Genomic DNA, 72,089 nt, shown 5'->3' on the forward strand with positions numbered 1-72,089 from the left:
CTGGTGACCCAACACTCCTTTTCAAATGCACTCGTAGCCGCATTTGGTGTAAGATGTAGATGTCTGTAGCAAAACGCGGTACCCCATGGTCCACTGTAACTCGTAGGTTGCTTGGCGACGAATATTTCACTTTCATTTTACCCAGAAGATTTGGTCACCACAACGTAAACGTTTTTTGATACTAAGGATGATGGACGACGCAGAGGAAAATTAGGCTTCTAATAAATATTTAGAACAGATGTTGAATACAACTTTGTCTCGTCCAAGTCTTGTCTTCCTTTCGTAATTTCTTATGATATGCGATAGACAAGGACAAAATAATCAAAAATAAGCGAAACAAATATTATTTAATTCACGAATAAATTTTAAGCATAAGTCGCGCATAGCCATCATTTCATGAAGTGAATGTCACCCATTTATAGGACGTGGCTTCAACTTAATTTTTCATGCGATATGTATCTGCGCATTTATATACAGATTATATTATTACTGGTAATTATTACTGGTTAAGGTAGGTTGTGGATGTGCACAACAACCAAATTTATCTCGTCTCTCCCAACAAAACCAAGCCAACATCCAACTCTACAACGAAGTCCCTCTTCATCTTCGTACACCGCTTTCCTCCCTTCATTCCGTCCAACATACCCATCCTATTCCTGCCCCTTCCTCGTTTGCCTAACGTTCTCTCTTTTTATCACAGCCTTCACATTCCCATTGCCAATCAATATGCTTTCCTGTCTCCTTATGATGATTCCCCTCTCCTCCTCCACCATGCCTCATTTGCTTTCCTTTCGGACCACCTTATCATGCCTCATTTGCTTTCCTTTCGGACCACCACCTTGGTCTCAATTTCGCCCAAATAAAGACCACTATCTATCTATCTATCTATCTATCTTCTCCATCCTTCTCCATACCCACATTTCAAAAATCTCCAATCTACGCCTAATATCCTGCCTCAGTGTCCATGTAACTTTGTGCCCACAAATAATAACTAATCTCCATATCAAAGTTTTGGCGAGCCTGTTATTAACATCCTAAATAAACGTCCCTCCCACCAGCTCTCTCCTCCTTGTGAAAGCTTCTTTGCCCAACGCATTTCTTTTCCTTATACCCCTACTTCTTTGACCATTTTGGTCCAAAACAATTTTAGATAAGTAAACTGTTTCACCTACTCTAGTTTTTGCCTTCCTATTTTAACGTTTAACTTTTCGTTTCTCTTGATGGAGAATTGCATAACTTTTGTTTTATTTATATTTCTTCTCATCCCATGTCTATCGCGCTGAGTTTACAATTCACTCATCAATGCTTGAAACCCGTTTGCTGACTAACAAACTAAAGCTTGATCATCAGCAAGCCTAACTCATTTAATGCATTCACCGGCGACTTTCATTCCTATCTCCAGTTCTTCCCATGCCTCTTTAATCATTTCCTCCACATATACGTTGAACAGCAACGGTGATAATGGGCAACCCTGCCTTACTCCTTTTCCTACAACTGCCCATCCGGACTCTCCGTCTCCCACTCACACCTGAGTAATCTGAGGGATGAACAGGTGCGGATTAGCCTCCGGTCCCTTCAATCTATTCTTATTTTCTGCAATATTTGCATTAGTTTCACTCAATTCACTCTAACAAACGCCTTTCCGAAATCTACAAAAAAGGCAAGTAAGTCCTGATGTTATTCTATGTTCCTCTCTATTAGCGATCTCATTTATGCAATGACATCACCCCTGCCTCTCCCCGTCCTAATCCAAATTGATCATCCCCTAAGTAACCACTTACGGTATCCATCCTATTTTTGATGATTCTGAGTACCACTTTAGTTTAAATCAAATTAATAGTTACATAGTCGTCACATATGGCTGCTTTTCCCTTTTTCGGAATATTAACAACACTTATCTCACAATATCTTCCAGCCAATAATTAGGTTGGGTCTTGGAGTTGCCGTTCATTATAAATATAAAACCTTGGTATTGATAGAATTGAGCTTTTATGGCTAGTAGTATTGAATAAATAAGGGATGAGAAAGGTAAAGGCCCTTTCCTTTTTACCTTTTACCCCATCCTTGACTTGTGGCGTTAGCCAACTAATCTTATTGTACTTTGTTTAGAAAGGTTAACTGTTTACGGCTATTGGAGTTTTTCATTTACTCAATAAAACCTTGGACCTAAGCTAACTTCATCTACGTCATATTCTCCTTCTCGGTTTACCCTTGGTTGTCTAAGTTTTTCACCGACCAATTTTCCCATATATTTGTTCCATCTCTCTTAGATCTTTATTGGCTGTTCTAGGATTTTTCCCAACATTTCTCTAATTACTAATATACTTTCTAACCTTACTTCCCGATAGTGTTTTGATCTTCTTGTAGAGCGCACCAACTCCACCCTTTCACTGTAAACTAGCCATATACACGCATTGTGTCTTCCACCACGTTTTTTTGCTCTATTCGTTACCCAACTCAATTTAATATTTCACTCTTTGCACTTCTATCTAGTTATGTATTTACAGTCTTCCATTTACTTTTCCCATCTATCTTTCTAATCACCTCATCTGAAGTCCACGGTTTTCATATATTTTCCCATGAAAAGTTCTTTGAGTTTCTTTTGCGGCTTTCGATTTCCTTTTTTTAATATATTTCCATTTTTCCTCAATTGAAAATCAGCTCTTTTCCCCACATCCATAATTTTCTCTACAGCCGGCTGATACTCCTTCCTTGTCCATCCAGTTAATGTTTTTACATTCCATTTCCTAACCCGCCACGCCTGCTTTATCTTTTTGAATAGGCCGCTAAACTTCATAATTACTAAATTGTGATCAGAGTTCGCATCCGCTCCCGGAAAACTGCGAAATTATCATGCTGCTACTAAGCCTCTACCTAACCACAATATAATCTAACTGATACTTTACTAATTCACTTGGAATTTTTCATATATACTTATGCCTTTTATCATGCTTAAACCAAGAGTAGGGTATGATTAACCCTTGCCTACTGCAGAACTCAGTTCCTTCCTCCTCGCAGTCATTTATCGTACATTAACCGTAATCCCCCACCTTATCCCCATTTCATGGGACGTATACCTTATCTATTTCTTTTTCCCCACGATTCTGCTCTTACTTCTACTAGTAATATTCTATCCGTCACTTGCTCTGTGTTAACAACGCTCTTCCTAACTTTTAATTCAATATTATTGCAACCCCTCGCTGGCTCTCGTCCCCTCCACTGTATATATCTCTTTATCTATCATTATAGTAAACTCCGCTATCATACCATCTCACTTCGCATATATTTCAAACAGCTATGTATATTTCCGCTTTTCATCATTCGATTTTGTATATTCTCCAACTTTTCTGTCCCTACCGTTTCCCAATCATTCCAAGTTCCTATTCTAACTAATTTGGTCGGTCTCCTATGATGCCTCTTGCGGTTTGGCTATGCTAGAATATCGTGAGATGACAACGGTGGGAACCTTGCCCCCTCCACTGCCGGCACGACACACGGTCGCTGGGGCCGAGTCCCATAGTTGCCAGACGTCATTTTCACTAAACTAAATATCATATAAATCTTGGGAATATTAATTGGGAATAATAAATTAGTTTCTTACTGCCATCCTCAATATGGTTTTTAACGTGACAACATCACTCAATGTTCGCCCCACCCCAATGGGGTCTTATGCCTTTGCAGTCGCCTTACTGAGGAACAGACGCTGCGCGGATTACTTTTCGTCTGGCTGCTATATATATATATATATATATATATATATATATATATATATATATATATATATAAATATATATATATATATATATATATATATATATATATATATATATATACATATATATATATATACATATATATATACATACATATACGTATCTCGGAAGTGTTTTGGACCAACACGGTCAAAGTAGTAGGGACGTAAGGGAGAAGAATTGCGCTAGGCAAAGAGGTTTTCACGAGGAGGAGGGAGTTGATGACAGGGACGTTGAGTAAGGATATTAAGAAAAGACTCGTAAAAACTTTTATATGGAGCGTAGCTATGTACGGCGCGGAAACTTGGTCATTGAAGCAGGAGGATAGACGTAGACTGGAGGCTTTTGAAATGTGGGTGTGGAGAAGAATGGATAAGGTGAAATTGTCAAGAGAAGAAAACAGATGAAGAAGTACTTGGTATGGTGGGTGAAGAGAGAGTGGTTTGTTGGGAGAAATTCTATGGAGACGGGAAAAGTGGACGAGGGGGGTATCGACCAGCAGTGGGATGTTGAAGACGGTAATAGAGGAGAGAATGTTAGGCAAACGAAGAAAGGGAAGGAATAGGATAGGGATGAAGGGAGGAAGGAAGTACTCAGAGCTGAAGAGGGACCTGATGTAGAGTAGGATGCTGGATTTTGTGTTTTGTTAGGAGTCACACAAAATATTTATTTAGTAGTTGTGTCCATCCAAAAAACCTACCTTAACCGGTAGATTACCTAATAAATTATATATATATATATATATACAAACACAGACATAAATAAGTAAACATACACACACACACATATATATATATATATATAATCTATATATATATATATATTATATATATATTATATATATATATTATGTATATATATATCCATTTATGCAAAGAGATAGAATAGCGCATCTTTATTAATAAATGGATGTTGGACAGGCTTCCTCAACACTCCGTGACACACGTCCTTGTGGTGACTTGTAGGGTATTTGTCTGATACAATTCTTCACCTCAAATATGCGATTCAAAAATAATTATGTATTAAATGATTGAGTCAAAGGAGAGGTCCCATCACGATGCAAAATCGGCCACGTTTGTGAGGTGCACTGTTGTGCGCGCGAGCATTATGCGTTTTCAAGGTGCGCACAGAGCTGCGCACCATCCCCCTCGCCTCATTTTGCTTCGTAATGCAGGGGCACTCTCGCACGAAACTCCACTAAGTAATTAATTTGTTTGCCGCAACTCTTTAAAGATTAAGATGGACACCATCAAAATTGTGCTGCTGTAATTCTTGCTCGCATAGAACCACGAACTATTAATGGATATTTCCAGTCATCTTATTCACGTTAAGAAAAACGCCGAGAAGATAGTTGATACGGAACTGAAATTTTGTTTTTGCGACAGTTCTAACATTTTAGCGTGATTTCGGTTAATAAGCATTTTGTGGAATTGTGAGAGCTTGGGAAAAAAGTTCGACTGGACCGCCTCCGAAGGCATGCTTACTATATGCGTGCGGCCTGCGGAGGATGTATTGGATGCATGGTATCTTGGGCCGTTTTGCGGAAGGGATGGGTTTTGAGGAGGAGGGCGGGAACGGTTTCGCGGGGGGAGGTGGGAGGAAGAGGATGGGGGGACGAGTGACGCGCCAGATGTGTTCGCGGAGGGATGGGGAGAGGAGGGGTGGATGTGTTGGGGTGGGGCGGGTGGAGCGGCCGCCCACCCGCCCTCCTAACCTTGGTGACTAACTGCGCACATTGCAACGCCCGAAGAGTCAGTGCCACCGAGTTTGCGATCTCCTCCTCCCTCCCCGCCCCCGGCCCCACACCCTTCGTCGCCATCTCCCCCTCGCCTCCCCCCCCTCTTTCTCTCTCTCACTCGCCGCACACCCCCTCGCCCTTACCCAACCGACATTCCGCTTTGGGAGTGCAGACACGAGTTAGAACATAAATGATGCTGCTCTATGTAAATTGGTCGCGCTGCTTCGCTGTTGTCCCACACTCTTCCGGTTCGGTGCTGGCGCAGGTTGGGACGTTTGGCGTGGTAAGCCTTTGGGTGACTTAACAATTTAGTTTGCGTGGGAGTTGTTAGGGTGGGCACGGCAGAGTGATATTAGTTGGGATACCTGTAATCGGGAATAATATGCGGACAGATTGACGGTAATCTTTGATGTGATTCCTTGCAAAATTACAGTATGCACGAACATTTCAGGGAAAACAGTGGATTTTCGATAGGAACAGCGTGCATTACTTATTTAAAAAAATATACGTTTGAGGAATCAAGTGGAAATTGGAACTTTTTCCTTTAAATATAAATGTATCATATCTTTATAACTCATCATAGTCCGTAGCCCATTGGGTTGTCGTCTCTTCCGAGGTTGGGGTATATTTGTACAATTATCAAACTTTATTATTAAGACTAGAGGCTATTATCCACGGGTAGTTTGCAATTCAAAGGCTATTCTTAATTTAGCAATATTCAACAGTCACACTGTTTACTGCTCTGCGAGTTTGAACGAAAGCAATGAATCACTATGGATTTCAAAGAGCGATTGAATAAACTTGGTGAATCTCCACCTATGCGCATTGCACTTATAAAAATATTTTTAAAAAACTCAAATTGAAGTGTGATAAAGGACCCTATCATCCGGTTACACTTTTGGTTATCATTGCCGAAGAATTATAACGAAGAAAATAATTTGCTGAACGCGTAGACTTTTTGGTGTTCGGATGAATCCGTTTTCTGGTCTGCCAAAGTTCATGATGGATTTATGCAAGAGTAGAATCAATTTAACTTCCCGCAGGTAAATCATTTGAAGCACTTTTTTAAATTTTCTATATGTATTCATTTGAGGCTAATACAAGTGCGATGATAAATATGCCAGGAGAAGAAATTATTTTGTTCTATAATACTTGCTTAACATTATAATATATTCAAATATGTCGATTTATGCTTACCACGCATATGAATAAATTAATACGTTTAAGAAATATTAGCAATGACAGAAAAAAGACAAATCTTTGGAGAAGCAACTCTATGCTAAGTAATTGGCCTAGTTTACAAGACATAGTATTCCTCTAAATATAAATCGTATTTTCTAAACAAGACTAATTCTAACTTATTTATGTTGCAATTGCAATTGGAATTATACGACATTAGACGGTACATGCCACCCTCCGAGCTTTATCACCAGAGAAAACAAGTTAAAAATATCTCCAGGGTGTACGAGAAACTAATTTCTTGGCGGGTCACATTTTGAAACGTTGCATACCGCTTCCCCACACCCTCGCGGCGGAGCCATTCGGCGCTCGGGAGTTATCTTCCGGGGGATGTGTGTTCTGGTTTCAATGGCGCAGATTGCGCTGCATCGATGTCAGCTCGATCATTTTATCACCACCTTCTCCGTCCGGTCAGAGGCACTCCTCCGAATAATTCGCCGCCTGCGATGATGAATATTATCGCAGTAATCCAGCGCCGCCAATCGGCCAAGGCCGGAATAAAGTAACCATGAGTGTAACAGATAGTTGAGCAACGCGTGCGGAAGTGTGCGATGCGTGAATTTCCCAACCTCCCGACGGTGCTCAATCTCGTGCTCCCAAGTTATCGGCGCACGCATGTTGAAAAAAAATGGAGCGTTTACCCTCGCCGAGTCACGGGAAATGAGTAACCTTTTGTCCTTGTCGGAGCGACGATACGGAATTGGCAGATACACAACAGGGAAGACCGACTCCGGTCCATTAAATGGAATTACGCATTTGCATTTCTTCCGTTGACTGATAATTACGGGAGCATTAACTCGCCGTAAGCTACTTCATTAAGAGAAATGGTCGCACTCCAAAGAAACTGTGAACGTCCCCACATAGATTAAAACCGTTTATTTTTACTGAAAATGTAACACATTATCGGTCATCCTCTGTGTTTACCCATGGAAATTCAATAAAAAAGCAACCGCAAACATTGAATTTATCTCTTCACTAACTTTCGTTGCAGGAAAGTAAAAATTGTTTTCTCCACGTCTGAAAATGCATTTCAGAAGGAAGATTGGTTGATATGCTGCTGATGTGTGATTATTGGCTCACGTGCTTGCATCGGAAAGAAAATAAAAGTCTCTCTGCATTCAGATGGTATCCATTCCGCTCTCCCTGGATAGCACACACGGATCATTATATCGAGTCACGCATTGGGCATTCCTGGAGCAAGGCTATCAATGGCGTTTCAATTATCAGGTGAATGCGTCGCGTGAATTAAGTTTCAAAGTATAGCACCGAGGAAAACTGCGCGTACTTAGCAGTAAAGACAGTCCGTTTTTCGATTAGCGGAAATGTTATCGTTGAAGTCATGTATATCATATTTGGGTTATGTACTACAAGCTGGCATTAATATGGTAATTTTATCTTCACCTTGGTTGAACTGACTACTAAATGGAATACCTATTAATATTTGGAGTGGACGAAAATGTCCAAAAATTATACGATGTGGTGAAAGTATGATTTTTTTAAACCAGGAAATGAGTGAACATTCGAACAAATATTTTATTCATGGAAGATAAAAAAAAGAGTTTGAAAATTTGGTTATTAACTTCCACAATGGTTTTCATCTATGCCATTAGTAGATATTTACTTACGATGGCAATTAAGTAATAGTAAGGCAATTAAGTAAAAGAGGAGCAGTAATCTATGGGTTTGCGGCAAATAATTTCACGAATTCCCCATTTATGACGTGAATCTTTTAACAATATTTATTGTTATAACTAAGATTTTAAGAAGTTGACGATAAAATGGCGTAACTCGAGTTTCATTATATTATCCATTTTCGAGTGATGCTGGTTATATACGAGGGTGGTCTGAAAAGTTTCCGACCTCAGAAAATTTCAGAAAAAATGCCTTGTATCTTTGATAGGTCGGAAAATTTTCAGACCACCTTCGTTTGTATATTCAACGGAAATTTACGGAAAAACCTTTCGGTTCACTATAGTCTCGGCCGCCTTGATCCACTTTGTTGAATTCTCATGCCGTGGCACAATATTTGAAGCAATAACGCAATACTTTACGTGGATACATGATTATGTCATGAAATTAATTTGAACTAATATTAAAGAGCTATATACGCTCTCGTTATTAAAAGTCTGTTGGTGGTCAAAGGGAATCCGAGATTTGTGGGAGGTGAAATAGTTCATTATGTTCATGTACAACGACTGGCAGTACCCCAGCTTCATAGAACGACGTAAAATTATTGCATCTCAAGTATCTGCTAGAAAAACGAGGGTTTTCACCTTTCACTATATCTCGGAGACAACCTACATAAATTTAAAAATGATAGTACATATATATATATGATAGTAAATATAAAATGATAGTATATATATATATATATATATATATATATAAGGAAGAAGACCAAAAGCTTAAACTTTTTCAAATGGTGCGAGTGAGTGTCCTACTACGTGTTATCTAGTTTATTTTTGTGCCCTATTGTGCGGTCCAAATGCTATAATATACATACATACGTGCATAGGGAGGACATAAGGAGAATCATTGCGCTAGGCAAAGAAGCTTTCACAAGGGGGAGAGAATCGATGACAGGGACGTTTAATAAGGATCTGAAGAAAAGGCTCGCTCGCTCACTCGATACGAAGCGTAGTTATGGACGACACGGAAACATGGTCATTGAAGCAGGATAATGGGTGTAGAGTGGAGATTTTTCAAATGTGGGTGCAGAGCAGGAAGGAGAAGGTGAAGTGGACAAAAAGGAAAACAAATGAGGGTATCGTGGAGGAGGAGAGGGGAGTAATCATAAGGAGACAAGAAAAACGATGGAAAACATATTGATTGGCAATGTGAATGTGAAGACTATGATAGAGGGGGAATGATAGACAAACGAGGAAGGGGCCGGAATAGGATAGGGATGTTCGACTGAATGAAGGGAGGAAGGAAATATACAGAGATGAAGGGGAACTCAGTGTAGAGTAGGATGTTGGGTTGTGTTTTGTTGGAAGAAACAAGAGAATTATTTGATTGTGTCCATCCAAAACCTTAACAGGTAGATTATAATAATAATATGCCTGCTATAATAATATAATCGTATATGATTAGAATAAAATATTAATGCATATATTAATGAGAAAAATAAAAGAACTAAGGAAATAATTGACGAAAAAGAAAGTTTTTTATGGAATATTTCGACGAAAAAAGTTTAATAATATGTAATGTAATAATCAATGAATTAACACCCCGATGAGTAGGTTTTACAAATCCAGAAAGAAAAAAAAGAGAAATTAAGACAATTGTGTTGTCTCTGTCCTCAGAATTTAAGTAAATGTAAAAAATACTACCAAAGGCATATGCAAGCAACATTCTTCGTTCTTTTGTTTCTAATATTTACACTGCTTACTCACTCACTGCTCACTCGCTGTATACTGTAGTTTTGGTGATTCCAGCACTCGAGGGTAAATTGTATTGTTAGAAATTGCCTGACTCGCACATCCTCGTCATCGAGTATAATATCGTACATCCGCCCTTCGCAAATATAAACGTATGCGCTGGTGCATCTTCGTAGGAAACTATTCACGTAACCCGAAAGCAATTGGTGCAGCAGCGTGCGATTCCATGTGAGCCCATGATTCCTTAAAATTAAATTTTGCGGAAAGTTTTATTTGCATGACGGATATGTCGGGGTTAATAGGCTGGGAGTCACCTGATTCACGAAGGGGGCAGGCTGGACTAACTCATAGAGGCACTTAAAACCCTAGTTTACTATTGACACCTAAGAAATTATTATGGACCTTAATTAATTTGGCGGATTGGATCATCAGGATAAAATTTAGAAGACAGTTATTAGCACAGGCAGATTCAAATTGGTACTTCTTCTTTCCTCAAACAATACACAATCAGAAACGTCAGGAGATAAACCGCTGTCTTTTGCTGTCTTAATTGAAGCTTTAATTAAAGTTTTAATTAGGACAGCAAAATTTGAAATCGTCACTCTAACACGCTCATTATTGTATGTGATCTACATGGACACGTCTTTGTGTGAGTGTACGTATTTTGATGTTTATGTGCAAATGTACACTTATATTTATCAAAAGGTAAAAATCCATATAAATGAATAAAAGCCTGTTGCCCAAGAAACTCCAGCCACACACTCACTTTCGAAAGATTGCGGGAGAGATGATAATGATTTTTACAGCATGAATACATCCGCTACGGTATTTTAGTTTAACATTCTCTAATCACGCAAAATCTTCCAGCAAAGAGCCGGTACAATAAAAAGGTTTCACGTAAAATAATGACCGCATACTAGGATAATTAGAAATAAGGAAAAAAATTAATTCTATGAAAGCCGTACCAGGTGATTATTTTGCCATTTCATCGTTCGGACATTGGATATTAGGACAGGGAAAGGTGTCGCGCGACTTTTACGTTACCACACTACCCACACTACCTGTCTTATGATTTAGATTCTACCCTGCTGAAAAATATCTCTACGATCTGATATTTGGCCAAAAATCGGCATTGTGACCTCAAATATATTGAGTTAGTCACTCAGGCATAAAATTCTGTCTTCATGTTTACCTATAAATATGAGATCTTTCCATGTTTTTCGGTTCCTATAAATTGTAAAAAAATGAGTAACAACAATATTCGTAGTTTCCATAGAATATTATAGCGTTCAAATACTTCCAGCACTAACTTCAGACGCAAATTTCAAGCTCCTTTGCGGCATGCGGCAGATTTTGAGCCACCTCTCTAATAAAATAAATTCGGAATAAATTCAGTGCACCTGAAGAGCAGGTCATAACTAATTACTGGGCAAATGATGAAAATGACCTTCAACTTACATAAATCTCAGGTATAAAACACGGCATAAATCAGCCTTCAGTCGCATAACTTGCGCGAAACGATGCCTTGTTATGCAAACTTCCAAGCACGTGTTACCGCAGCAAAGTGTCTCCATATAACCCGCCCATAAATTGCGTTAAATATTTAAGGACAAATTTCGACCTCTCCCCTGTACCACGTAATGAACGCCATTGGGCCCCTCCTCCCAAATTCGTTACGTTATACATAATCCTTATTAAGTTGGATCTCAGGCGAAATTTGTTGCGCACGTGTCGGTATTTTTACACATAAGCTGTCAATATAATGGTAAATTAAAAAAAATGGGCTTTTGAGACGCAGTATAATTGTGTGAAATTGTTCTATCAATACTCAAAACCACAAAATTGAGAGCTCTAAATATTTGCATTAATTTCTTTCCATTGCTGCAATTCTGCGCTTTCTGAATTGGAAAGACTGGCTTTCCCCATTAGAAGGCGATTCCTCTTTGTAAGCATTCACAGCTGCTACATGGAAAATCACTCTCTAATTGGAACGAAAATATGAATTTAAAAGATCTCTTCCTCCCCCCAAGATCTGCCTCATCATCTCTTCAAGAATCTCTCCCCCCCGCCTCACCCCTGGGTGTTTTTTTGACGGGTACGTAAAATTTGACGGTCTCCTCATTCCATTCAAAGTCATATACGAAAAGAGGTCTACTCCGAGGCTCACATATTTTGTGAATCATCGCTTAGGTTCCCTCTTTTTTGGCTTAACAATGGGAGTGTAGAATGCTATAGAGCTCGTTTGGAAAGATGTCTACGACCCTAAGCCAATTTTTTAAACTCATAAACCGTTTTCCGACTTCATAATTTTTCACAGACATTTCCGCTTAAGAGGACGTCACACAATTTGAAAGACTCCGGAAATCCGTAAAAATTTGATAAAATTTGTATTTTACAATTTTAAAATGTTATGTCCTCGGATCTAAAAAGTAACAAAATTGGACGACGGCTAGGGTGAAAATTTTGTATGGTAACAATGAAGCTCCTGTACATTGATTTGCCACTGGCGTTCGAAATTATGAATATTACATTTACGAAGCGGAGGTTTTTCCAATCCATTGCGCAGATATAACGTCAAACTCAGAATATAATGAGGAATTAAAATATTCAAGAAGAATACAGTTAAAGGTACAAGTTAAAAGTACAGCCAAAACCATATCTTTCTTATTTGTATAGAATTCATATTCTGCTTGTAAACGCGTGAGGAATTGAAACCAATCATTGGTATGATGCAAAGCGTTAGAGAACTCTTTCGATTGCTCACCAAGCAGGAGGCATTATAAACAGCATGCAGCTCCTCAAACTTTACATCTGTTCCGGTGGGGTGAAGCAAAGCGTCAGGGCACTCTTTCAATTGACCGGTATGCATAAGCTCCAAATGAGGTGCACGCAACAATTAATGTACTCGTCAATTTTTTTGCATTTGTTCCCTCTTGAAGTATTTGTTTTCATTCTTTACATTTTGGAGGGGACTAAATTTCTTTGTCACCAAAATAACCTCTAAGAAGCCATTAATGGGAACCATTATGACTTCTTACCCTGCCTAGTTAAAAAAATCCCGATGAATCTCAATTTCCTCCGAATACAGGAAACTCATTGCTTTTCCTGATTCCTGACGTCATATTTACTGCAAGAGAAATTATCACGCTCTATTTTTGAAGTTAAACTTGAGCAAACACTTATTCCCTTTCTAGTTTCCTCCAGAGCAACGCAAATATCAAGCAATGGTTTTAGTAGTGCTAACCGAGTTGTTAGGGTATGTTTTGGTACACATGTATGGCACAAAAGTAGCCAGGCAGTTGCGAAGCCGTCGGCCCCTCAAATACGCGGAAGGGCTATAGGACATTTCAGTCTCATAGAACGCCTGAGGTTGTTGCTATAGCATTAGCCAAAATTGTTTGCGAAAATTTCCAAGAAAAAATTCGCACAGTTACCGTATCTTTTGCGCTGGGGGGACAAGATTGTCCCTTATACATAATTATGTGGGTCAACAATTCACTCAATGTCTACTGCATTGATAGGGAAGTTACGGCATGGTTATTCTTGGTCTCCGATGGTTATAAGCCGGATGTGTTCAATCATTTCCGAGGGAAATTCGTATACTGGGTGAAACTTGAATATTGAACAGCACTAAAAAATTCGCGTCGAAGGTATTAGCATAAATTCCTTGATTCAGACCTAACTTTGGGCCATAGTCTTCCGTTAACAGATTAAAAAAAAAGAAAATAACTTGCAAGAAAAAAGCTGTACTCGTATACTCGTAAGCTCGTACTAAAACTTAAAAAAACAATTACAGGAATAGGGTAATAGTAAAACTAAATATGCGTGCCTCACCTGACGGGCATTTCACTTAATTTTCAATGGCGAAACTTAAGGAAATAAATGAAGATACCGTAAAATAGAATCCTTTCAAAATATATTAAAATATGTACACGAAATATTCATGGAAAAATTTTGGTGCTCACAGATATCTACATATTGCACGCTCCTCCGAGCATTCGTCCATAGTAATTAATGCAAATTTACCAATTTTATAAACATCATGCTGCCGTGCACATATCTATGCTTACTAAATGTGTCTGCAGAGAAATGGTGCCAATGCAATTCCCTCTATTAATCGTAGCGTCAAATTCAAAGTAACCAATCCGATAAGTCACGCTCATTGAAATATTCATCAGATGGAAATAAATGCATGGCTTAGAAACCCTAGAAATGCCAGGGGCATTCATATATCAAGCGATGGGGAGAAGTTGTGAGTAATCAATAGTAAAATTACATATGCATGGATGGAAAACATCAAGCCATTTGTATACTTCGAATAAATAATAACGAAATGAAATGTATGACGTATTTTTCTAAAATTACCATTTTCTCTCACAAATTCATCAAAACAATTAGGTGGTCGAAAATAAACCAGCTATGAAGTTATTTCAAAATGTTAAATTCTTCGAGAGTTACTCTCGAAGTTTAAGGAAACTGAAATTAGAAGACGTGGCGAATTACCCCGGAAACTAGGAAAATAATAAATAGTAATGAAAAAGAGAGAGCCCAGACCGTGATTAAGTTTACGGTCGCGGCTATCTCCTTTTCATTGCTCCACGACCATAGGTACGTTCATTTTATATTTACATTAAATAGTAGATAAATATAAAAACTCCCAGTGCTTCAGGAAAGTATATAGGAACAGAGAGTCAGTTTATTTGCAACCATAAGAACATTTGCAGTATCATAAGAACAGAGAGTCAGTTTATTTGCAACTGTCACAGCAGAAGTCACTGACAAGATTCACATCAAAACTATACTACAGCCAACAACATTTAAATCTAAGCAATAGCCTTCGAGCCACCATGGCGGTCATTTGGCAGGGGATGTTGGGTCAATGTCCTTTATTATGTAAATTCATGTGAATGTGATACATTCGTAATGGGAATGAATGATTACAGTTAGACTATTAAACTCATTGGGTGTTTAACATTGTCTTTTATGTGATCGAGGGAAGGGAATTAGGGCATCTGAGGCTGTCCCTATCGTAGTTCATTTCCCTCACTTTAACCGGGTGCTATTTTCAAATTGACTGCGCCTAAACTATTCTCTCTTTGGTTCCACAGTTGAAATTGTCTCCGGTAACATTCTATAAGTCTTAAAATATCCATGGAGACGGGCATGATATTTTTTTCTATTTTTTCTTGAAAAACACCGCCACACTTTCTCTTATTTCGTAGCAGTTTTCCGCTAATCTGTGTGGTATGTTCAATGAACGGATGTGCTTCTAATGTTTACGACCGATATTAGTTTGCAGGCTAGACGGACAACAATTTCTTGATTTTTTCCAATGAAAATATTTTTATCCCGCCTATTTTATATTTAGAAGTATATTTCCTGGGGTATTTTCCCAGAATCTTTCAAAGATATCCGGACTCCTAATATGGTGCTGTTTGGAGAATATTTGAACTAAATAATGTCGTCCGCCCGTCGGGTGAGTCGATTGTTGACCCATTAGTGCCTTTTGTTATGATTAGGCCAATCTCGACATTCTTCCATTTCCTGAAAATGTTGTCTCTACCGAGTCTAATGTCGCTATTGACCTCAGTTGTCGGTCGTCTTCCCTTAAACCTACTCCTTCATTCCCATACCGTGTCACGGGCAAACTACATTATATCTCTGCTTACGGGGGAGCATGTGTCATGAATGCACCGTAGTGAAAACAGAGATCGTATAAAGTTCCTTGTGGCACGCCGGATGAAATCTCTCTGTATATCATGCTATGACATAATAGGTTTTCTTTTCGGTAATCCTATGAAATATGAAAAAAAATCGAGCATTAAATTCTAACGCTTAAACATCAATTTTCCTCAGATGATTCCTCTCACGGAAGCTATTTAACAATGTGCTCAAGGGTCTGCATCGCGAATCTTATCCCGATTGCTCCGAGGATACTAATTCCTGTCGTACACTCTTAGCCACATCTCCAAAGACCAGCCACACCGCCACGACCCCTCTTCCCTCAGCTACTTACGGCCCCAGCAAAGACGATAAGGGAATCATGGCGCGGACGAGGAAGTATAACATTATCCAGACAAGGGTTTTGTGAGCGGGGGGGATGCCGTGATGCCCTTTCATCATCGGACTTCGAGTATACCACCTATCGTGGGGGAATTCTTTTGAACGCGTACGCGGATTTTCCAGCACGCGCCGATATTGGCTGCCGCCACATTGCGCAACGACACAAAACGTGCTATTTTTAGAATTCTTTTTATATTTTTACAGCCATTAGCAAAATTTAGGGTGCTTGACCTTCGCACGTCGCCTGAGGGGACAAGCCAGAATAATTTCGTTCAGTTAGTGCGAGCGGGAGGGGAGGACGGAGGAGGAATGCGATCTTGCGGGTGGAAGAAGAGGATGTTTCGATGTGATGCTTGAATTACGTCATAAAGTCTCGTCGTAACATTTCAATGTTATGGAAAATTTAATAGCAGTTGATTAAAGCAGATCACAGTGTAGGATATTTCGGGCGAGGGGTCATTTCAGTATTACGGACGTCAAGCCTCCAGTCAGTCACGACTCAGTCGGTGGTTGTTTCAGGAGCTGTTAGAGAGCGTTAGAATTCACTGGGTGGCAATAATTTGCCAATAATATTATTCGCAGTTTTTGCAGTATTGCTTTTTAATGATGGTGCCGATATAAAAGAAATTTAATTCTAAATGAGTTTTCATTTATAAACTTTTTCTTTATATTCCACTTGAAAAAAAATTGCTCTCTTAGCCATACTAAATTTTGTCACGGAGAAAAGGTGTTCCTCATGCTATATTGACAGCTGATAAAAGAAGTATTTTTTGCATAATTAAAAAAATGTCTTAGCTCAACACATTTCATAGCTGTTCTGCTAAACCAACAAGATGAGTACGCTCTTGCGGTATTGTCATGCATTCAAATTAAATACACGTATATTTGAAAGGATGCAAGGGAGTATTAAAATAATTGCCCTGTAATACAAGTAATTATACGAATTGAATGAATGAATAAATTTCACTGGAATTGATACATTGAATAAATAGTTTCGACGGAAATGAATTAATTTTTCCTAGCACACCAAATTTTACATTTAATGTTGATATTAGGGTTCAGCTTAAAACCGTTTCAGTTTTTGTTTAACATATTTACAGCAACACTCCTCCTCATTTGTTTATGAATACGTAAGGTTTCCATGCCTTCTCCGAATTGATATAATTTACACACGAAGCTATGATAGATATGAGAATGTAATCCGATTACCTGAAATGGCGGCAACGGTTCCTATTTCCACTCTCTATTTACCATAATATTACTTAAGAGAAGCCACCAGAAGAATGGATCTTGGTTGAGTCTTGTGAACTCAGACCAAAAACCTGACATAAAAAATAAAATCACTAGCAAAGTGAAAGAGACTAATTTACAATATGTAGATGAATCCTATTATGAACCATGGTTTTTATTAGACGGGGAAAATTTGAAAGAGGGAGCCTGGCCCGAGACAGGGTGCGCAGATTTCCGAGGAGCATTACCAGCAAGACTCGCAATGACCGATTAAGAAATGAGGAAGTAAAGAAGAGAATCCCCTGCCACACACCTTTTTGGTGGCTTGCAGGGTATTAATGTAAATGTAGATGAAGAGAGCGAAAGAGAGTATTACAAGATTGAAGTGAGGATTGGAGGTTGAAATAATACGGACACATTAAGAGGAGATCAGAGAACGCCTTGGCTAGGACATTACGTTTGATGCGAGCACATTGAATTGGATCAAATGGTAGGCCAAGAATGAGATGGCGAGATATTTTATTGAGGGACATTTAAAGTGAGAGATGACGATAGGGAAAACTTTGAAAAGAAAAAGTGATTTGTAGATAGAAAAGAGATCCATTTCAAAGAAAAGATCCGTTAAATAAATAGAATGTTTCGAGATATGTGCTCATGCATGTTTTGACCAGCTGAAATATATACAAGCGTGTATAGTATGAGACAACCGGGAAGCTTGAAATCATATTTCAAATTCTATGAAGGTTCGCCTGCTTTAAATTTTGATAAAAGACAATGTCCCGCATTGTGTTAGTGTATGAACAGTTAATTAATAGAAACTCAAGCAAGACCTCACATTTACCGATGTGAGGAACGTTAAATCTCAACCTGCGTAATTCCTTGGTGATTAAGAGGAGGGCCGAATCTTCAGCCGGTAGTGATATTTAAAAACGATTTTAGCCAGATTTTAGTTGTTCACGTGCCATATTGATCTAGTGATTCCGATAAACGAGGTTTAATTCCTCTTTTGCATTCCTAAAAGTCGAATCACCAGGAGCAGACCGCCCATTCCCTGAGACGAGATTCTTCATCCGCGTCCTTTAGTTTAGCGGTCGCTATTCTCACCAGAATAACTCACCTATGATATGTGCAATCAGCAACATCAATTGGGTTAAGCTATCACCAACAACTTTTAACGCCAAATGATATCAGGCAATAAAAAATTCGGCGAATGAGGAACGATACGACAGCCGTTGACGAGGGAAATTTGAAATAATGTTATTATTGATGTGCTATTCATTTCTCCTGCATATAGGTAATAGAGTTGATAAACATTATAAAGTTGGTTGATTGATGAAATAGCACGAGTGATAAGAGCAAGATACGCCATTTTAACGCAAATTATTATTAATGCAATTAATGAAAATTCACATTGAAGTGGTCTCATTGTACAAAATTAACTTCAACCTCAATTTAACTGTAACCAAATACTTTATTTGCTATCTATTTTGACTCAATAATGGATGAACAATTTTGAAATGTCATAAGCGTGAGAGTTATCAAAAATCCCTAATGAAAACCTAGTTTATGGCCTTGCCCTCAACAATGCGGGCGGGTTTGCTGAGAAAAAAAATCAGATGGTGCCAAAAAGTCGTTAATGCAATAGGAACTCGGATTAGACAACACTATATGGAGAATCACTAAATAAATTGTAATGGAGAAATAAAAATGATGAGTATGCATGCATACTGTAGTCCGGTTAACATTTATTTTTATTCCTACTTGAAAGGGAAAAAGAACCTCCTAACCGTCTTCCTCTTCTATTTGTTTACTCATAAGTAATCTGATTGCAGACTCGACGTCCATGTGGAGAGGGAGCAAGGAAAGAGCGGATGGTGTGATAAGGGTGGCAACGGTTTTAGTGCAAGTATTGTTGTTTGTTATTCGGTTTTATATGTATAGAAGTGCGGAATATTTTGTCCATTTGTGATATAATTTAGATCAAATTATTTATATCTAGGAAGGTGATTTGGAAGGTGGAAATGATGGAGGTAAAGGAATCAGAGGATAAAGCATTGAGATCGAAGATGAAGATTTTCAGGGTTTCAGTCCAATGTGACATGGGGAGGAAAATATCAATTGGTCACAGCCACAATAGAGGTTTCAGGACTTGTTTTGATTGGATATTTTTCTCTGCGAAACCAAGACACAGGCTAACATACGAAGGGCTGAACCGACTACCTATGACAAAACCCTTAATCTGTATTGATGTTAAAGGAAAAGGAATCCCATCTCCATTCGCGTCACCTCAGAACAATAATCCATTCACCCTATTCAATTTTCTTTACCCCATCCTCAAAGTCCTACCCACTTCACTTATCTAGCTTTTCCCTCACCCTTCGCTTCGATTTCTTCCGTATCCACCCTTTAATCCAAATCACTCTCTCCGAAACTCTTCTCTCCTCGTACTTGGACCCACCTATATTTCTCCTAACTTGACCGAATTTTTCAGCAGCATTCTGTAGTCCTATGTAGAGAGGAATTAGTTTCAGTACGCCGTCCGTCGGATAGGACAATAAGCAGCGGATCCCTTTGGCGCCTTTCGTTAAGAGTAAGCTAATGCCAACGCCGGGTTTCTCTCTAACCTTCCTCAATTTTCATCCATCCCTAATGGCGCAAATGACCTCAGCTGTCGCTTGCCTCCCATTATAACAACTGCTCCAACTTATTCCCTACACTTCCGTCCCACTCCCCTCTCTCCCCTTCACCCCTTTCCCATTTCCTCCACTCCCTCTTTGCATCCCATTCCGTAAACCCATTTCCCTTCACCGCTTCTCCCCCTTCCCCGCCCACACTCATTTCTTCACGCTTCACTGTGCTTCCATCCCTTCCCACAGTCTTCGCTCCATTCCTTTCTTTCGACACCCATTCACCCGGCTCTTCCTCCCTCAAAGTACTTTCCCCCTTACCTCATCCCTCTACAAACTTCTCATCAACGGTTCCCATCCTCTTTGCTCCCACCAGCTTCTTCCCAACAACTATCTCCCTCCCCATCTTCACTCCTCCACCGCGTTCTTCTGTTCCCCTCTACCAACTTCACCAATTCAAACCTTTTCCTTTCGGCCTCCTCCTCCATCTGTGGATTTTCCCCAAAAGAATACCCCACCCTTCAAGCTTTACTCCTTCCGCGCAGACATTCCATCCACTTCCCCCAGCCCTACCCCGAACCTATATCCCTTCACCACTTTCCCTACCCCCCATCTTCCCACATAGTATTTCCATCACCCCTTAATCACCACTTAATATTTGACAATCATTTCTCTCCATCCAATTCCCTCCGAACCCCCACTCCACCCTCCCTCATTCACACCCTCTCGAAATCTCGTTCCATGCACTTCCTTGTTTCATCCTTTCCCTTCCCAGTCCCACATTGGATGAAATTCCCTCCCACTACCTTCCAATTGATTGTAAATATAACTAGGAATAATGTTTTACAAGTACTGCTTGCATGTTTTGGTATGTGTACTTATGCATGGTATTTGTATGCATTGTATGTGTGTATGTTGTAGGTTTTGTGTTATAGTTATTATTTGACTTGGCAACTAATGCATTGTGCTGCTGTATGCCAGTCTTAAGATATTATATGTTTTGATTTTATTGTTATTTATTTAGAATTTGTGTAATTTATTTGTAAGTTCAATATTGTAAATGTGTGACGAGGGGTAAGGTGGTAGAAGAGACTCCATAGCCTCAATTTCGCCCCAAAATAAAGACGGCTATCTACCTATCCATCCACCAGAAATCACATTACAACATACCTCCACCCACTTCGCCCACCACCCCCTTCCCGTCTCTCAACTCCCGCTCTTCCCCCCTCCCATAACAATTGCTCACCACACCCCCGTCCACTCCCCTTCCAACCGACGCCTTCCACTTGGCCACTGCCTCACACCTCCCTCCTCCCCACCACTCCCTTCCTGCTACCCCTTCCCATCTCTCCCGCACCCGCATCCCTCCACGCTTTTCAGCAGCGCTATTCACCTAACTCCTTCTTGTGCCCCCTCTCACTCAGCGTCTTCCCATCGACATCCTCACTCCACGCCTTCCGTTGAACCCCTTTCGTATATGGAAGGCTTCCCTTCAACATCAAGCCTCACCCTTCCAGACACCTCACCGCCGTCCTCCCAAATTCCCTTAAACTCCGACCCAACGACCCTAGACCCTACCCAATTCCCGAATATGCCTTTCCTCCGTCACTCCGAGATCCACTCGAATTGAAATAATCTCTTTGTAACTCTTAATATTCACTTAAACAATGAAAATTTTATTTTTTCCGAATCTAACGCCAAAATACTCAATCGGTGTGGGGCATTAGCTAAGTTTAAAACGATGGGAGATGACAACATAGATGCTAAAATCTCAAGCTTAATCTTCCGTTGAAAAGCCATTGATTCTATAAATCAATAATTTTTGATGAGTCATTGATGATTTTCTTTGTGATAGAAATCGGCCATAAACCATCCAATTTTTGTGAAAGAACGGTCCATTGGAGAACTTAGACCACTCTTCAACCAGCTGCGTCAAAACTACTGGAATTCTGGTGCATTTTCTATGTAACGAATGGCCAGAAATGATTTACTAAATGAATACATGTCGAGTTTAGAACCTGCGATGGAACTCAATCTAAAAAGAAGAAATTCGATGACCAGGTGATGACAGAAAATATGTAATTCTGACCCTATTTGAATTTAGTGAAATCTGTGAATAAGGATATTCTCATGGGTCTTCAGAAAAATTTAAAACTTTCAAAATCGTGCGCTTTTATTTTCGCATATTGCTATCCTCTTTAAGCGGCAGGAGCAATATTGAATCGCAGGTGTTCTCAGTACTTATCAAAGAAGTACCTTTTCCGATAACTTGCTAGCATTGCCATTTTTACCGCAGTGATTTTGAAATGCATAATCGTTGCTTTCAGAGAGGCTTTGACAATGCAGTGATTAAAGTTATTAAGCACTCCAAAACTTATCTGACTGTTAGCCGATAAATCAGATGAAATAAAATCCTAATAAAACTAAATCTACATGCATTAAAATTTGCAGCTCACGTTATATACCAAAATTTTATACGAGTAATTTTCCCAACATGATTTCTCAAAACACATTTTGCATCCTCAAACTAAGTGCTTGTCCTTATTTTAACAAGTTATATAACTCAAGAGTTGGAATATGAATATTCATACATAATAACGTGATCATAACATTTCGCCAATAACGTAGTACATATAAACTGGTCGTGTAATAAATCAATATCTAGCGGAAAGTTGTTATCATTTGGTCATTATTATATCCGTATTTCACCTTATCCCGCCTGAAACTACGAGTACGCAGCTTGTGTGTAAAGGAATGTTGAAGTACTATTACTTGTTATCCACTCTGATTTTATTTTAATTGCATAGATAGATATTTATGATGGAATTACCTCGAAACTAAACGATTGTAGCACAGGTGTATGTAATATATTTTTAACACGGTACCCATGATAATAAAACGCCATATTATGAACGACATCATTAACTCAAAATTGAGGAGAGGGCTTTTTATACTCGTATAAAGCTGGTTTCATGCACACGTTTATTTCTAATTTACAAAGTTATTTGTGTAAAAATAATAAACAAATAAAAATAAAATATCCATCGATGCTCAAATGCACAATTTCGAATTGTAAGTTATTCCAAGGCAAAATTAATTTTAAAGCATGGCGGAACATGAGCTTCAATCACTTCTCTTTGGAAAATTAACACCAAAGCACTCCTATCACTGTAGGAGATCATAGAATAACCTTAAGAGCTCCATCCTAATCATGATACTTGCTGTTTACAGAAACATTGCACGCAAAACGTGTTCATGTGCGTCAGGCTCGGAGAGCCGTGCAGCAGGACGTTTGCGTGCATGTTTTTCCGTAGTTGAGGTTGATTTAACAGGAAGATGAGAAATTATTTCAAAGGTTATCACTGCCTATAATACTTGGTGATTTCCTTTGATCCCGATGGCGAAGGGCAAAGGTCTCTGTGGAAAAACCCGATAATCACAACCAAATAAAACCACATGGTGGCTTTTGCTGGGAAATATTTGTCCTCATAATATTTACCGATATTCAGTGAATAGTGTATCATAACGTCGTACCGGCACATTCAAGTGTAAATGGAGAATACTGCATGTGTATACTAATTATTAATCAAGGCTATTTAAATCATAAAAGTGTCACATTTCATGGCAACATCCTGGGACTGAATAAACAAAGTGCACATCTGTGCATCGCAAATGTTTTTGCTGAATTTCTCGCAAAAAACAAGGTGATGTGCATTTCTTACCTCCCTGGCGTTAGCCCCATGAGAAGAATCACCCTCGTGGAAAGTGTTCTTCATAATTAAAAACAGCGTTCAAAGCCGCTGAGGTGATTTTGAAGAGTCTATCAAAAATAAATTTCATCATGTCTTTTAAGACTAGAGACAAAGATTGAACAAGTGAATTAGGTTCAGTGGGGACTCCTTCGAGAGAGTATTATCAAGATCAGGGAAGGTAGATCGTTCAATAAGTCCATCGTTCTTTACGATAGAGCCCACACATTATGCAGGTAAACTAGCCGCACATTGGGGTCAATGGGAGGAAAAGACGCGATAGAAATATCTTCATCAAGTTTAGTTTGAGGCTTACATTGGAACGCTAGGTCACTTCGAGCAGTCGGGAAGCTGGTGAAGTATAAGATAAAGATGATTTATATGAATTGAGACATATTAAGGGAAAGTACATTGTAATTCCCTAAAGAAGGATAAGTTCAGAGCTATAGCAAGGGGATGATTCACACTAGCTCTATAAACGTAAATATGGATGAGGTAGGGATACTGAGAAAGATTTTTGCAATTAAGTGAAGATTTTCTGCAATATAGAGGACCACCGGTGTGAACTTGGCGATGAAACACGAATACCTTGGTGGTGCAATTTGACACGTTGACGGCAGACGGAGATGATGACAAAACAGAGGATTTTTGCAATGATACCGCAAAATTAAAAAAAATGTATGGAGAGAAGAATATTTGATTACCCTTTGAGACCGGAATCCAACCGTAGAAGAAGGTAAAAAAAAACGTCGCGTAAAATCGGAAGAAATGGATAAGCGAAAAGAAATGAAAGAGAAAGGAATTAGGTGTTATTTGGGCAGCACAAGTTGGTGCGATAAACAATTTCAATAGATCACTTACGAATTAGATTTAACTCCATCCCTTCCTCTACACCTCTCTCCACAGACAAATACCTATAAACTCTTCTCTCATTTTCCTCGATTTCCTTCTTTCAACCAGCTGTAATTCACACTGTTGCAGACGTAAATTCCATTCTAAACTAAAACTATACCACTTTGTAGCAGCTGAATTCCTTCCTTGGCCACCCCACCGCCTCTTCCTCAGGCCTTTCCATCCACTCCTTTTCTAAAATTTTAATTCCTATCAACCCATTCCTACATATCCTTCCTTCCCCTCAGGCTTCCCTTCGACATCAACGCACAACCCTTATCCCTTCAATCCCCCCTGCGACCACTCCCCTAATCATCCACACCTCTGCCTGCACCCCAATTCGCTTCAGCCCTTCAATACCTTCCAAACCCATCGCCCCGACTGTTCCACACGAACTTTTGCATTCTCTTTCTCCCCGACCTTAACCTACCTCGCTCTACTTCTTCGCGCATCACACTTAAGTCCATCTTCCTTCCATCCCCACTCTCCCTGACACATTCGTGTCCACCCGTCTTCGATCCATCCCCTTACAAATAATCCCTTCCCACCATCCCCTTCTGCCCAGCGTACAGCCCTGTATTTTTCCATACTTGTCTCCACCCAGAGGGAACCGAACGAGGGAATTTGATTGAGGGGCACCTCCTGCTCATCACCTAACATCTCTCTACCAACTTTACACGCTCGTTTCTTTAAAACAACTCCCTCTCCCAAATTGCATTAACTCCCTTCCCATTCGCCATTTTTCGACAGACAGGTATGCGTAAGCAATCTTGTGCGCACCAGATCCGGCTCTTTTTTGATGCTCATTCAAAAAAAAGCCGGATTTAGTGAACGTGGTAGAAGTAGTTTCTGGAAATATATTTTCATTTCATGCTCAACGTGATTCCCTTTCAGTGAAGGCATTTCTGTTGGATTTCGTTTAATGTTTATGATCCGAATATCTATTGGGTTAGCAAATCCATTGTCAACCGATAGCCAAGAAATTTTATCGAACAATCTGGTGAGTTATGCGCATATCTCTAAAAGTAAAAATTATAAACTCTTTGAATCTTTGCAATTGCGCTATCAGCTTTAACATTAGCTTGAACTGGAAGTTTTTAAGCCATGGTTATAAAATTGTTACAACTCTCTACCTTTTCTAAGTAGCTCATACAAATATCCGTGTTCCTTAATAACTGAATTTCGAGTGGCATATCATCCACACTTACTGTTCCCCTTGACCTCGAAACCTACGAAAACCTACGAGAATACACCTAAGATGAATCGGCACGTTTCTTCAGCATAGGAATGTGTTTGTAGATCCAAGCTCTTGGGCAACTCGATATCATCTTGTGGTTGTTATTAGAGACGCAGATCAATTATTAGGAATAGATAATCTAAATACCTTGAATAAATTACAAACCATGCGAAACAACAATACCTCCTACACTCACTGTGTTTTGCGAATAGTTAGGTATAGTATACGTTAGCATGCAAGGGAAATTTACCTTTAGAGAAACAAACTTATTCATTTAATCATTCTTTCGTTGAATACAAAGGTAAAGGAATGCTTGTGAAGAACTCAGTAGGTAGCGCAGCGTCGTGTGGATCGGAAATGTGGTTTTTTCGTTTGATAGGAAGAACATTGATAGAGATATTTTGAGATGAGAGTGTGGAGGAGAATGGTGAAAAAAAGTTGGGCAGAAGGGAAATACAACAATGACGCTTTGAGTGTGGTGGAAGGGAGAGGAAGAAGCTGGTGAAGCCAGAAAATGTGTGCGGAGGTGATGTAGAGAGGAGATGGACGATGGAGGACGTGATCGAGAAGGCAGAAAATCGAGTGGGATGGGGGAGAAAAATATTTGGACAGCACGAAGGCAGGTAGAAGATTTGAAGATCTGAAGAAAAAAATGGGACAGGGAAACAAAAGTAGATTCATGTGCTGAATAATATATAGTTATAAGAGACTGCCGGATATATAGTATAACTTGAATAATGAAAATACTTCTGACAACTTCGATGCTAATAATGTAAATCGATGTGAATTTACGGTGCGTGGTAACTGGGTGAATTTCGGCTATTACAAAAGTGTCCTGTTCAGATTCAGGTGGCTCTAGACACCATTTAGCTTCAACTAAGCTTCCTGATTTTTTGGATACCAGATCCTCCTGAGTAGCCATATGCGGTGCAGCGATAGGGGCCCCCACCCTAATTCGTAATTTTAGACACCCCTAAAGAGCTTAGTACTATGAATACTACACGCTCCCCTATTACACCACCCATAAGGTTTGTTTAATCAATGTTGCGGCGATAAAGTGCAAATAAAATTGAGAACGACATCATATTCTCGCAAGGAATGCCATGAATACGTAAAAATGACATTAAAGCAGTTATCTAGACATCACTCAAGAATTAATATATTTTGAGCTTTGAATTCTTTAATGCACTAATAACTGTTTATAACAGATAAAATTTGTGTTTTGCCGCTAATATTACGAACGTTTTTGTTTGCTTATACCTAGGCAACAAGGTGAGATATCTCGCACCTCCTCTCCGAAGATAAATGACGTTTTCCCATGCCTCATTTGCTTCGCCCCTTTTTCCTCCACGACTTCCTCCACCAACATTGCCGCATCCATTTCGCCCAACCCCTTTCCTCCACCTTCTTGCTCCACGCGCTTCCTTCCATCCTCATTGCCTTCCTTCCCCCCTTCCCTTCCCCCCACCGTCTTACCTCCAACCCCTTCCCTCACTCCATAAACCCCAAACTAAAGGAGAAACGAAGTCTTATACTGAAGTGTGAATTAGGAAAGGACAAAATGCCTCACAAGGAAACAAGAAAAACATGGATGCACAAGCCTGCAAGTGGCAGGGAGAGGCGTGATGAGTGACTGAAGATGACAATAATGGAGTGTTTTGTGGGGTTTTCATTACGAAGGAATCTGTGGTGGGTTTCTGCGCATCAACCCTCCTATTTAAACATTTGCCATTGATTTCCTGTAATTATGCAGACGAAATATTATTTATAATTTATTAATGCATAATTCATACATGTAACACATGGCGTAACGTATTAAAGTAATTGTTTTAGAAAATCTATGCGGAAAATTATTTGTAATCAAGAAAGAGCATTGAATCGGAGTTTGAGAAGGTAGAAAGTGAGACCTACAGAGGTAGGTCAGACTCGGACTATGGATACTGGTCATGAGAAGTGATGCACGCCGACAAGCCTTTTTATGCGGACTTGGGGAACAGTTTACCATTCGTGGACTTGGGCAAGGTCTTTGACAATGTCAAGTGAAACATGATGTTCAGATCGCAGGGAAAACTTCCATTGCCATCGATTATAGTGATTAATTACTTGTTGATTCCTGCATCAAGGTGCGCTCCATCGTACGTGAGAAGTAACAGCCTCAGCAAGAGGCAATGACGGCACAGGCCAAGGCCTTCTGTCTTTGAAGCCTCTCGGGCCGGAGGCGAGGGCTGCGTGCCACGGAAACGGCTACAGCACGCTTTGGGAAGGTTGCGGGGAATCGTCTCAATAGTTTTTTTTAAATGATGCAATATTAGGTTCAACATATGACGTACCTGCACATCAACCGAATATGTATCATATATATTATATTATATTATTGATATCATACCGTATCATGTATACATGTATACACGAGGGTTGCTATTCATATTTTTAGCCTAATAATGAAAAGACAGTAATTTATTGTTGAAAATGGCTTTATTGTTTTTCGAAGTGTTCTCCATAAAAATCAATACACTTTTGCATACGCTCGAACCAACTTTTGTAACACTTCACTCCGATTGAGGTACCTCCAAAACATGGTTTTTTAATGCATCCACGGCATTTTCAGGCCCCGAAAAACGTTTGCTACGCAATTTTGTCTTCATAAACGGGAATAAAAAGAAGTGATTTGGTGCTAAATCAGGGCCGTACGGAGGTTGGCCCATCAACTCGACGTTTCGGCCAGTCAAATAGATAGTTGTTTCTGTCGATCTGTGAGAGCTTGCATTGTCATGATGAAGAATGATCCTTAATTGCCGCTTCTTTTTCCGCACTATAGGTGCCATATAAATAAATGGCCACTGTAAAAAATGAAGAAGGAATTTTGAAGAAAGCTGCTGGGGCACGTAGCCTGGCAGAAATCGTCTACGTCTTGAAGAGGAAGAGAAAAAGACATCAAACGAAACAGCGTAAGAACCTTTTCAGTGAACAACAACTTCCACGGCCTATAACACACAAAAGAGAAAGATTTGCAGAGGCATCGAAGGACTTTGCAGCTAAGTAAATAAGACGGTACAGAGGGTTGACGGAATTAAATGAAAAATATAAGTCATAGAGTTACATGAAGTAATAGAAGAGTGACTCAAGGTTTAAAGAGGTGACAGCAGGTGACTTTGGCCACAACATATTAAGGTTAGTTAAAACTGGGATATGGATTCTACAAGGTCGTAAAGGCGAAGAAAAGGATTCCCTTTGAAAGGAATTGCGAAAATAACGCATATGAGAAGCTAAGAAGAAAAGGCGAAGAGTGAATTGACAGTTTCAGCGGATAGAGTAGCAGCATTGTATTAGGGATGGGAACGCGAATACAGTACATAATGTAGTGAAGAGTAAGTTCAGAAAATGAAAATTTCGGAGACGAGCATGGGTAAAAGTGGATGGAGGATTGAGCTAGAATCGAATCAATGGAGCCTACGTGTCCTATTGAAAAATCTAATGGCCGGAGTATCTAAAAGATGATAGTAATACATATAAAATTCTCACTATTCAACTATGAAATTATTTATTTTTAATTACTCAATAAGACAATGTTCTGACCGCTAGACGGTCATGTACAGTGAGGAAAGGGTGTAGCCATTTGGAAGGTGGACGGGAACACTTTGGTCAGAGTACGAAGAAAAGGGGAGCAATACGGAGGAAAGAGTGGAGGGCTGCGGTCGAACTGCTTTCTCATTAGAATACCAATGGCGATGATTCAGGGACTCTTTCTTGAGCCATCTTAACTCTTAATGACTTTTGTGGGCGAATCATGAATAGTTGTTGCTACGATTTCCAGCATACACATACCATATAAATCCTAGGTTACAATGCCAGAATGATTACATAGCATACGTGTAAATAATAATAATAATTTTTTTTGAGAAGAGGGAAAAATTGATACAGAATACATAAATACAAAAGACTTGGCAGACATTCTTCATAATGTACAATAGTAGTATAAATTGAGAGAAGTACAAAGAGAGTACACTCCGTCTGGCCCTGCTTAGCCAATCAGTTCTGGCTTGACCGCAAATGCCCCCCAAAAATTTTGCAAGTATTAAAATTACGAATATTTTTGTGTCAAGTTTTGTTCCAAGCACTAGTCCCTCCCATGAGATAGCCAGTTTTTATTTTCCTTTTCACAGCATTTATTGACTGTAAAATCCTCAAATCCTTAGGCATTTCAATTAATATTTAAGGATAAACTGACCTCCAATTTCCTTCTACGTTTACCTTGATCGGCTGGATATCTTTTGTTATACAATTCATACTGTCCCTTATTGGTGATTCCTTTTTTGTGCGTCACGTATTTTATATTTGTCATTAAAAGAGTTTCCTATTACAATGACATAACTACACAGCCTGTAAACCGGTAGAATTCCCAATTTTTGGAAGATATTTTCTTCGATCTTGAATACTTGTTTTATTTGACCCAGCCTCTGACGCTCTCTCTCGGATTTTTCTGTTTACATCTTAGTATTTTAATATTTGTTGAACCGGTGGATCCCCATACTATAATACTATATCTTAAACTAGTCTGAAATGAGTACAAAATAAACTATCTTGATCACATTGAAACTTAAAAATCTGTCATAAAAACGAAAACAAGCCCTAATAAAAGTAATACAATTTAAGAAAAAAATAATAATGATTTCCACAGAAATAGGTATTAGGAGAACTTAATAAATTTATCAAATTCTTGATGAAAGTTTGAGTGGTACGGGAAATGTGACCAAAATACATCCCAGGCTCGCATCTAATTTTGTTATCGGCAATACAGAGTCATTAAAATGGGAAATGTATGATTTACTTTCAAAATTGTCCAACGCTTTGTGATTTAATGTTGATTCTTTGGAAGAAGCAACGTAATTTTGTCTAAATGCTTTGTGTCCGTGGGTCATAATGCCTCTCACCGAACCACCCAAGTTGTTATACCCCTGCTCCCGCCTATCAACGCCGCCTCTCCTTTATGTCTCTACTGCTTTCAATTTGAATTAACTTTTTTCTTCAACTCGGCATCGGTAATTGCAGTCACTGGTGGGGAATCATTTAATCTTTCGTCTAATGTGGATAATGCGTATGGATATGCAAATGCGAAATCGCCGCTACGACGGAGCGTCAGTAATATTTGTTTGCATATTTTTCTCCGATGCAAAAAAGCCAATTAGGAAACGCGGAGTATTTAGGGGCATTTGTTTGCCTCACGTTGGGCCGATGTCTCTTTTCTTCTTGACTGAAGGTGGTTCGGGAATCATCGCGATGCCGCTGCAGTAGGTCTTCGCAAGCAGACACTCAACTCTGCTCCTGATTGCCCATCAAGACCTTCAGGACGAGTTTAGCGCAGATATTTCGCAAATATTCAGTTATAATGGTGTGAACAGCCATTATTGTAATCTGGCAATACGATCTGTAATCATGCGCACTTTTGAGGACATAGGTGAGCTGTTAAGATTCAGTATACAATATGTACATATATATACATGTATGTATATATATATGTATGTATACATATGTATATTATATATATATATATATATATAAATATATATATATAAAATATCTTCGAAATGGAACGCTCATCGGCGACACACAAATATATAAAAACACAGATGTAGATTTTTAGAATATAGAGACACAAAGAAAGGACACTCACAATTTGTTATTTTACGTTTCGACAGCACGGCTGTCGTCTTCAGACTGAAGACGACAGCCGTGCTGTCGAAACGTAAAATAACAAATTGTGAGTGTCCTTTCTTTGTGTCTCTATATTCTAAAAATCTACATCTGTGTTTTTATATATTAATATATATATATATATATATATATATATATATATATATATATATATGTAAAAACACAGATTTAGATTTTTAGAATATAGAAACACAAAGAAAGGACACTCACAATTTGTTATTTGACGTTTCGACAGCACGGCTCTCGTCTTCAGAAATTGATTCTGAAGACGACAGCCGTGCTGTCGAAACGTCAAATAACAAATTGTGAGTGTCCTTTCTTTGTGTTTCTATATTCTAAAAATCTATATCTGTGTTTTTACATATTTGTGCGTCGCCGAAGAGCGTTCCATTTCGAAGATATTATATATATATATATATATATATATATATATATATATATATATATATATATATATATATATATATATAGTGGGTCGCGATACTCCAGGGGTAGAACGTTGGACTGCTAACAGGAGGGGCAAGGGTTCAATTCCCAGGCAAGGCACTCTGGGCACAGCCGGAGCTAGGTGATTTTTCGGGTACCAGGTCTTCCTGAGAAACCATAACCGAAAAATCACATAGCTTGGATGGAGCTGTAGGTGCCCAGAGTGCCTTGCCCGGAAATCGAACCCGGGCCCCTTCGGTCTGCAGTGCAACGCTCTACCCCCTGGACTACCCTTTTATACATACATATATATATATATATATATATATATATATATATATATATATATATATATATATATACTATATATATATATATATCAATAAACAAAAATAGAGGAAAATACATAAAAAAGGACACTTAGTTTTTATATGTATAGGGTATATATATTATTGAGTCTTACTTGAAGAAGGCCTCGGAGAAGGCCGAAAGCTCAAACATTTTACCGCGTGAGTGTCCTTTTAAATATTACCATTTTATTTGAGTTCTATTGTGCCGTCCCATTATTATACTGCTCGTGTGAGTGTTTCCGTATAACCGATATATATAAATATATATACATACATATATATATATATACATATATATATTTATTTATATACATACGAAAACATATTGAAACCGTAAGAGCTCACTTAACTTAAGGTCTCATTAACATTCTTGTTATTTTCGTTCCCGAGCTGGAAGAGAGTGCATTATTCACTCTTCTCCGAGCCATTCTCCGCGCCGCCCTTCCCGCACCCCGCTGGCCGTCGACCAACCTGAGGGGCGGTCATCGGCTCCCCCCACCCCCGCTATTCTCCCCCCCCCCACCACGGCCGCGCCTCCCTCTCTCCCCCTCAGCCCCCAGGCCGCCGAAATACCCGCCACGAGAGTCACTGACCTACCCCGCCCGCTTCGCCTTGCGCCCCTTTGCCGTGTGATGGGCTGCCCACGAGACTCACACCGACAACAGCACCCCCTCTCACGCCCACCCCGAGCCTCCAAAACACCCACTCTCCCCCGCGGCGCGTGGAACACCCGTCGCCGCCCAGTCTCCTGTCTCACTCCCTCCCCCGCTCCTCGCCAAACCGAGGGGGGTCGATCGGTGAAAAAACTAATGAGTGGAAGACAAGCATCCCCCTCTCCACTAGGCCTTTATCTTCCGATTCCCCCGACGTTCTCTTGTTTGGCTAATAAAAAAACCCATTGTTTCCGGACTTGACCATTACGTTGGGTTCTTCTTCCTTAATTCTGCCTCGGTAGGTTGGCTTCACTCTCCTCATGTCTCCTCTGTTCATGGCAAAGTGCTCGGTCCATTCTCTTTAATGATGCCCTCATGTCTTCGGGATTTTCTGCCATTACTGAGTTTTCATCTGCGAAACGGGGCGCTTTGATTCCTTCCCCTTTTGAAATGATGCTCGTTCCTTGTGCTCTTATAATCGCCTCTTTTTCCGAGAATAAGAGTGGTGAATGGCGCTGGTTAGACGTTGCGTCTTTATTCCAATCATTAGTCCATTTTCGTAATTATTTTTCCCCCGACTTTCATTTGCATTGTGGTGACTTGGTTCTTGAATCATTGGTAGGTTAATGATGTATCATTGTAATCCATGTCAATTGTTTCCAGGAATTTGCATTTATTGTTTTTCGTGATGATTCCATAGGTCTTCTCCAAGGATGAGAATGCGACACACGATCACTCTTAATTTATGTCGGTGTTATTTGATATTTAATGCCCCCTTCCCCAGTCCCTTTGTTATTTCCAAATTTTTTTTCCAACATGCCGTTTTCAATTTCCCCACATCCTTTGCCTGGTTATCGTTTCCGTAGCTAGGTGTTTATTAAATCGATCTTCTGATTATTGTTACGTGAGCGGTAGAGAAAAAACCTTGTCAAACATTCCATGCGTACACGAAATCCTCTAATCAGGGAAATCAAGAAAACGAGTGTAAGCTCTAATACTAGGTTGTGAAATACATATAGCATTTGATTAAGTACTGCATAATATGCTGATGTGCAAACTGTAATCATGCGGAATGTATGAAAAATTAGTGTATTCAGTAATTAATTTTCTCTCAGAGAGATTGTAATAAAATATTTTATTCAATTTTGAACCAAATATCTGAATGAACCCTCCGGCATCGCACAGGTAATCGCTATCAGCTACCGTTATTTTAGACTTACATAATGAAATTAGTTATAAAAATATCAAAAACGTCAAATTTACCATCAACACTAAGGTCAGTTATTGATATGGAAGCCATCAATTAGACTGTGAGGATTTCTTGGAAGTATTGGTACATACTAGGCACGAAAAGGTAGGCTTGCCTATGTATCGACTTCTTGCACTTGAGTTTCCAACCGACTGTCGACTCAGGCCTCGTTCCACCTTTATACCATCCCGACGGCCGAGCTGGCATAGGGAGGTAGGACGGTCCGTGGAGGACGGTCGGCCGGATTCTCGTGCGTGGAGATGTACCTCCAGGTCACGTGCCATGATCTTTCTTTTATTAATTTAATACACAACTCTTTTACATCCAAATTTAACATAATAACACCTCTCCCTTTAATTAAAGAATGCATAACAGCTGTATTATCTGTATACACAATGATTTGGGTGCCACTAGGAAATAACACAATTGTATGGTTTGCCGCCATCAAGGCGGCTAAGGCTTCAGCTTCGTGGCTAGGCTAAGCGTCCTGGAAGGGCCACATTTCCTCACTTTACCTGAAAGTGTCAAGCATTCGGGAACTTCTGCAGAAGGATATACCTACTGAAATATAATAAAGGGTAAAACGTTTCCAATTTCGAGGGAGATTGTTTTGAACGAACTGAAAGTGTCAGGTTATTGTTGAATAATGTAAAATGAGAGCAACTGGAAACGGGAAGGTTGTATGAACGACTTGAAAAATTGTATTGACTCAAATTATTCAAGTTTGATGTTGCCTGAGAGGAAATAATTTTGGCCCCGGACTATTCCGGTGGTGAAACCATAGCGAAAATGTTAGGGAAGGGTTATGAATTGTCTGATGAAGAGATCGATGAAGGGAATCTTTCTTCCCTCGCAAATTTCGTGACCGCGACTTTAGCAAACATCACGTACGACTATTCAACTTTCTCTCAATACATGAATACACGGAACACCAATAATTAGCATTTACATTAATTCCTTAAGGTCAGAGTACAAATAAACCAAGCTACACAACCAAGAAGCTTCGTATGGGTTAAGATGAAGTGTGATGAATACAAGAAGCACATCTCTGAAGAAAGGAAGCCATCATCACCCTAATTAATCTGTCTAGCTCTCATGGCGACAGGCGGGTTTCCCAACCTATTCTACCCTCTCTTTGCTACAATTACGTGCTCCTTGCCACAGTTTATTCAAATAATGTATCAGATCTTCTATGAATTAATTTTGAACTGTTTACCTTCTTAAAGGCTCATTATTAATGAACATTTGTTATCATTGGGAAACTACTTGTTGAAAAAATATTTAGGTAGGTACTCTAAAAATAAACATATTTTGATGGAATTCCAACTTCCTTTGTCCCGCCTAAACAGCCTCTTTTTTCATTCTTCTTGTTTGCCGCTCAACGAGCATGCACCCATTTATCACGAACATTCCCGCATCTCGCTATCCCTTAGCATCTCCACCCACTCTCCTGCCTTCTTGAGATTCAAAAATAAAATTGCTGTGGAAACAGTAAATAAACGGGGTAAGGTAATGATTCCTTGACGGCTGTGACAAGAGTTCGTGAAATCAAACTATGTAGCGGGTAATTTCGAAAAGATTCGCGTGAGCCGGAATTCAAAGCTACATACTTCTCGGAATGTTACGTGCGGAGGGAACGTGGCCGTTGCACAAGTTTTGTGTTCCGTTTATTTTGTGAGGTGCGAGGGAAGGGTTTGAACGTCGTTTCCTGGCCCTCCTATCCTCCCCTCGCCCGACCGCCCTGCGATTCCGCCACCGCAGGCGTAGGGTGCAAGGCGGCCAGCCACACTCCCCGCCGGCCCGCCCTCCCTCCGACGACCCCCCAAAATAGAACGGCGCGATCGGTGGAGGCCTCTTTTAAGTTCCGCTGTTCGGAGAGCGCTCGTTCGACGGGTGCTGGTTCCTCCAATCGAAGAAAGAACATACAAGTTGAGTAAATGACAACGTTGTCAAATGTACATAATTGTGGAGTTCGGAGACATGATAAAGGATGACGACCCATAGGAGGGCCCTGAGGAAGACAGAGGAGGGAGATTCTTGCTGCCATTTCACTCCGTGGGAACGTGGAATATCTGTGTTACTAGTGACTATTAATCCCTTGGATGAACCAGGTCTGGTCTCAATTCTCCGATCTGATGATCTCTTCTGGTTCTTTCGATTCCCCGCCCTCCATTGCACATACCATACATAGCCTGGTACCATTTTCTGAATTCCAGCTGTATGATTATGAGGTGTAGAGATTATTATGCTGGGAGTAAGACTATTTGGTAAGCGCTATGCTTTTAACTACGTCGTCTTTGTTTTTTTCATCCCTAATAGGTCATTTACCCATTTAACGGAATTTAAAATAACTTTACTTTTTGTAAGTTACTCGGAACAGGTTTCGTGTTAGGTAGCTGTATTTCCAATCTAACACGAAAAGCGAATTTTAAAGGAAACCGCAAGTCCGCGTTTAAAGTGTATCCATCAGAAGAATCGTGGAGAACTGTGAGAAGCAAATAAAAGAGAAGTGTTCAGTGCATTATTGTAAAAATGCTAACGCCACATTTGGAACATACTCCATTTATTAAGATGCAATGGAGAAGGTGTTGGTTAACAAATATCGAACTTGTTATGAATATTAATGTTCAGCTTATTAGTTTCTTCAGAAATTTAAACAAAAATAGTCAGTGTGTTCAGTTTACTCCAGAATTAAATTTTCTGTATCTATTAAAGTGAATTTTTTTCAACATAACGGAGGTTACTTTCTGGAATGCTCTCGTATGTAAGCGTTGAAGATGAAACGCACGAAATATTCTACTTGAAATAAGGAGAATATTAGAAAAAGCAGCTGGAAAAGTGAAGCTTACCCAAATCTGTTGCCCATTTCCCAATTTTCAAACTAGTTTATAATGGAATCTTGATATTTTAATTTGGTAGACACATTGATAAAGTTTAGCACGGTAAATAATATAATTCTAATAATACACAGATATGAAATTTGATTTGTTTGTTTGTTCAGGGGACTCATCACATTAAGACGGTATTATAATTTTTTGTTAAAATAGGGTAAAAATTTATGTATGTATATGTATATGTATATATAGGTATATGTATATATATATATATATATATATGTATATGAACCATTAACCATGAACACAGTAATCAACCCGAGGTCGGTTTAGTAGGTGATGGTGGAGTACCCTATTCGGCGTCCGAAATTCACACATCAGGGTAGGGGGGCCAGTTCCTTTCCCTGTGCCGGTTATGGTTTCCCAGGAAGACCTGGTACCCGAAAAATCACTTTAGCTTGGGTGGAACTGTAGGTGCCCAGAGTGACTTGCCCGGGAATCGAACCCGGGACCCTCCGGTCAGCAGTCCAACGCTCTACCCACTCGACTACCGCGACGCACACTTATATATACATATATACATATGTGTGTATATATATATATATATACAATGTATGTATATATACATATATGTATATATATATACAATATATGCATACATACATATATATATATATACATATATACATATATATGTATATATACAATGCTTCAAAATTTTTCAAACTACATCCCTTGAGCGTTGACACAATTTTGGCAACAGCTTTTCCATGAATAGAAGGCTCCCTGGTAGGCGGATTCCTGGAGGTCCTTAAGTATACGAGTGCAAGCTTCTTTGCTGGCGCTGAGGGTACTATGGTGTAGTCCTTTGAGGGAGAACTTCATTTTTGGGAATGGGAGATAGTCTGCTAGGGTCAATATGGGACTGTAAGTGGCTGGGGTATCGTCGCGCTGCCGTTGCAGAAGGTCTTCGCAAGCAGACCTTCTGCCAGCAAAAGTTTTGATATTTTTCACGAATCCATTGTGCCTCAGGGTGAGGCCAATCTATCTGTTTCTTCTTTTTTCTATGTTGTTCTATAGGTTCCGTTCTTCGTCTATTCTTCTGTATACTTCATTTCTTATTTTATCCGCTCATTTGATCTTAAGCATCCTCCTCCAGCACCGATTGCGAAGGCTTCTAGTCTTTTCTGGTCTACTTTTCCGATGGTCCATGCTTCTGATCCATTGAGTGCCACGCTCCATTCAACTGTTTTTATCTATTGTTTCCTCGTCTATAGTCCTATCTTCTTTGAACGCAGGAGTTGCCTTTTCTTTCTAGAACTATTCTTTCTAAACCTTGTATGAATATAAGACTATACCTATCTCATATGAATCAGAAATTTTAATGAAAGAGGTCTCCGCGATAAGGAATTTGAAATGGCCCTTATGTTGAAAATCTGTGACATTTTAATTTTTCACACCCATCACGCAAGTTATTCAGCTGAGAATTCACAGCATGGGACCCCAGATTTTTTACCTTTCCGAAATTTACTGAGTTATCTCTTGGTTCGCATCGGTGACCCATCACCTAGGGCGATCGGTTCTCTTTCCATTCCTCCCGAGTGCAAACTTTACCGCATCCATGCCGCTCGAGGATCCGTCTCTTTGCTGAATGTCCGTATCTCAAGCGGACCTGAACGCCTGCATCACGGGACAAGGATAATCACGCCCTTTGAGAGTGGAAGGAGATCGCGGATGTGCGCCTGTGCTCGGAACACCCCATCGCCCGCAACCCCCGCGGACAATCGCGTCGAGGAGCGGCTGCCTCCCTGCGTGCCAAAGGGAGGGAAAACTTTTCCCCGGCGACGAGGCGTGGTTCGGGAGTGGGGACGGAGAGGTGAGGCGGGTGGGCGCCGACGTCGCCGAGCGGATGCAGCGTTGAATGAAGGCGGCCGACGCCGCGCCACGCACGCGCCGTACACACACACGAACACGACCCCGTGTTCGTGTGTGTGTGCGGCGGCGAGGAGTTTTAGGTTTGTGGAGGGTAATCGGGTGAGCTGGTGAGAAAGGCGAATCTTGTGTAATCTTTCTGTGTACCCACTCCTCCACGGAGGGCAAGGGTGGTGGAGGGGGCTCTGAAGACGAGTGCGGGTAAGAGGAGGAATTGTTTGAATACGAGATCATACTCTATTAATCTGCATCGCCTGGAGGACCATTCCCTTAACCCCTCTCCCCCATGTTTCTGTCAAACGACAAACGGGCGAGCCGTGATTATCATCATTATTATTATGGTACATCTGTGAAACTGGAGTTTTCTGTGAAGTTATGAAGGCTATTGTTTGATACTGAGCTCGGGGCCACTTTTGCGCAATGACTCCGCCGCAGATGTAGGCCGCGCCGAAGAGCACGGCCCGTTTCTTGTCCGTAACCCGGAGTTCATTTATTATTTTTCTGCCTTCCGTTTCGATTCCCCATTGGGTAGGCAGCCCTCTGCTGGAACACTCCTCGCGGCGGGCAACAGAAGTAGAAAGGCGGGAAACTTGGTGGCAGCGAGTTGTCCCCTTTGTGTCCGCACTCCGGTGACGTAGCTACACTCACCCGCCCCAAACCCGCGCATTCCCTGCACCGACGCGCGCACCTATCGCTCTGCAATCGAGGAGTGGAACGATAGCAGCGTTTTCGTTGATGGCAGTTCGATATTCTGCTTGAAATGACCTTGAATCTTCTTTGGAGATAGGTGAAACTGTATCACCGTCTTGCACTTCTGAATTGATATTTTTAATCCCAGCTTTTTAGTATCAACCCTTTCGAGCTATGTTTTTTAAAATGTAGAAATTATAGCTTGGGAATCTGCCACGGACCTATCGCTTGAATGATAAACAGAAATAATGACTTTTTAGTCGATTTTCGCCAATTGATAAAAATGAATTATTGTAAAATAGTTTAATATCTTATTATTGGTATTTTAACCACTCTTCAAGGCTCTGCTATTATCCTCCGGCTTTCTCTTCAGTTGCTCAATTTTTTACTTCACACTACTTAGGCTTTCTTATGTCATCTGATTTTCATCATTTATCCTTGCTCTTCCACTGTAATTCTACCGCTAATTTTATTGGACTTATTTTCTTATTTTCATGTGCATTGACTCTGAGTGCATTTATTTAATACCTGTTCCTTCCGGTAGAAAGCCTTCGATGCGCTCTTCTGCTTCACATATGCCTTTCGTTTCATCCACCCCAGGTGATCTCGCGGCCTAAATAGCAAAGGTCTTCCACATATTCAAGCAAGTCTTCCTCTAGTTTTCTTTGAAAGGTATCCATTTTTCCTCAACAGTAGATCATTATTTCATTTCCTCCTTTATTCCGGTTTGTCTCGAGGCAATAGTTTTTTCTCCTTCACTCCACACGAACAATTATCCCAGTCTGTCTTTTTTCTTCTTTGAGAGAATTGCTAAAGACGTTCTCCTTCGCTGAAGGCATGACTATATCCTCCTATTAAAATGAATAATCATGCTATCAGTTTCACGAATATTTATTGGTATAGTAAAATGTATCCATTCATTTGACTTCACCGGCTGTTCAGAATATCGGTCTTTAATATATATATATATATATATATATATATAATATATATATATATATATATATATAATATATATATATATATATATATATAATATATATATATATATGTATGCATGTATATATATATGTGTATATATGTATGCGTATATTTATATATATATATAATAAATTCAAACAATATAGAAACACATAAATAGATCACTCACACGTTATTTCTTGATCATTTTGACAGAATTCTGCTCCGTCTTCAACGGAAGATATGGAATTAATGACTCATAACTTCATATCTTCGCAGTCATTATTGCTGTCCAATTTATTATTCAACACCTTCGTGTTACGTCGACGAAATCATATATATATATATATATATATATATATATATATATATATATATATATATATATATATATATACAAATATATAAAAAACACAGATGTAGATTTTTAGAATATAGAGACACAAAGAAAGGACACTCACAATTTGTTATTTTACGTTTCGACAGCACGGCTGTCGTCTAAACACAGATGTAGATTTTTAGAATATAGAGACACAAAGAAAGGACACTCACAATTTGTTATTTTACGTTTCGACAGCACGGCTGTCGTCTGAAGACGACAGCCGTGCTGTCGAAACGTAAAATAACAAATTGTGAGTGTCCTTTCTTTGTGTCTCTATATTCTAAAAATCTACATCTGTGTTTTTTATATATTTGTGTGTCGCCGAAGAGCGTTCCATTTCGAAGATATTTTATATATATATATATATATATATATATATATATATATATATATATATATATATATAACGATTGTACGGAAAAACTCACACGAGCGGCACAATAATGGGCTGACACAATATAACACAAATAGAATAGAATAGCAACATTTAAAAGGACTTACACGGTAAATTGTTCGAGCTTTCGGCCCTCTCAGAGGCCTTCTTCACTTGAAGAGACTCCAAGAGCTAAATGCTATAGTGTATCCATCATAGCATCCCTCCCACCCTCTGATCCTCCACTGAAACTGAAAACATTAGAGAAATCCTTCATCTGGACGACATTTTAAATCTATCCGTTCTACAAATGTATCTATAAGCTTATTGATGGAGTTTTACTCCGGCATATACTGGTACATCGGACGCCTATGGATATGACGATGCATTTGCAAAATTTGTTTCAAAGCGGTTTATGACTTTCATCAAAAAACTTTGCACTTTTGTATAAATTAAATAGGCTATAAAATATGGGAGGTGAAATTGTATAAATTCGAAATACCGGAATTCGTGGTTTTATTTTATCTTCCATAATGCCCCAAAACTCGGAAATCTTTTTGGTAAGTCCAGGAGATTGAGAGTACGCATTTGATTCCGGCTGACTGGGGGCTGATTCATGACTACAAGCCCCGAGCTCTCACTTGTCGTACACCACATAACAACGATCCCGAACGTCGAAAGCGCCCACGCTGCTTGATAATAAACAGTTAAACAGTTTTAAATGTCTTGTTTTCCACACAAAACTTTAAATTAGGGACTACTGATACTACCATTTGTTTTTTCGCACCAATATCATGAAAATAAGCATCTAGGACAATTTGGCCTAACCAAAAGCTAGTGTCGTCAGCGGAGCGAAAGGGACCTGGTTTTATTACAACATCTTATAGGGTCGACAGAATGTCCGCCTCCGTGGATATTCTCCCAACAAACCCCTGTCCTCGCCCACCATACCAAGTACTTCCTCATTTGTTTTCCTTTCGGTCCATTTAATCTTCTCCATTATTCTCCGCACCCACATTTCAAAAGCCTCCAATCTACGTCTATCCTCCTGCTTCAATGACCACGTTTCCGCGCCGCACATAGCTACGCTCCATGTCAAAGTTTTAATGAGTCTCTTCATAATATCCTTACTCAACGTCCCTCTCATCAATTCCCTCCTCCTTGTGAAAGACTCTTTTCCTAGCGCAATTCTTCTTCTAACCACTCATCCATTTGGCTATCAAATAATGTTCGGAGAAAACGCATACCCTGTATCACCATGAACATAACGATGAACGCTAGAGTAAGTCCCTCTTCTTGACTTTCCTTGGGAACTTCTCGTGTTCTCCAAGCGGCTCTCCGACTAAGATTCGTTTGTATTTCAGGACAATTAGTTCTTTAATTGTTTGTACCTCTAATGCGATCCATCAGCATTCCTTCATGATACTATAAACATAGCGCCACCAATTGTTTTAAATATGAATAGAGGTGGCCTCACTGCAGACAATTGTTGACACAAAGAATCTCGCGTTATAATATGCATTTATAGATCATACCTACTAAAAAATCTTGGAAGACAGCAAGAAGGGAAACCGGTTGGGCTACATTTATGGTTGGCCGTAAGAAAAAGGCAAGGCCCTTAAAGTAAGAAGTAAAAGTAGGGTGCTGATTTTTCTAAAGATATGACATGGTTAATGGAAATTACTGCTCTGAGTCAATTCTTTATCTTGTTAAACATATGCATGCCTGTGTTTATCTGTTCTCCTATTTTCTCAGAGCAATGTACGAATTGAGTTTTGCTGCATTAAGAATAATTTAATGCTAATTGGGCGCGTTTTTTTGGGGAGAATTTCTCTCTAGCTTTGAAATAACGAAAGAAAAGTTGTTAGCAGCGTATACAAGTAAATTTTGAACCTGGCAACAGTAACTATTGAACTTAACAGGAAATAACAAATTTCTTCTTTAAGGTGGAAGGTGGGCAATTAATTTGAACAGAAATGGTGTTTTCTCATTATCTCTTATTCACAATTAATAGTCAGGTTTCAACGCTTAGGCGCCATCATTAGGCATACGTACAACTAGATGCCGGTCTATGCGATGAAGGGAGTGTTGTGCTTGCTCATTAAATGTCATACCCTTTCGAACCAACAAACCTCTTTCAGTTGATTAAATAGGCATTACTGCACCTATGCACTCCATCTTTTAAGCAGTTTTCGTATTTGTCCATAATAAGATCTCGTTTAAATATAGAGAGATAATGGATCAGAATTGAGGTCCTGAAATCTGGAAAAATGTGCACCAAAATTGTGAGTCCATTATAACTGCCGAAAAACTGATTTAACTTAATAAAAACGCTGGAAAAAGTGCCTCAACTATCGTTGTAGTGCCAAAAAGCAGTGGTGTTTTGGTTTGTAGCTATTGTTTAGAAATCCGTGGTTTTTTTGTATACTTTGTTTGTAGTATCGGTTGTCACGCTTAAGCAAGTCTTAAAATATAACGTACTAGTATTCCCTTGATTATGGCTCACATTTTTATTTTTGCTATCATTAAATAACCTAGTGATGTCTTAGCTGTTATATATTCATCACTCTCATTACTTTGCAATGTTCATGTAGTTAAATAATGATAAAATCAGAGAGCCAGAAGCTACTCAGTCATTGGTAGGTTTTTCATCTTTCATTCCCGTATCTGGTGACTCACAACTTTTTAAATAATCTCCTCCCGGTGATTAAGCCAGAGTTCACTCATAACACCACGCAGTGTGCTTGGTTGTTTATTTCGACGAAATATAACTCACAAGCTCCATCACTCCCATCTAAGTTTTTCATATATCCACTGGCCGCTTTCGAAAGTCAACCGCTTAGCTTGAGTCAACTCATTCGGACCCGTATCATTAGAATGCTCTTCCTCTGTTAAAATGCATCACTCCCCCTAGCGGGATGTATAACGGTCGACAATCCGTTGAACACTTAGCTCCTCTTCGACATTTTTTTTCTTTAATCTCAACCTGACCTATTTTTTTCCTTTCCACTCGGTCACTGCTTAGGCAAACAGAGTTGTCTAATTTGTCTTCTCATCTAGCTTACGGGTTTTCTAGAGTTACCAAAAGTGCCAATATTTCAAGGCATAGGAATTACATTAAGCAGGGATATACTACACAGCTAACAGAGATATATAGATAACTCTCCCAAATGTGGTGCAATATATCTACAGAATTTGGGGTCCTTCATGCATGTTTACATAAAAATAGCAATCATTGTGTAAATAAATTGCATAATTGAATTTTATTAACTCACCTATGGGTATGCGAAGGCTTAAATTTGCCAATGAATACAATATAAATATGTAAATATTTGTACATATATATATATATATATATATATATATATATATATATATATATATATATATATATAGAATATAACACTTTTTGAAAGTCTCACGGACGTGAATAATAATGTATAACACTTAGCACTAGTGGACACAGACAAAAACACAGAAACACACAAAAAAGAGACTCACTATTTTTCGAATTTTCGGTGGTCGTGAACACCTTTATCAAGGAAGAGAGGGACAGAACTGCCCTGTCCCTCTCTTCCTTGATAAAGGTGTTCACGACCACCGAAAATTCGAAAAATAGTGAGTCTCTTTTTTGTGTGTTTCTGTGTTTTTGTCTGTGTCCACTAGTACTAAGTGTTATACATTATATATATATATATATATATATATATATATATATATATATATATGTATATATATATGCACACACACATATATTTCTACATATATATGCATATGTGTGTATATATATATGCATGTATCGCTAAGGTAATTTTAATAAATTTAATTTAATTTCTACAGTATCTAGGTATTTACTAGTACATTACTTTTTGATTTTGCCGGTGATGTTAATATAATGTTATAATTAATAAGGAAGTAATAAGATAATAATAGAAATCACAAGCCAAGGCATTTCTGAGTTAATCTGAATTTCATCCCGCAAGCCGCGACGAGACCGCATGGCAGGATGTGAGAGACCACCAGGCTTAGGAGTAATTATTTATTGACTTGTCGTAATTACGCGTTCCACCTGCTGTGGTCTTGAGTTGCGTGAGGGAAATATGATTCCTGCGGCGATCGGTTCCGCAGCCAACCTTTACTTCTCACTGTGCAGTGGCATTCCAATGTAATAAGGAGCTGGGATTATTCCTTCCGGTTCACTATTAAACTCAAATTAGTTGTACTTTATCTGAAAGTTTAATTCTTGCCTGTAATCTTCGCTTTTCCAATTTCTCCCAACCAATGTCTTTGGATAACAATGCGAAGCTTCTGTTCGTTCGTACCATTTCTTAACGAAACAGGCAGCTTTGCTTGGTGCCCTAATTGATTCCGTCATCAGGTCGTTCTTCTAAATACTATCCGAAACACTCGACACGTATTCAAGGTAAGGTGAATGGGAAATTGAGAGAAATGTACTAGAGCTGTGATTCACATGCGAAGAGGAAAAATCTCTTCCTGAAAAAAAGGTGGGACTTTTGGTGGAATACATCTACATCTATATATGAGTGTAAGTTAATAAATAAGTTGCAAACGATTTTAACGTTTTTTCAAACGATAACAGAGCCATGTTTACAGTACGCGCCCATACTTTCATTATCTAGGACTTGAAAAGAGATGGGTTTTGCTAGTTATTTATTGACTTTACCTCACAGAAAAATAATAGCGATAATAATCACCACGCCAATGGGGCTGCACAGGTTCGCCCCACTGCTACTAGGGACTGGGTGATGGAGAAGCTTTAACCATTTTGATGGGGAGGTGCCAATCCGTGAAGCGGAAGATTGGATGGTCTTCTCTCGCAGGGGCGGGATGAAGTTAACGCTGAGGTGAGGACAAAACCCACCCCTCGTCCTCAACACGTATCAGATCACGTACTACATACGCATAAGAGGTTTGGCTTGGTGCATTCCAAGTTGTGGCGTCATGTTGGTGGCGAAGGCTGTTGGGCGGACGCAAAGGGTCGTGATTCATGCAGAGGTCAGCGATGCCATGAACCACGGACTCGCGAAGACTTTACTTTCCTTCAGGGAGTTGCACTCCGAAGTGAATTGTGTGATTACAAGCAAATCCATTTTGCCTGAGCATCGTTGACTGTGCGATGGCTTTTTGTAAAGCCACTTTTGGCATCGATGAAGATTTCAATTAAGTTAGACGTTCGGGAAGTTTTAAAATTTCACCATGTTAACGAACAATTTGATTAGATGCGCCAGAAATAAATATCAATTATATTTCCAATACGCCAATCGGGCCTCAGTTGCATTAGATTATCATATTTATTCCGGATATATTTTCATATGAAGGACTATCATGGTTAATCATTTACACTCATCATATTATCTGTCCGAAATATAATTTTTTAGAAAAAGATATTATAAAATCACTTTTCCTGGTGTCCCATGCACTTTCCTTCTCAGGTATGGATGGCATCTTTTAATACCACCGTTTTAACGGGTCCAGTAAAATAAGATTCAGCTCAAACTAAATTTTATCAATAAGTTATGTACATTCATGGACCAACCAAGAGATTTATGCAATTAAGTTATCACGATCGTCAATCATATTAAATGGTACTGAAAACTGACCGCCGCTAAGAGTCAGTGTCGAACTCTTTCTTTATTCGGTCCATCATCTAGATGAACATTTCGGACATAATTTTTTAAAAACCTCGATTCCTCCTTTGCCAGGAATTTAACTCCACTTCTTACGTTAAAACTGTAGCGAAAAAAGTAAGATGTCTGCATTAAAAATAGTGCTCTTCAATCGCGAAACTGCTATATCTTACGAATAGCACCGCGGTCCGTCAACGGTCGCATACTTGAGAAAACATGAGACACCACGCATTCGATGTCGTTTAGAAAGGATTTTAGCGTCGAACCTTATACTCTATGCTTCTCAACGATTAGTCATGAAACCACGAGGGGACGATGGAATCACTACGCATGTTTTTCTCACTTGTTACTGGTTCTCATTTTTTATTGCGATGCAAATCCGTATTAAAAAAGAATGAAAGTCGCCAGCAAAAAATAAGGAGAACATGATCACTATCATGATAAAAATACATGCAATTACCCCAAAATCGTTTATTATTATGCTGGAATTTCACAGTTGGATGAGAGTTCATAATTTACAAAAATGTAATCACATACTAAAGCTATATGTAGTATATTCTGGACACTTTTTTTAGTGATTAGATACGGTATCACTAAAATTCAATACTGTAGTAATGTGGTTATCAAAATTAAAATTCGCATTATCAATAATTGGATTATTCCTGGAGGAAATTGTTAAAAAATAATACTTACGAAGCCAGTTCAAATTATTTATATTTTTTTTTACCAGAAGAAACGTATTTAAAGAATAAAGGGCTATTCCGCGACATTCAAATTTAACGAAGTCATCCACTAATGTGCATTAAAATGCAATAATTTCACTGTGCAAAATCACTCGACTTCCCGGTCATCACCACCCTGGTCCAGGCGAATGGTTTTTAAACTTTGAAATTGATGCATTATCAGAAAAGTCTCCACTATAAAATGAGAAATGATAACAGAGTAAAACAGAGGGGAAATACCAAATGCGTGCCTATTTATTTTAGCGCTACAATGCAGCTAATGATCATTTGCGCAGTAGGTGTACATTAACTGAGAATAATTTCTCTGCAAATCAATGAAAAGTACATTTAATGGGCATGTTAATACTCATTCATTAGCAATCAAATAAAAAATCTTCTTAACGAATAGATTACAGGAGATAAACTTTATTGGAACCTCATATAACGAATGATGTAAGTACTTTCCTTGGGTTCTTCTCTAAGGTTGCAATAGATGTAACGAAATTGTGAGCAGTATGTCGTAAAAATTAACCACATAACAGTTTTACCGTATATCTAGATGTGACACTTTCATTTTTATTTTAGTTTACTCACCCTTTCCGGTATTTACCCGCATACGCCTGTAATACTGTAATACAGACCTAGTAATAGAATAATATATTCTCTATAGTTTGTAATTCAAATATAAAAAGTACACTCCAATATGACCTGTTACATTTAAAATTCGCAATGAATCAAATGAATTTATCCTAAAAGTTGAGGGCTACGCTCAACAATAAATTAAAAGTTAGCCATATTGGACTAAAGCTGTTTTTTACTATAACTATCTACTGTTAATTTAAATGGCAGGCTTGTATAAGAAATGCACCGCCACAAATGACCTCTTGTTTCTCATATAAAATGAAATAAATATTTAGGCATTATTTTAACAAGTTGATAAATTGTTAAATATTTTTGACTCGACTGTTTAATTTTCGAGCATTTGCACAATGTGCTCCTTGATTACAAAGGATAATTAAATATTATTTACTCATAAACAATGATTTAAATACTGTGACGATAAATTTATAGACTCCTCCTGAACCCCATCAACCTCACCAGCCGCATTAATAAACGTGATGGAATGGCACAGCTACCTATACCCACAAAATCATTGTGTAATTCAGTGACCGGCCGTAAGATAGATAGATAGTTAGATAGTCAGAGGTCTTTACTTGGGCGACATTGAGACCTAATGGTCCCTTCTTCAATTTAACCCATCGTCGTATACATATTATATCAGGCATGCAATTTATAGTTACATTCATACGTACACATAAATGCATATAGGCAGAAACAAATTCATTAGCACAGATTTGCAATTTGATAAGGAAAGAAAAAAATGTATATTTTTTATATATAAATATATATATACACACATATATCTATTATTTTATACATAATTTTATTATATATATATACATATATATATATATATATATATATATATATATATATATATATATATATATATAGATATATACCTGTATATGCGGGTCGCGGTAGTCCAAACGGTAGAGCGTTGGACTGCTGACCGGAGGGTCCCAGGTTCGATTCCCGGGCAAGGCACTCTGGGCACCTGCAGCTACACCCAAGCTATGTGATTTTTCGGGTACCATATCTTCCTGGGAAACCATAACCGGCACAGGGAAAGGAACTGGCCCCCCTACCCTGATGTAATTTCACACGCCGTATAGGGCTTAGTAATGGGTGAGCTCCACCATCACCTACTAAAACCGACCTTCGGGTTGATTACTGTGTTTATGGTTATATATATATATATATATATATATATATATATATATATATATATATATATATATGTTATATATATATATGTTATATATATATTATATATATATATACACACACACACACGAGGGTCATCCGGAAAGTAGTACCCGTTCGTGAAATAAAGACACAAAAGTAAATATTAACAAACATAAAAAATTTTATTTGAAAGAGGATACTTTAAACTACTTCTCAACATAATCTCCAAGCAAATTAAGGCATTTGTCATAACGTGTGACAAGTTTCTGTATTCCTGCTGCATAGTCCTTCGCCGCCAGCTCATTGAGATACGCGAGGGACCCATCTTGCACAAATTTTTGCATAATGCAGATGGTGTTTAACAATTTCATGAACAATTGTTCGAGAAACATTGGGAAAATGCTCACAGATGTCATCAATTGTGACGCGCCGATCGTTCCTCACGAATTCGTCAACTGAGCTCACCAGTTGGTCTGTAATGACAGACGGTCTCCCCGAACGCTCATCGTCGTGTGTGTTCCCCCTCCCCATGTTGAAGTTGCGACACCACCGCCGAACAGACGACTCGTCCATTACATTGTCTCCATACACCTCCTTTAATTGGCGATGAATATCACATGGGCGAACGTTTCTTGCATTGAGGAATTTAATCACTGCCCTCACTTCACAACTGGCGGCGTTCTCAATTTTTTTAAACATTGTAAACAATCACAGAAACAACACAGGCAATGCTAGGCAAGGCAATGCGTCACGCAACTTGGCTCAGAGAAGGCAGACAAGCCACTGAAGCTATCTGACCTCGTCCAGCGGCTACTCGCGTCGTCAGCACTTCATGCGGCACGAACGGGTACTACTTTCCGGATGACCCTCGTATATATATATATATATATATCCGTGTTACTTCGACGAAATCACACACACACATATGTATGTATATATATATATATATATATATATATATATATATATATATATATATAGATATGTGTGTGTGTGATTTCGTCGAAGTAACACGGAAGTGTTGAATAACAAACTTGGACAGGAACAAACAATATGAGAACACATAAAAAGATCACTCACACGTTATTTCTTGATCATTTCGACGGAAATCAGCTCCGTCTTCATCGGAAAAAATAGAAGTAATGACTCATTGAAGTCATTACTCCTATTTCTTCCGATCAAGACGGAGCTGAATTCCGTCAAAATGATCAAAAAATAACGTGTGGGTGATTTTTTATGTGTTCTCATATTGTTTGTTGCTGTCCAAGTTTGTTATATATATATATACATATGCAGTAAGTAGCAAAGAAGACCTGAGTGAATCACAGCCCGTTTGAATCATGGCTGGAACTAGTGAAATCAACAAGAAAAAACATTATGGAATGCGGTGTCAGTAAGGGAAATTCAACTACGTAATTAAGTACACCATTAGGAACAATATGTACCAAATGTCATACTAGTTGGAGCGATGGAAGATAAGAATTAAAGGAGAGATTCGAGGATGACTTACGAGAAGCTAGTGGTGGAAGAGCATTGTGCAGAAATGAAAAGATTGACAACTATCGGGAGAGATTGGAGAAGATATCCTTTGATGGTGAGCGCTGACCTCGAAAGAAGGCACGCTCTAGCGTTTGAAGTGCATACATGGGTATTACAATGGGTAAGTCGGCTCCTCCTCCCATGCCACCTTCGTTTACCCACGAAGTTTTGGTGTTCCGTAGACGAACCAGACTTAAAACCGTGTCTGTTAGTCGAAAGCTCTCATTCACCACACTACCTCTGACTGTAAAATCATTTTTCTCTGAATTAAAAGTATCAACAATCTCTCGCACGGATCTAGACCACAAAATTTCGGAAAAATTAGCTGGAAATTAAACTTCCTGAATGCACTAATCACCAATGAACCACCTAGCACTCTAATGTTTGATTCCCTGACACCTCATGCCACGCGGAGAAGGCGTAGTAAAACGTAGATGTAAAAAATATATAATTTTGTCATTCTACATTTGACTAATTATTTTACCTAATTTTTTAACAAAGACGTTCCAGGCGTGATAAGGTGAAATATTACTATTAATTAAAAATAGCAAATTTTCCACAAAATAAAATTTAACACGACCGGTTTCAATGTGACTACATCATCATCAAGTGGTCTACCCTCTAATTCAGTGGTCTACTTCAATGTAACTACATAATAATCATTTGATGATGATGCAGTTACATTGAAACCGGTCGTATTAAATTTTATTTTGTGGAAAATTGCTATTTTAAATTAATTACCTGATGTAGGTTTTCGCGAGGGAAACCAGTAAAGCGAAAACCACCCATTAAGTAAGAGCCGGGAAACGTGCTATTTGGTCACCAATTGTGTGCGTTATTTTCTGCCCTTCCCCAGACGAACGTGTGTGTCAGTGCTTCAATCGTGGGGCGGTGGAGGCGTTGGCGGGATGGCGAGGGCTCGCCTCACTCGGCCCCCGGCGGCGCCGCGACACCTGAAGGCGGCTCGAGAAACCTCGGCCGGCGGATGAGGTGAGGGAGCAGGCGGCAAGTGACGTGAGATTTCTCCCAGAGGGCTTTCCCCGAGTGACTCCTCGTGATCGAAGGGCCTATTACGTGGGACGCTCATCGCAACGGCAAACGCATCACTATCGAAATCGATGCCATTGTTTGAGTAACGCACGGATCACGTGGGTTCATAGGGCAGTTGGGGGGGGAGACTTGTTCGTCGCTGTGACCTTTGGATGGGAATTGAATTACGCGCCCCCGCTGATCGTGGGGAGAGTTAGCTGAAGAGCTGAATCTCATTACGCCACTTTAGGACTTAGTATGTGGCACGCGGTCTCTTGCTCGTATCTCGCATGCTCTCGAGGGGGGCGCTCATTGTCAAACGGTTGCGGAGTACATTCGCGGGGACGGCAATGCCTATCCATCCTCAGTTACGGTTTTACAAGGAAAATGAAATGTTCTCAGCTTTATACACCGAGATGCCAGAGGAGTTTTCCATGTTATTCATTCTCGAGTATATTATGAGTTGCTTCAAAGTGAGCTTGAAGCTGAAGTAAGGGAATAGCGATCACGATTTCTTGCCATGATGCTATGTGCTAATTTTTCCGACAGTTGTTTAAAACTTTCTAATCCTTAATGTAGGATTGCATTACATGTTCATTTGAACTACACGCGCCACTAGGGGGCCTGCATTTCTGATGTTTTGTTTTCAAGATTAATTTATTTTCTGAGTTGCCATACATACTATATTTAAAAGAAACTTAATAACTTTACAATACTAATTCTTTTTCCCCGAAAATTATGTACATACGATATGTTTGTGCATTGAAACAAGGAACAGTTTAAAGGAGTAATAAGAATATATGTAAATAGTATGAAACGAGCCGAATATCATGCCAAAAGTAAATAATTAGCGGAGCTTAATTTTTTTTAAACGACAGTGAAACAAATTCAATGAGAAATCTAATAACTTAGGAATGTATTTGGAAGGTAGCTGGGTGTGGTCCAATGCAATGGGGAGCAGCATGCTTCACTTTCCAACTGCATCCCAAATTTCCAGCAAGTTTCTTTATTCTATGACCTTCTTAGCAATGCCCCGCATCCCTGAACATGTACACATATGTTGTCCTGCAGCTGTGCGAGTACGACCTTATGAATCTTTTATCACCAGAGGCGGTGCGGGGGTCCCTGCCATGGATCTTGACTCTTTAAGCGAAAGAGAAGACGCGACTACTTCTGGGCATCGGGTATTTGGTACTTGAATAGCATGCCTCTTCCGCGATTGCGTATCCTTTTGCCCTGCAAGGGACCAATGCAATGGGGATGCAAAGCAGGGTTAGAGTTGGGGGGAGGCGGGTATTGTACCGTTGGTTTACGCGCTCTGAAAAGGCTGGAAGTTGGATGAGAAGAGTGGGAGTGAGTGCCGGATGTGAGGAGAGAGGGGGGTTTTGAAACGTGAGAGTGATGAGTAGAGGAAACTGGGATCCCATTAGTACGGAGGGGCGGTGGGGAAGAAATTGGAGGGAATGGAATAAAGCGGAATTGAAGACAACTAGGGAAAAAAAAAGATTTTATCACAAGATTCTTGAATGAGCAAGTGCGTGCAGGCCAGCAAATTACGAAATTTCAGCTGAAAATTATTTTTTCTTCTAACTTTTTGTATCGTTTAGTTTATAGCTTTAAAACCTAATCGAAAATAATTCTAAAGAAATTATTATATGTTAACGGATGTGCATTTCAGGTTTAAATGGAATGTAATTCGAGGAAAATAACTTTACATATCAATGGATTTTTTTCTTTTTTAACGGTGAGAGAGAGAGACGACGACGGCCGAGGAAATTTTTGCGGCGCCTCTTGGACGATGGCGTCAATGTAGCTCCAGAGGGTGTCATCTCGACGGCGCCGATCTCAAGGATCACCGCACCCGAATGAGCGTTTGCAGTGATGGGAGGCATTCCCCGCACACTCGCGCCCCTCTCTGTTCCTATCAGCCATGTGAGGTTTATAGTTTCGACACGAAATCCTTTCTAGTCCGAGTTTCCAAGATTGAAAGCAATTCATACCACCGCGTGCAGAGCAAATGGATGTTCATCGAGGCCTGGAGATAATTGATGATTGATTATTTTCCTCACGAAGACGCCGCGGTGTTAACCCCAGGACCCTGAAGCTCTGTACGCGTCTATTATGAATAATATCAGGGAATAATAGGGAATCGTAATTATACGAAATGAGCGAAGAAAAAAATACATAATAACAGAGATTCGTATGATGAGAGTTAGAGTTGGCAATTATATTTTCGTGCCAATAAGTCGTTCAGTTGAACTGTTGGGCATTTAAATGCGACCATGACATTTATTTCCGTTGCGTGATCGTAGCAGTTGCACGCACATGAGAAACCGCTCTCCATCGGGGCAGAGGTGGGCATCACTGTGTTTTCCCCTGAGTACACTTATTCACATCAGTTTTCGCTGGATTAGAAAAGTACTTCTTTAGCAATCATCAATCTTTTTAATCTTCACACGAATTGCTTAGCTACTGAATACCGTTTTTTATTTAAACGTCTCAAGGACCAATATGGATCGGACAGAACTGCTGAAAATTTTTACCTCTTTCTTTCCCGCACTGCTAAAATTTTAGGACATGTCGTCACGAGTTACTTTGTATAATTCAGCCGCCCTCACATAAGGAAATAAAAAAAAACCTTCCTTGAATCCATGTTAAATTTTTTAATTCTCTGATAAGGTTTCAACTACTAGCAAAGAGATTTTCACATTGAAATTTATTGTACTCAATTTTGGTAAATGAAGTACGCCCACTGTCATTGTTAACACCATGACGGAATAGGTCTTACGAGGATAGAAAGAAATTGTTGGGCAGAGATCAACTAATTTGCTTATGATTCAAGAAATTTGTCATACGATTCCCTATGCCTCGATACCAAGATGTGCATGTGCTTCTGCAAATACATGCACGGAATAAAGGAGAAAATCTTGTAGGTGGGACGCAATGGGAAGGTTTCAAATATATTTCATGTTATTGTCAATGGATTAAGAAAATCTGAGGTTTTCAAAAGTTATGAAATGATGTCAAACTATAGACATTACATTGTGAATGAAATGATACACATTGAAATCGGAAGGCATGTGTCAAAATTTACTGGAGTAGGGGAAAGATTACAGTATACTGTACAGTGTACTGTACTGTACAGTACACTGTATTTAACATATGGGTAGTTAAAATATATTAGAACACATGAAAGAATAATCATCCTTATATCAAAGAAATATACTATGGCCAAAGAAAAAAATACTTCCATGCAAGTACAATATATTTAACCACACATTTTAAGATAATTACAAGAGAATGTTCGACAAGTCTGTTGATTGAATGATCGCTTTTTGATAGCAAATTGGAATTGGATCGGTGTGTACAACAACATTGCAAAGTGTGCCTCTCGAAAAGCTCCAAGCAACTGTATTAAAATTGAGTCACATACATACAGTTCCCAGAACAGAAACTACCTGTGACCCAAGAGATTGATATCATCCCGTACATTTCCCTTCGAACAGAACACCACCCCCGATGCTCTCGGGTCACAAAAACCAATCATGCCCCGCTTCCACTGCCCACACGAACTTGCACCTTGTACCCTAGCCATTTCTGCACACTGTGGAACACCAACTCCCACACCTACCTATCTCCAAGATGATTCCTCCTCCCATTGCTCAATCGCACCGCCCAACTACACCGCTCATCCAACCGCGACACTCCCCACGTGTCAACCGATTCCCCGTGCCACCCCCATACCTCACACCCCGCCAGCTGCTACGCTCCGTGGCACACCTTTCATCTTTCGACTCCTCCCCCTCAGGCGATGCCTTCCCCTGTGCGGAACCCTGCTCTGCCCCAACCAAGCCTTCCTTTGTGCCACACCTTCCCCCAACCCTCCCCCATAAAGACTTTCACTTCTCCCCCTTGCTTCGGCAATCTCCATAACTCTCCTCGGCCAGTACCTCCACGTCCTCCTCGCCACCCCTCGCACCTGTATTTACATTCCGTCCCTCGCGCCAACCCTCCAAAATACGCTTTCCCTACCTCCTCGCCACTTTTATTCTGTTTCACTTCACCGCCCGTGCCCATCTCTCTCCTTTTGACACCCTCCTACCCTCGTGCCACCAGCCCCACGCCCCCTGCCGCTCTGCCTCCCAGTGTCGTTCCACCCATCTTGCCTCTCATTCCCTTGTCAATCTCCGTCCACTCCCTCCAATGCCATTTCATCCCTTCCCCTTCTCGGCCACTCCGACCACTTGTACCACTCCCCACCCTTGTACCCAACCACCCTTGTACCACTCAGCCCTCGTACCCTTCCCCCCGTGCCCCCACTTCACCGTTCGCTTCTCCTCCAGCATCATCCTCGCCTTGCACTCTCTCACTCCGTGACGCCACCAGCCTCCGGATCACCCCGTCTTGCAGAAGTTCAGTGCGGTCTCTTAGACATGAAAACGCCTCCTGGAACTTTGTACCATTTGTTATCGAACCTAGGTGACGGATTCTCGATCTTTGTCTCACAGCCGAGATCCCTTACTTATTCCTCCACTTCGCACTACTGTCCGATTGGGCGTGCGAGGATTTAATGTGCTGGCAATCGCTTAGACCTTGCCTACCCCGCCGCAGGGCGTGGCACCCACCCCATTGTCTTGGGTCCCGTAATTTTCAGGATTGATTTCCATTTTGATGTTAGTACAATGGGAAAAATAATTCCTTGGTTAGTTTACTGTCACCTTCAAAAATAGTATTTTATACCAATTACTCTCTTAGATGTCCGTCCAACTTCTCTAAATTTTCCGCCCCATTATTATCAGATCTTTGCAGTTTCAGGCTCAACTGCCATTCATCGGGCAGAAATTCTCTCTGGCTGTTTTTCCTGAGTGACACTAATACTAGGAGTAATCATTGTTACCCCTGCCAGTGGTCCTCTTTGGGTGATTTTAGCAGCCAAGAAACGCAGAGTTCGTACTCCACGGTAGAGGCTATTTGTACGTCTCTTAAAAATTTGATATAATTTAAAAAAATTCTTTTCAAACTCCAAAGGATATTTCCTTGGCGTTTAGCTATTTTAAGCCCGGTTACAATGCAAATGTTATTTATACTTAATAGGATACCATATTTTTCCACGCACGTATATTTAGACCTGAGCGGATGGCCATTCCATTCACATGCTCCTTGTCGCCAAAAAGCGTTCACTGATCAGGGAATTGGAAAACGTCTTTTAGGTTGGCCTTAAAAAAATTGTAAGTAAATAATCAAACAACAGTTTAGAAAATGTAAAAAAACAATATTTCTTGCATTTTTGCATTTGCCAATTTAAATTCATGTAATATCATGTAATTAACTTAATACTTGGTGTTGTTTTTAGTTTCAGTTTTAATTATGTCCAATTCACCGTCAAAATTGTAGTTAATAGCTGAGTTTTAAAAATAGCAAAAAATATCTAAAACTTTTAAATGGGCATCAATCGTGCATTTCAGCTAAAGAACACTATTTGAAAATCTTAAAATATTTATATTAACTAATATGCTGAACACCTAGTTGTTATTTGATTTTATTTATTTAACGAATTTATTGGGACGAGATTGAGACTTTATAGTCACTTCTTCCAACTAACACCTATACAAGCACATTGCATTAAAGATATTCACAAACATCATTGCCTTAGTTGGAGGAATACCCAGCTCTGCGGGAATCGATACCGCGACCTTTGGGTTGCTCACGTTTATTAGGCAGGTTATTTGAGAGTCAGATCAATGTGAAGCATATAGTTCCAATATGTAGAATAAATGCACGTATATAGTTACCAATATGTAAAGTTTAATGTTCATATCACTTGTCCACAATTCAGGGAAGCTTCCTCTTTCGGGGAACATTTACATGGATGTGCGAAGGGCAATAGTGATGGAGAGGTTATTTTTTTTTTGGATAATCACTCTTCGTTTGCTATTATTTCGCTCATGTTCGGGTTGTAGGCGAGTGCAACCGGTCGACGACCCACAATCACGAGGTGGGGAAGGCCTGCTTCGGGGCTAGAGGGATTTCGCCGCAGCCGAGGCTAGTAGATCACAAATTCGGGTTTCGGTTCATGGCGCATATCGCAGTAATCCGTCCCTTAGTATTGCCCATTGCCGCCCGCGTCGCTCTCCTCCGCGCCTACTCCGCCCATATTTCACTCCCAGCATCCGTCGACCGAGGACCACCGCTAAGTCCGGGGTGGCTGCGGCGGTGGCTGGGAGTGTGCGGTTGACACATTGGTTGCTCGCGGTGAATGTCTAAAACACGCGAGGGAAGTGCGAAAGGCCTTCAGTTTCTATTCTTGAGCGAATTATTCCTGACTTCCCGAGCGGCAAAAGATTTTTCTCTACGAACTCCAATGGCGGCTACGATGCGTGATCAAGAATCTTCACTGAAGGGCGGTTCTTGTCGAATATAGGATAATTAAAAAAAAAACTAACTGAAAAACAGAAAGTGCTGAATATTCATAAAACAAATAATGATCACAGCATGCCTTTGTAGCGAATAATATGTCTCCTGTTTATGTATTAAGTTAGGTAGGTGTAGTTAAAATGCCCAATCACGAGGGAGGGCGAGATCTTATGTCATGCAATCAAAAGAAATCATACGTAGCTTCCCCACCAGCGCCACTAGTGACGAGAGAGTAAAGTGTTAAAGCCAACACCACTTATTAATGACGGAGTCGTTTCTCAGTGAGTTGAAGGAATAAAACTTTATTTCTAGGAGTAGACATTTCACATAAGATCGCTCACAGAGATACTCCTCCGCCAGTTCCATTATAAAATCTACATACTGTCAGCCTGACGCTTAAGTTTTCCTTCAGGTGGCATCAGGCGGGAAGAGTACTCAAAAGCCCGAGCTGCTAGGGGAAGACTATATGAGCAACGGAACGGATGCCAATGCCGAGCGCAAAAACGAGTTATTCGGCCTTCCTTGGAGTGTGCGATGGGCATGACGTCTTTCTTTTGCCTAATGTTCAGTGAATTACGTGTGATAATGGGAACCAAATCGGTTTTATCACGCTTGCTCGCGCTGTCCTGTCACAAACTCAGAGAACACTGTTTTAGCATATCGGGAAGCCATCGCTCCCTGCTGCATTGTCATTAAAACAAACTCAGGTTGGGCAACTCTGTTGAACCCCTTCGCGAAAAACACGAAACATCGGAGATTTCATGATTTAGTCAGAATTCCTTTTTAAAAACTGCCATGGCGTTGTTCCCCACCTTTTCCTTATCCCAGACTCTGGCTTTCAGCACGTATGTGACATTTATTGACGATTCTCATGACTGCCTTTACCTTTGCAGCATATGAAATTAAACGTTTCGTCCTACCGTCCTAATGTTAATTTCTTTACTCTGTTTAGGGATGGGCATCAAAATTACTTACATGAACTATTCTGGTCAAATTCCTTCTCCATCGTTACAAGATACCAATCAACCATTTTTACAATATTCCTCCAAATTATTCGCTGCGTGGATTCGTCTCTTTGTATGGATTGCGTTCTTATGAGCTCGTTTGTCGTGGCGCTTATTCTCTTTCTGCTCATTAGCGCCTTTGGTACTACGCTGGATTCCAGCTTTCCCCGTCTACATCGCAATCCTTTTCTATTTCTAGTCTCGTTTGCCTATTCTCTTTATCGTTTCGTTCTTCTACGTATCCTTTCTACCTTCCCTGTATCTCTCTGGTACCATACCAAAAACTTTCCTTTCTTATCTCCAATGGTCGGCATTTATTTTCCTTGCAACGTCCAGATAGTTTTTTACCTTCTTATGGTGAACTTGTACAATTTTATCGCCTCTGATGTCGGAAAGGGTACTTCTCATTCCACCCGAGAGTCTTAGCTTTAAAATTTCCCGAACCAAGTTAATAATTTAGTTCTCCACACGTTTTTCCTCCCCCTCCTCGTTTTGCTATCCATTGCATCTTCTTCTGTGATCTTCTGCATCTTAACTATCTAAGTGCATACCGTACCTACCGCTTTCTTTGCTGATTTTTGCCCTCCTATCTTTATTGTACATTCAGCATCAATGAAATATTCCCATCCTCAAATTCTCCGAATTATTGGACTGTATTTCTTGGTATTTCTTATTTTTTTGTCTTTTTACAGGCTTAGCATTCCATTTCCGCACTCTTTGTCTCTCCTTGAGCCATTTGAATTTTAGGTTTCATTTGGCAATAGCAAAATTTAGGTCTAAATTTACATATATCCCTGAGAAGCTTAATTAATATTTTATGACACCGTCTCTAAGTATATCTGACTATGATGCTCTCTAATTTGTGCCAACCTCCCTCTCCCATGATTTTCCATGTGGATCGCATAGTGTAATTACGGCAATCATTGGTAAGCAATCGTTCATTCCTCCAAATGTGGTACTATTTAAAGGGTAGATTTTGGACAGTTCCTAGCTTTTATTTATTTCAGAGCATCTTGAGAAATTCTTTTCATGTGCGCTACATAATTTCATTCTCCATTTCTTCGTAACCCCTTCCTCCCATCATGCTGTCTAAAAAGTCTAATCTCTCCCTTCCTCTACCCAGGTTCCCCGCAGTTCTCCCTTCTGTTGTGGACTTGCAGCCTTTAATGATATTTTCTTCACATTTTTAGTAATTGTGCCCGTCACCTAATTTCTTCTTGCAAATGCCTATTTAGCAAACGCGACTCCTCTCCTTTACTTCCCATCACAATGCCCATTTTACTCTAAACATGTGCAAAAGTGTTTTGCATCAACTAATCTAGTTTATTTCCCTCATTTCATGTGTATCATAGCCTTAGTGCTTTTCGAGAAACACGTTAATTGTACGCATTTTCTTGCGAATAATCTTCATCCCATACCGCTCACATTGTTCCTGGAAAGTACTCAATAATAATAGCATCTCTTGACTCACTATTGCTTCATTGTTTCCAAACCTAACTAATGCAATCATTTCACAAACTACTGTTATACCTGGCTTCAACCCTTGCCATGCTATCTTTAACATTCCCTCGAAAAATTCCCGGTGATATCGGGGAACCCTGTCCCACTCCCCTACTAATCACTGCCTATCCCGTATTCTCCCTTGGCTACCTTATCCCGTGCCGTCTAATTCATGTTTTCTATCGTCTTCGTTTTATTGGATAGGGATTGATAACTTTGTAGTCTATCTTTCCACCTAACAGCTAAGCATAATATTGGAGACGATTACAAACACTCAAGCCCTAGGTGGAGGAAAATCCACTCAGACGATAACCGAACCCGTGACCCCTGGGATGGCAAGCAAGGATGTTACCCCACCGCTACAGGGGCCGATAATGGTGGTGGTAGTATGGTGGCAATCTATCATATCGGTGATTGGCATTCATTTTTTATTACATCCTATTTAAAATACCTACCCATTCTCACCTGGAGGTTGCAACCACAGCTACATCTACATCTACATCAATACCCTTCGAGCCATCAAAAAGGTGTGTGGCAGGGTTACTTATTCATGTAGATACGCAATACCCCATGTAATTCAAACATGGTTTGGCATAAAATCTCCCATAAAGTTTGATTGATTCATAAATGAGCATGACTTCTGTGAAAGTTTGAGATCGTTAAGGTAATAAAAAGTCCTTCTGAAAAAATATACACATTTGTTGAAACTCCTTATGTGAAAAATAAGGGCACATTTTAGTAACCAATGTGATTGGTATCGCTGTGGTGGCACCGATTCAACTTTCCCAGGCATGCCAGCACACTTACCTGGCGCAGGGGTTCAACCATGATTCGCCGGACTCTAGTCCACGTCCTTAACTAGTGCCTCGCCCACCCACAGCTTCGAATCGCTCGCCACATTAGGACCCAGGAGTTGATGTTGGAATATCTCCTGCTCTCGTGGGCAGTCGCGGTGGTCAGGACGTTCCCCGGCCAGGAGTCCCGGCTTCGGCCCAATCTCGTGATCCGCGCTAGGGGACACAATCCATATAATACTTAATAATAATTGGGCCCGTTCGAGTAGAATCGGGCAATTTATTGTTTCAATTTCAGTTTTTTGGGGTGCCTTATTTTTAAACCCACAATACTCTTTCGTTCATTTTACAAAATACAAAATATGAGTTGCATGCCATTTCTTTCCGTCGCTCTCCCCGTTATTAATTTATCTTTTGTTGATAAATCTTTCCAATATTTTCCTATTCGGTTCCTCTTGTAGATATTTCCAATTTGTTGCACGTTATGCAAATATCCAAGGAAAGCTTCCAGTTCGCGTCTTTCCTCGGCATAAATTGGGAAATAAAGGACTCTGTGTATTGCCGTGTCCTCCTCCATCATGCATTTACACGTCCCCAGCCTTTTTTTCCCTATTTTATTGAGGCATAATCTAAACTCCCCGTGTCCTGTTAACATTAGCGTGATTTCTTTATAAGTTTTAAAGTTGATCTTCATTCTTTCCTTCATGCTGGGTAAAAATTGTCTCGTTATTTTCCCCTTTTCTAAAGTTTCCCATTCCCGTTCCCATTTATCCAGGAAATACCCTCTTATAACCTTCCTGTTCCTGCTGTATTTCTCAGTTGGAGACAAAGTTACATCTCCTAGAGTAGCCTCTTCCATCTGCCTCATCCGTGACTTAATTCTTCTTTCCTCTATTGGTACTAGTGTGTTGATGATGTTGGAAATGGTTTCGTCCAGGAATAGAAGCTCCTCTCTGGTGTTGGTCTTAGCTGAGTATGTTGGTAGGATTTTTAATTTTTCTCTGGCCATTTTATATATTAACCCCCAGGGGTTTTCCTCAATATTTGACCTCGAGAATTTCTCCCAGCTTTTTTCCTTGCTTTTTTGCACTTGTCATCGATAGTTCTCCTTTGCCTCAAAGTATCTTCTTTTTTTGATGGTACGTTCTTCGAGGGCAATGCTTTTCTGGTAAGTTCTCCGTATGTTTCTACAATTTATCGTAAACCTATGAAGTTTCTCATTCTACCATACTGTTTCGTTTCGTCGTGTTCTGGTCAGAGGGATCGAGGCTAGAGCGGAACCTTGCAGCGCCTCCGTAAGTGATCTAACTCGATCATCGATGTTGTCATTGCTTGGATCCCATGGCAACAATTCACATTTGTACCAGGTGTTCTTTAATAATATCTCCATAAATTTGCTCCAGTTTGCTGCACCGATATTAAATCTTCTTTGATGACAGTTGTCATTTTATGTAGTCGTGCCAATCTGGTATGTGAATAATCTGTGATCGCTGATGGATAGTTCGGTATGAACCCCCCATCTGCATTAAGTCTCGTATTAATGCCGAGTTAGAAATGGATGGCGGCATTCCGAGTGGCGCGCGCGGTAAAAATGGAAAAGTACCGGGACGGGGCCGAGATCATTCGCGTCGCCCACGGATACAAGAAAACTGTCCGCCTTAGCGCCATCCTCATTGGCGCCCTCGGATCCTGGGATAGGAAGAGAGATCCAATTTTGTCCTGACACGGCATCAAGAGGGGAAGGGATCGCGGAGTGAGGACAAAAATGTGTTCGGCGGCCGTCCGGAAATCCACGGACATTAATCGTATGGTTACAATTCATGCGTATGGTTTTATTTTCTCCGTATAATATGCGCTTGCAGGGATATATCCATTTCCCACAGGGAGGCGGATAGATCCATCTGGAAATTAAATATTGCATGACTAAGTATGCCCAATAAGAGGTGGTTCCCCCAGGATGGGGCTTGCCGCTGCGATTACCACAAATGTGGGTAACTCGGGCGTACAAGTTTTGGTAGCGGGGACTACGTTCGCGCTGTCCCTTTATATCTTGGTATTATAGAATAAATCAACCTTTGAATGATACAGTAAATGTGCGTTTAATTGCAGTGCGTAAAACAAAGTGAATGGTGGGGTAGTGAGGAGAAGGATGGGTATGAACGGAAATGGGGTCCGCGTGAAATAAAAATGGTGGAATGTAATCCAAATGAACTTTGATTCAATATTTGCGAGTTTCTGATAGTGTGAAAGTAAGATTGGCATCCCGCATGGACTTCCGGTAGACCTCCTCCTTTCTGTCATCATGGCGTTAAAAAATAAATAGCAACGCCAGTTCACTCGCTGGTCATACCACTATCAAGTAAATATAACGGGGCGTAGCATATTTGCATATAACAGATTGACTCTTTCTTCGAATCTCAAAAGTATGAGCACTGGGTGTCAGAAGTTGGGATGCTCAGCAACTCTAACAAAATGTTTATATTTCTTTTTATCATGCTCTTTTGCTACTTTTCACGTATATTTTGATAGGAAATGTATAGTTTATAGAATCGATTCATGCAGGAGATTAAATAATTTTTAGCAATAAAATCAATAATTAATTCACAGATGTTATAAAAATTATCTTTCCTGCTATTGAAATAAATGATTTAAAAATTCATATAAGATTTACATCGATAGTGGCCATAATGAAATGTACAATGGTTTCTTGCTCTTTTGGGTGACGACCATGAGCTCCTGAGCTCCTCGACTCCAACATGCCAATGTTGGATTCGAGAAGACTGGCAAATCATAATTCTATATGTTTTTGGTTGAAATCCTTGACAATGCTCGTACACCGAAGCCTTTCTGCTTAACAGCTTTGGAAAAAAATAATTTACGGTAAGTTTGCAACATTTTAAAAACCTTCGCTATCTTCTATTTTTTGTGTCTGTTTCTCTCACCTATGAAATAATATCAGAGAAATTAACTGTAGAACCATGTATATAAAGACAGAGTTATAGTACCATATTTATGTGAAGGATGAGGAATCCGAAGAATTTCTACCAAGGTTAACAGGAAACCAGTATGATACTATGCTGTGTTGTTTGTGGCCATTATTTTTTTGTATATATCTAGTCTTTCCCTTATTAGCTGCTCATGGAAAAGTATGTTAAATTTAGACAAATTTAGTGAGAATATGCTGTTGCCATAATTGCTATGCTAATATGCTAATTCATTCTCAGATAAATGTTAGTAAAATACCCGGTGACACTTTGAACTCAAGTTCATTTTTCGTTTTCAAAGCAATTGGGAAGCATATTGAAATACTTTTATCACATTACTTTGCCTGCAACTATTAAGTTTAGAGGAAACCCGCTAGATTCGAATAACTAGCGAGGACAACATTAAACACTGGTCTTAAAACTGGGATTAAACACATATCTGGTACATTCGTAGGTGTATGTACATGAATATGCTGGTTGCTAGTATCTGTATTTTCATGTGTGTAAGATAAAATGGGTTTTGTATGGATATATAATTCTCTGCGGGTGTGAATTGGCATGCCTTTGTTAGTTTTGAATGTAGCTTTATTTTTTTTTACCTGTCACCCCGCGCCACGCACCCGTGCGGTAGCTTGCGGGGTATTGTGTAGATGTATATATAGGCATGTCAAATTTTCGAATAACTCACATATCCTATTAGTCCATTCCCATATTCCGCGGTATCTGCATTAACTTTGTCTATTTTTTATGGTCGAGCGCTTTCTCGAAAACCACGAACTACACAAATAAATCCTTATTATATTCAATTCTTCTTTTTGCTAGTGTTTTGATCACTGAAAATGCATCACGCGTACCTCCGCCCTTTCTAATGCCAAACTAATGTTCAACTAGGTAGATGCTTGCACTATTTTGTGGCCTTGTATTGGCGATTCTTAGAACCCTCTTTTTAGCATATGAAATTAAAACTTTGGCCTTACGGTCAATTGCTTCACACTTTTTATCAATGTCTGCCTGAGGAAATCTTTTGGCCGTGGTCCTTCGTTAAATTGAACGTATGTTACCACCTGGCAATCCGCCAGCATGTAACCCTTTTCTGTTAATTAATAATGTTTATAAATACTACCGCTCTTATATTTTACCCTAAAATATTTCTTCTACCCGTATATTATCTACTTCTACAGACTTATGCAACTTCATCACACGTGGCGCTTTTTCTATCTTGCTCTATAGTATATCTGGATACAGGTAAATCCTCACCTACGTTGCATTATCATTCTATTTTTAAACTGGCTGGCCTAATATATTTAGCACAAACTCTTATACCTGCTGTTTCCACCGTCCCTGAATCTTTTCTGGCTCTGTTTATAACTTACCTGTCTAATTTCTCTTGGCATGTTTAGTTTTTTCCTTGCTACTAATTGGCAATACTTTTACCTTCTTTTGCATTATTTCTTCTATTCCATGTATCCAAAAATTTCTGCATTTATTCGAATTGAACTATTCACCGCATTTATTTAACCCTCATGCATATCTTAAAATATGTATCTTGGTCTTTTCTAACCTAAGTTTATTGTTTAGCTCTCTGAACAATCTTCCCCACATTAGCGTGTTAGGTTCACCCATTTCCTTCTTTCATTGGTCATCCGCCCTCTCTCACGCGATCTACTTTTTCATCCACTTTTTCTCTGCCATTCATATCACTTCTTTGGTTGATTTTCGAATTTTAAAACTGCCGCCTCTGCTGCATCGCCATATTTCTGCTAGTGCTAGAGTATGTAAGGCAAAGTGGAATGACCACAACAGAGCTCTCGAAGGGCGAGCCCTGTTAGACCGCAGTACACATCATCTCGACAAATGGTCTCCGCCCACTCGAGCACGCTTACTGCTGCCACTGGTGCCATAAAAAATTGAGAATAGATGGGATAGGTTTATGCCTATGAGAGTGGAAAATAAAAATTTCGAACGTTTGGCTTCCGCGTTCAAAATTGAGAACATACCTTTGGAATAGAATTAAGGACGTTAGCGTTAAACGTGACACCGTTGCTTCAGCATTTAGGCTGGACCTTTGCTTTGGTGATGGATCATTCCGGTCGATGACTTCGGATTCCCGGAGACGACGTCCAAGTGGAAGGACTTCCTGGTCAACATCCTCCTGCAAAAACTAAGAAGGCGTTGACGGGTCTCTACTGGCCGGTATGTCCTGAGTGTGTGAATTCCAAGCACCTTAAACCGCGGTCAGAGGTGAAATACTTTCGTCGGCTATTAGTGTTTAAGGGGATGGTTAAATAAAAGAATATTTCAAAGTTTTAAACACTTTTAATTTTAGCCGAGAGAGCAAAGTTCTTTGGATGGAAATAAGTTACGTTCGCGCATGGGGGAGGGCTCTTGGGGGGGGGGGGGTATCGAAGAGGGAGACGTTCATGTGCCGTGAGAAGAATTCTCGGGAGGGAAATGACCGCGATTTCAGGCTCGGGGTGGGGGGTCGGGGTGATTGGGAAGCGAGTCGGAGTTCGCCCGTCGCTCAGACATCATCGAGTTTGACTTGCGCGAACTTTCCGCGGAACTTATACGAGTATGAGTATATATATATATATATATATATATATATATATATATATATATATATATATATATATATATATATATATATATATATATATATACATATACATATATATATTCTGCAATTATGGCCACTAAATTAGTAGGAGTTACAACTAGCTCTCCATCCTACATATTTGCCCCCTACGGACTACATGACTCCCTGCTCTTTAGACATCGGACTACCTGTTCTTGAATGTGAAGGAAAAGCGGTCGGGGAGGAGATCTTATAGAGACGAGGTAGATACGTGCATACACATCTTGTAAATTTTCAAAGATTGCTCTATTTGTAACGATATAAACAAACTGGAGCATTATCGGACGGGCTTGGTGTGATTGCTTCAATTAAGAGTAATTTGAATAATAAAAACAGTTTATCCCAAAATATTAATTGCGCATCAATTTTGCGCGAAACTATGAAATCACTGTCTTACTTAGAATCACTGCCTTGCATAGAGACTGCACCCACATAGAAAGGACAATCGTGAGAACATTTCCTGTTTTCGAGTATGGTCATGGTGAAATCATTGTAGACAGCTGAAATAAGACCAAAAATATTTTTCCAACATTTTCAGTACCTGCATGAAATATTGTAAACCAGTAAATTTATCCTGTCCAACCCCTGATTATTTACGCCAAACTTTCACATCCAAATGGCTTACCACAAATATATAACACTTTTGCAGAAAGGGATAGCAAAACGGCTCCGAAATATTACGAGGGTCATCCGGAAAGTAGTACCCGTTCGTGAAATAAAGACACAAAAGTAAATATTAACAAACATAAAAAATTTTATTTGAAAGAGGATACTTTAAACTACTTCTCAACATAATCTCCAAGCAAATTAAGGCATTTGTCATAACGTGTGACAAGTTTCTGTATTCCTGCTGCATAGTCCTTCGCCGCCAGCTCATTGAGATACGCGAGGGACCCATCTTGCACAAATTTTTGCATAATGCAGATGGTGTTTAACAATTTCATGAACAATTGTTCGAGAAACATTGGGAAAATGCTCACAGATGTCATCAATTGTGACGCGCCGATCGTTCCTCACGAATTCGTCAACTGAGCTCACCAGTTGGTCTGTAATGACAGACGGTCTCTCCGAACGCTCATCGTCGTGTGTGTTCCCCCTCCCCATGTTGAAGTTGCGACACCACCGCCGAACAGACGACTCGTCCATTACATTGTCTCCATACACCTCCTTTAATTGGCGATGAATATCACATGGGCGAACGTTTCTTGCATTGAGGAATTTAATCACTGCCCTCACTTCACAACTGGCGGCGTTCTCAATTTTTTTAAACATTGTAAACAATCACAGAAACAACACAGGCAATGCTAGCGTCACGCAACTTGGCTCAGAGAAGGCAGACAAGCCACTGAAGCTATCTGACCTCGTCCAGCGGCTACTCGCGTCGTCAGCACTTCATGCGGCACGAACGGGTACTACTTTCCGGATGACCCTCGTAGTACGAATAATCACCAAAACCCCCGGATTCGGAGAAAAAACACAATGAGGTAAGGAACGGACATAAGGAACGAAATGAAGTCATTACACATTCCTTATTAATATCATATATTCAAGGAGTGAACCTTCTGCATCTAACGATTGGAAGCTGCATCTCATAATTCCCGAATACAATAGTGGCAATAGGAAACTGCCGCGTAATCTATTTATATGAATTCATAGATATTGCAATTACAACTATAAGTGTGGACTCTTTAAGTACACACCTATTGAATGTAATTTCCAACTTTAAGCAGGAAATTACATTGAATAGGTATGTACTTGCGAGTCCACGCTTAAAGGTAAAAAAAATATCTAACGCAAATTTTCCCTGAATTTATGCCAAAAGTTGGGTAAACATAAAACGGGTTTTAATCGAAATCCATGTGCGGGAGAACCACGGAATGCAGCTGTTCGTGTGCTTCTGCTAGGATGCACTTTTGGATGTGCTTCAGTGGGTTGTGGACAGTAAAGTGTATCCAAGCGCTACCCTTTCTCCCTTCACCAACATTTCTCCGTGCGCATGCTGTTGGATCAGGCGTCTCTCTCAAAATATTATGATGAGACTGGCGCGCAGGCGCGAGAGTAACACGAGCAAGGGATTCCCATCCATCCGGTGAAATGAAGTTTCCCGCTGACTTGTGTACTATTTGGCCGTCCGATGATTTCTTTTTAGAGTGAGGTGCTGGGAATAGCATTGATTCCATGACCGCAGAGCCGGACGCGTTCGGCAGGCCCACGGCACTCTGGGAAATTACACTTGGTGAACGTGTCCCCGGTCTCGGAATCGATTCCAAATATCTGCAAAAATAGTCAGTGGCTCCCTAAACATTTGTAGGATGAACGTTTACGAATCATTAAAATAATCAGAAAAATTTTATCAGAAAAATAATACTCTGTTCATATTTTTTTACCCTAGGTCAAATTTACAAGAAGTATTATTCCTTGTTATTTTTTAAATACGTCCGTGAAGATATCTTGAGGAATTGTACACGCATCGTACGTACCTTTAGCATAAAGCAGAACTGGCTCTGGAGGTCTCATTTAATCACACCTTAAGTAGAATGGACTTACTTGATCTGCTAATTACGAGTCTTCTCCACATCAACCACGGATGTGATAAAAATGACCACCTTTATCAAGGAAGAGAGGGACAGAACCCGTTCTGTCCCTCTCACGACCACCGAAAATTCGAAAAATAGTGAGTCTCTTTTTTGTGTGTTTCTGTGTGTTTTTGTCTGTGTCCACTAGTGCTACGTGTTATACATTATTATTCACGTCCGTGAGACTTTCAAAAAGTGTTATATATATATATATATATATATATATATATATATATATATATATATATATATATATATATATATATATATATATATATATACATATACATCTACATAAATACCCCGCGATCCATCAAAAGGGAGTATGGCAGGGGGCACAAGTACCAGGTGGGATGGGTAAGGGATAAGGGGTGATATTGGAGAGGAAAGTAAAGGGAAAAAATATTCACTAAAAACCTCAAATGTAGTTCCAATCAATACACAGGCTGGAGGAAGACATAATTCAAAACAAGGGATAATTTCACCCATTAAATTACTTTTTTGTTATTCGAAAAAAAGGGAATAACAGTGAAGCACAACTGATTTGTCTCCATCAAACCAAGATAGGTCATGCTAAATAACTGGAAAGTAAGATGGAGAAATCCTAATAAGCCATGGACATGCAACTCATGGTCTCCGCCGCTTGAGTCACAGGTAAAAAATGTTTCATCCCGCTGTTGTCAGCGAGCGGCGTGAGACACAGAGAAGAGCGAGGGATGGAAGGGCATATAATATAAGCTTTTGAAAGTATGAAACAATTTCAGAGTATAAAAATCATTCTCCTTGACCGGGATTCAAACCCGAATCCCTCAATGTCCTGCCGAGTGACGAGCCAGTTAAGCTATCGAAGCTCTGAAATTTGGTTTTTGAGAAAAAAAATTGAGGGATCTGGGTTCGAATCTCGGTCAAGGCGAATGATTTTTACACTCTGAAATTGTTGCATTGAAATGCATAGTAGCGGATGACTCCGTTAAAAGTTACTGTTGTTCCCGTAGTTTCTTTGAATTTGCCAATTGAAAGTAATATGTGCCTTAGGAATATGTGCATGGGAAGTCACTTTTTGAGGCTGTTTTAATTCAAAAATATGATCTACTGAAGAAAGTCGAACTATATATTTTAAAGTTAATTGATGGACTCCACCCAATGTCATACTATTCTTAAGATGGATTTTCTAGTTTGCCTTAGGAATATGTGACTCGAGAGGGTTACATCAACTCTGTTGTTAAAACCTTCTTGTTACCACGCCTGTAGTAAAGCGAGTACTCTGTACCGACCACTGAGGTAGGAAATAATGCCCCATCCTCCCGAGTTTTGACGGCCTATTGTTTTGCGGCAGCCACTTGCCAAGTCACGGCACCTTTGAAAGTGTTCGTAGAATTCCTAGGCCGTCTTCTTCAAGGATGGACTCCTGCCCGTCCGAATATCGCCGCTTATTGTCTGCGAGTTCTTCTTATTCGATGACTACACTCGCGGAATTCACAGTCAATCTCAATACTTAGAGACAGTCCACCGACTGCGACGCGGTGCATGGTTTACGGATGGGGCTCTTCGACCATTCCTAATCACTTTCTCATGTATTCTAGTTTATCCGTGGATTTTTTACCGGATGCATGCAGATTTTCATGATCCGAGCTAATTCCTTTGACCAAGTAATCCCTTAAATTATTTGTTCATATCTGTGCTTCGCATGATATTATACCATGATAGAGAGACCGTCCGTTGTAATTAACGTTTAAAAATTTTGCAGTGCTATAAATTATTCATCTGGTTCAAGCATATTTTGCCACGTTTTCTGTATTAGTGCACATTGCCTGGCGTTAAACCACACTCTCATTAATTGCAGTAATTACTACAAAGCAAGTGTATAGAAAACCAAATCCCGTAGAGCTAATATTAAAATATGCCAGTATTTTCGAAATAAAATCTGGATAAGAAATATCTTAAATAATTAAAACTATCTACATT

This window comes from Hetaerina americana, unplaced genomic scaffold (genome assembly GCF_022747635.1).
Source record: "Hetaerina americana unplaced genomic scaffold, ioHetAmer1.1.p SCAF_109, whole genome shotgun sequence".
In the NCBI taxonomy this organism is placed as follows: Eukaryota; Metazoa; Arthropoda; class Insecta; order Odonata; family Calopterygidae; genus Hetaerina; species Hetaerina americana.